The sequence below is a fragment of the Lycium ferocissimum genome, chromosome 7 (assembly GCF_029784015.1).
Source record: "Lycium ferocissimum isolate CSIRO_LF1 chromosome 7, AGI_CSIRO_Lferr_CH_V1, whole genome shotgun sequence".
In the NCBI taxonomy this organism is placed as follows: domain Eukaryota; kingdom Viridiplantae; phylum Streptophyta; class Magnoliopsida; order Solanales; family Solanaceae; genus Lycium; species Lycium ferocissimum.
In genome coordinates, this window is record NC_081348.1 from 35,432,056 (window position 1) to 35,504,144 (window position 72,089).

General features: G+C 35.2%; 5 protein-coding genes across 7 annotated transcripts in view; 2 read left to right on the top strand and 3 right to left on the bottom strand.

Annotated features, from left to right (window-relative positions):
- Positions 1–6,518: 6,518 nt before the first annotated feature.
- On the top strand, positions 6,519–9,420 carry LOC132064648 (putative clathrin assembly protein At1g03050). The gene is made up of 3 exons (XM_059457708.1): positions 6,519–6,811; positions 6,962–7,668; positions 7,953–9,420. The coding sequence occupies exons 2-3, from the start codon at positions 7,029–7,031 to the stop codon at positions 9,065–9,067; spliced, it is 1,755 nt and encodes a 584-aa protein (XP_059313691.1). The 5' UTR covers positions 6,519–6,811; positions 6,962–7,028; the 3' UTR covers positions 9,068–9,420.
- A 157-nt stretch (positions 9,421–9,577) lies between these two features.
- On the bottom strand, positions 9,578–28,486 carry LOC132064647 (phosphatidylserine decarboxylase proenzyme 2-like). Its single transcript, XM_059457707.1, has 21 exons — positions 28,114–28,486; positions 27,242–27,321; positions 26,183–26,207; positions 25,228–25,287; positions 24,476–24,544; positions 23,370–23,462; positions 23,228–23,278; positions 22,497–22,580; positions 22,134–22,225; positions 19,324–19,479; positions 19,100–19,184; positions 17,989–18,100; positions 16,612–16,712; positions 15,489–15,536; positions 14,540–14,686; positions 13,837–13,932; positions 13,609–13,683; positions 13,371–13,463; positions 11,069–11,155; positions 10,928–10,978; positions 9,578–9,899 (listed from the first exon to the last, which is right to left on the bottom strand). Exons 1-21 carry the CDS (start codon positions 28,312–28,314, stop codon positions 9,756–9,758), a joined length of 1,950 nt encoding a protein of 649 aa, XP_059313690.1. The 5' UTR covers positions 28,315–28,486; the 3' UTR covers positions 9,578–9,755.
- Positions 28,487–40,700: 12,214 nt separating this feature from the next.
- Positions 40,701–45,687, top strand: LOC132064649 (nuclear pore complex protein NUP88). Of its 3 annotated transcripts, none has more exons than XR_009416599.1 (3): positions 40,701–40,888; positions 41,835–44,468; positions 45,300–45,687. XR_009416599.1 is itself a non-coding variant. In XM_059457709.1 (2 exons), the coding sequence occupies exon 2, from the start codon at positions 41,861–41,863 to the stop codon at positions 44,309–44,311; it is 2,451 nt and encodes an 816-aa protein (XP_059313692.1). In that variant the 5' UTR covers positions 40,701–40,888; positions 41,835–41,860; the 3' UTR covers positions 44,312–44,518. The 3 variants fall into 3 exon arrangements, 1 of the variants encoding a protein (XP_059313692.1); XR_009416600.1 differs by having other exon boundaries at positions 45,305–45,687; XM_059457709.1 differs by lacking the exon at positions 45,300–45,687 and having other exon boundaries at positions 41,835–44,518.
- Positions 45,688–57,959: 12,272 nt separating this feature from the next.
- LOC132062776 (NAC domain-containing protein 104-like) lies at positions 57,960–59,413 on the bottom strand. Its single transcript, XM_059455274.1, has 3 exons — positions 58,920–59,413; positions 58,287–58,570; positions 57,960–58,157 (listed from the first exon to the last, which is right to left on the bottom strand). The coding sequence occupies exons 1-3, from the start codon at positions 59,080–59,082 to the stop codon at positions 58,020–58,022; spliced, it is 585 nt and encodes a 194-aa protein (XP_059311257.1). The 5' UTR covers positions 59,083–59,413; the 3' UTR covers positions 57,960–58,019.
- Positions 59,414–71,200: 11,787 nt separating this feature from the next.
- LOC132064650 (uncharacterized) overlaps positions 71,201–72,089 on the bottom strand; it is a 4,851-nt gene continuing 3,962 nt past the window's right edge. Inside the window, exon 3 of the mRNA XM_059457711.1 lies at positions 71,201–72,089. This exon is cut by the window's right edge and continues 1,203 nt beyond it. Coding sequence (XP_059313694.1) covers positions 71,425–72,089 — 665 coding nt within the window. The 3' untranslated portion in view covers positions 71,201–71,424.

The window sequence follows — 72,089 nt, forward strand, 5'->3', positions numbered from 1 at the left end:
ATCCTGCTACAAGTTCTACAGCAAAACTCTGGAATATTTAAGTAAAGTGAATTCACGAGAAGCCTTTAGTCTCTACACTCTGCCTGTAATATAATTATGTTACAAAGTCTGTTGAATGGTCAAGAGTTTTGTTCTAAACAACCTAGATTGAGCTGGCAATTCTTCCAAAATTAATAGGATGCGGCAGGAAGCAAACTATATTGGCTTTTAAAATTTGTAATTGTCCACATTAGTAAACACAACCAAATTGGCAGTTCTTTTTTTTTTTTTGTCATATCTCATCTGTTCTATTTGAGAGTGAAATCGTTCTCAATTTGCATACGGCTCTTTACAAGAAGTTAATAAGCACGACAGGAGGAAAAATACCAAGACAAAATTAAAAGCACTTCAACGGTACTGTTGTTAGTTGTTTTTTTACAGCAAAAAACCTTTGTAACAATACATATCTTTTAGACCACAATGACAGTACTTTCTTTGTATCTTTGTCATATCTCATGAGTTCTATCTGAGAGTGAAATCATTCTCAATTAGCACTTCAACACCGTTGTTTTCGTCAGCAAAAACCCTTTGTAGCGAGATTTTTTCCAACTTCAAATAATTTTTTTTTTCCAATCTCAACTTAAATTTTGTTGCAACTCATACTAAATGTTCTACGAGAATATATATTTGTGGGTCCCACAGCGCTTCGGATTACACATCTCTACACCGAAGCGCTTCAATACCAGAGATTGTTAAATGTACCAGCTACCTGCTTAAGTGGCGTATGCAGGATCTTTCCTAAGCGGTGTCACATTTTATAATGAAAAAAATAAAATAAAGCACTATAACATTATATTAAAAAGATCTAGATAAAACAATTCACGTTTATTACTACAACTCTTCTCAATGAGTTTTCATTTTTTTCTAATGTATTTGAAATAACCTCATCTTTTTCAAATGTATTTAAAATAACCTCATCAAAACTAGTACTAAATAATAATGGTACTTTTTATATACAGGGCATTAGCTGTACATGTAATTGGTACTTTTTATATACAGGGCATTAGCTGTACATGTAATTGTTTGTAGATATGAAGCAAATATTTAAAACACAAAATAAGACTGCAAAGTTTCGAACTCGCGTCCTCTAGCTGAAAATCTAAGCGCCCGACCTAGTGAGCTACGTAGCTCGCTGTGTCAAGTAGTGTCATTTACATTTTATGTATCAATTTCGTTCTGCGTTTTGGTTATGTGTATATATATAAATATATACACACATTATCGTAAAATTTTCTGACAAATCAATGTCACGTGACACCCCTTGGCCTAAGGTAAATCCGCCCCTGGTCCTGACGATTTGTCCTATATTGATCACATCTGTACCGTCAGATATTTCTGGTTAGGTTGTTGTAAGACATATACATATAAAAATCAATGATAAGAAAGAAGCTAGTGTCAAGTTCACACATTGTTTTAGGGAAGCTAATCAACTTGCAGATTGCCCTCCATTAAAGAAAGGAGCCAATCGAGGGAATCGAGAAATGGAATGATCCAAGGAAAGAAGAAGCCCGAAAAAGAGCAAAAAAGAACATAACCTCCGATACGATAAACAGCTCCGAAAGCCCTAATGATTACCGAAACCAATTTGGAATGTCTAATAAAAGCCAACATGAAGTTTTCTTGAGTTCTTTTACTGTCCGGCGGCAAAAATGGCAATGAAGTCACAGACTAGCAAAATATATCTCTCGGCTCAACAACTTCGCCCAATGGTGGAAAAGGACCTTTCCTCATGGATAAGAGACAAGTCCCTAGTATTGGATCAAAATTCAACACGGCAAATTTTTTTGTTAGTTAGGCTAACTACATGTATAGTAGTTGAATGAGCAATAAGCTGATTTTTGCTGAAAGCTCATTCTTTTTGATGGATAGTCTCTATCCTTTGTGTTGTAATATAAACCTAATGAAGTGAAATACAACACTCCCAGGTCGTTTAATAAAATTTAAATAAAAAAATAAGAAGAAAGAAGCTACTCAAGTAGAATCGTAGGAGTAGTATCTTTTGTAATCTCACTAGCAATATCTGATATTTGATTAACCTACAAAGTGCAATTTTCTAATACATTGAAACACACCTTTAAGTTTTTTAAGAGTATTTTCTACTTTTGTGACTTAAATGTCGATGAAACTGGTACAACAATTATTATCAGAGATCAAGAATTCAAGGAGAGACCAACAAAAAAAAAAAAAAAAAAAAAAAAAAACTTTTATCGTTTTGGTGAACAAGATTACACGATATACATGTAATACTAGGAGAATACATGCATCAATAGATGATAAGCTGATCTCGAACACTACCTTCATAAATAAAAAGCCTTAGTAGAACAAGAGCATACTTGGTCAAATTGGTAGATCGTGTAAAAATGAATAAAGTTTAAATATATATAATTATACCTTGTGCTATAGAAGTTCTGGAGGTGCAGAAAGTGGTACAAGTCCAATTATTCCTTTCTTCCTTTTTCTTGTCTGATTAATATATAGAACAAAATCATTCTACAGACAATTCCAATATTTTCTAAAAAGAATCATAGTCAATATACCTAATACATACATAGAAATCTTCGTGAAAATATCGTCAGTTCGCTTTAGATCTCGAGTGATAATTTATATGCCACTTCTAAATGCCATGAATTGCATTAATTCAGCGTTATTTAACGCTCTAAAATCTTTCAAATGATTTATAATAAAACAAATAAAATAAATTAAAAGGCTTGAAATAAAATCAACATAAGATGGTGAAAATTGAATAAAGTTCTTACTCTGTTTTTCCTTCATTTTCATGTCTTTGTCACTCCATTATTTCTCTTTAAGTTTTTGAAATGCATCTTATTTTCTATCGGTTCACCTGTAGAATAATACAAATATATTATATGTGGTAATTTTATTAAGTTAATGTGGCACATCGAACGTCATAGGTAAAATTGTTGTTGCCTGAAAATCTTCAATAATAATCGTTTCTCTTCATATAAATTCAGAAACGACCCAAAAAAAAAAAGTTTGAGACAGAATTACATTGATCGCAAGTCGGAGTCCGGAGCCAAAATGGCTTCTTTTTACAGCCATTACACCAAAATGGCATGCCTTTTTTTTTTTAAACCCAAATGGGTATTTCATGCAATGTTGCACGAAAAATGCAACAAATTTTGTTTTTTTTTTAATTTCGTTTTTTATATTAAAAACGAAATTAAAAAATAAATAAAAATTTGTTGCATTTTAAATGTAAGGAAAATGGTTATTTTAAGTTTTTAACCGTTAAAAACTTAAAATAACCATTTTCCTTTAATATTTTCCCTTCCTCAACGTCTCTCTCTCTATTCTCTTCCTATTTATACACCACAACCCCTTCTCCTCCACCATATATTAGAAATTTCAAGAATTCCTCCATTAAATTTCTTCTCTTTGCCATCAATTTTCTTCCTTTCCATTAATCTTTGAACCAATGATTTATAATACTAGACTTGTTTGAAATCTTTAAATTTTGCCCTTCGGCTAACACCCATAGGTTCCAGAAGTTCGAACCACGTGCGATCAAAATTTTAAAAAATCGCAAGGCGTAGTTTAAATTTCGCTATCTTCCGACTCGCATACTTTTTATTAAGGAATTACCAAAGTTATACGCGGACCAAGATACTTATGCCTTGTGCGGACTTGGCATAAGTATGCGGTCCGCATAACTTTGATAATTCCTTCACAAAGTTATGCCGGTCCAAGATAAAGTTTGCCCATTAAAAGTATGCCCCCGTCGGCATAAATTTGTTAACGAATTATCAAACTTATGCCGATGGGGGGGCATACTTATGCCTTATGCGTGACTTTGCCTTGAAGCATATATATGTATTTGTCATTCCAAACTAATTATGGGTTGCATTGTATAGCAGTATGTTAATTGTTAAACACCACAGAGGCACGACCAACTGCTCCACCAACTGCTCCACCAACTGCTCCACTAACTGCCAATAGGAAATACACAAAGCCACCAGTCCCTCCAAGGCCTAAAGCAACTACAAAGGTAACTGTAATATGCATTACTTTGGTTACCATTAATTAGTCAAATATTAACTTATTATCTCATTAGGTTAATGCTTCCCGCCATCATCAATCGGAAGTACAAGAAAAAGTAGTGTTCATGACACTCAAGATGCATCTACAAGTATGGGAGGGGCAGGACTAAGTACAAGAGGCCAAGGGTTGTTGGACGGGGTGTATTTGTGTCTAGAGTCCGATACAAATGTGTTAATGTAAGTGTTTCTCAATCATCTAAGTCATTGTTATTATTTTTAGCCACTTTATGACACTAACCAATTTAAATTGCGAGCAAGGAATGCCTAGCACGGTTGGTGTCCACATCTAAGGCAATGAATTCAACCTTGGTCACAGTGATATTGGATACAAACCCAAAGAAGGATTGAAGTGGAAAGGAACAAAAGCGATTACACAAAGACAACTCCAAGTGCAAAGTGCTAATCATAGAATCCAAACAAGATCAAAGGCTTCGAGTTCAAACAAGATCAAGAAAAGGAAAAGGAAAATCTCCAATGAAGTAGTCTGTTATTTCTATGTTTAAGCTAGCTATTTTGGTGAAACTTGGATATGTAAGCAAACAATGTAGCTTGGTAGTTTTTGTTGACAATTAGTGCTACATTTCCGATTATTTTGCATATGGTATCGTTACTTGTTTATTGTCCATATTTTGCATTGAAGTTGGTGTTTTGTTCGGGTTTGCATTGAATGTTAGTTGGTGTTTTGTTCGTGTTGCATTGAATAGTTGGTGTTTTGTTCGAGTTTGCATTGAATAGTTGGTGTTTTGTTCGGGTTTGCATTCAAATGGTCAATGCTTATTGTATAGATTTGCATTGAAATGGTAGTTGCTATTTTCTCATCTCGATTTTCCATTGAATGTTTGTTAGTGTTAACATGTTGAATAGGCTAACCATTACTAACCGGATGGTATAACGTATTGCTTCACAAAGTCATCATAATCATATTCAATATGCTAACCAAAATTAGATTACATTGTGAATCATCTAAATAGAACTTCACTTCAACCTAATTAGTACTACAACCATTGTTAATCATCTAAGTACAACTTCACTTCAACCTAATTAGTACTACTACCGAACCCAAGAAAAACATAAAATTACATAGGACACTAATACATAGACAAATCTTCAATGTTTTTGACCACTCCAACTCTTTGGGATATAACTTAATTACCACAAACTCACTGTCATGGACGCAAAGTTTTATGCCGGATCCGGCAGACTTTTAGTTGTGTTTAACTAAAAGTCTATTTTAGGAGAGCAGTTTTTAGTTATGTTTAGTTATCTTAGGGGTCCGCATAACTTTGATAATTCCTTCACAAAGTTATGCGAGGTCCAAAGATACAAGTTTGCCCATTAAAGTATGCCCCCGTCCTGCATAAATTTGTTAACTCTAATTATCAAACTTATGCCGATAGGGCATACTTATGCCTTATGGGCGACTTTGCCTTGAAGCATATATATGTATTTGTCATTCCAAACTAATTATGGGTTGCATTGTATAGCGATGTTAATTGTTAAACACCACGAGGTACGAACCCATTGTCATTAACGTGAGATACTAACTACTATTCGCTTAATTCGAACAATTTATTGTTAGGTTTTGAAGTATATATACGAGGATCCACACGAATACTAATATTGATTTGTTAATTTCTTTGGGATATAACTTAATTACCACAAACTCCACCGTCATGGACGCAAAGTTTTATGGTTACTTTAAATTTAATAGCTCGATTCGAAAAATCTAGTACTCTATATTCCGTTAAGTTGGACATATCGCTTGGGTTGCTTGTCTCAAGTCAATTCATACTTATGTTAATTGTTGTTAATTTGTAAACCGAGATTAAGCATGTGAGTTGGAACAATATCTGCATAAGAAGATTAAAATGCAAGCTCGATCCGAGGCATACTTTCTTAGAAATGCAAGAATATCTTTGGAGGGCGGACTTTTAGTTATATTTAGTTATGCTGATCCGTCGTACTTTTAGTTGTGTTTAACTAAAAAAGTCCGTGAGGAGCAGACTTTTAGTTATGTTTAGTTATGCCGGTCCCAAATAACTTTGAAATGAAACGTGCTTTCACCACAAGGATAGTTGTATTTCTGTTCTTTCAGCTGTTTATGGCATTGCTAAAGAAGACAGTTAATGTTGCACGAAATGCAACAAATTTTTTTTTTTTTTTAATTTCGTTTTTAATATAAAAAACGAAATTAAAAAAAAAAAAATTTGTTGCATTTAGTCAGATACAGTACCTAAATGCAACAAATTTCTTTCTTTTTTTTAATTTCGTTTTTTATATTAAAAACGAAATTAAAAAAAAAAAATTTGTTGCATTTTGCAACATTGCACGAAATACCCATTTGGGTTTAAAAAAAAAAAGGCATGCCATTTTGGTGTAATGGCTGCAAAAAGAAGCCATTTTGGCTCCGGACTCTCGCAAGTCGTATGTAAATATTTCCATTAGCCTCCCGAAAAATGCGGCTAAAGTACAGAACACTTCTACGGTTATTAGATTCAGTTAATTAAGCTGAGAGAAAAACAAGAGGGAGAAACAGAAAATTTAATCACAAGAGAAGAGAAGAAGAGCTGCATATACCTCATTTAGGTTTCTCCCTTTTCATCTTCTTTCTCCAACTCCAATATTTCTTCATTCTTTTGATTATTCTCTCATTGCAAACCTGAATCTTTCAAACATTCCCATCAGTCTTTCACAAAAATTCAATATAACATCAGGTATAACTAGCATAAAACTAGTCAATTTATGATGAATTCTTACAATACCTTTATTAGCTGGAAGCTGGTTTGGGATTTCGCGTAAAATTCCATGCATGTACGTTCAATCTTCATAACAATTTAAGGGTTGTTTTTGTTTCATTTCTTCAGGTTAACACTGCCATCCTTGTGAATTAATTGAAGAGAAAAATAATTTCTTTTTTGAGGCTTACAACTCATGGGTCCAAGCAAGCTTAGAAAAGCAATAGGGGCAGTGAAGGACCAAACGAGCATAAGTTTGGCCAAAGTTGGCAGCAGCGCCTCCTTGTCCGATCTTGAAGTAGCCATTGTGAAGGCAACACGACACGAAGAGTACCCACCGGAGGAGAGGCATATAAGGGAAATTCTAAGCTTGACTTCTTATTCTCGAGCCCATGTTGGTGCATGTGTCAGTTTCCTTTCCAGACGCCTTAGCAAGACCAAGAATTGGGTTGTGGCGCTCAAGGCACTCATGTTGATCCATAGGCTGCTGTGTGATGGTGATCCATCTTATGAGGAAGAGATTTTCTTTGCCACAAGGCGTGGAACCAGGCTTCTTAACATGTCTGATTTTCGTGACTCAAGATCTAATTCATGGGATTGTTCTGCATTTGTACGATCGTATGCTTTGTATCTTGATGAACACTTGGAGTTTAAGATGCAGAACCGCAGAGGAAAACGCAGTGCATTCGCGTACAACGATGATGAAGAAGAGGTCCGTCATAATGCCAGGGGAATGAAAGCCACTCCTTTGAGGGAAATGAAGAATGATCGAGTTTTCTCAAGGATTCATCATCTCATGCAGCTTCTTGAGCGATTCTTAGCTTGTCGACCTGCAGGTTTGTATTTTCAAACTCCATTTTTGCTTTAATATTCCTTGCCAATTTCCAAAATATTTATTCATTCAGCAATGCATTTGATAAAGATCGCATATCAAAATGCCAATATAGAATTAGCATAGAAGTGAAGAATCGGAAACAGAAAGAAAACAAATGAGAAGATAATAAATGAGGATACCAAAATTTGAGTTTTGATATCATCTTATAACAACCATAAGGGCTTGCACGTATTTTACCGGCTCCTTTCTCAGTCTTTAAATACAAAATTCCACAATATGTTTCAGGTTCGGCAAAGAACAACAGGGTCGTGATTGTGGCTCTTTATCCATTAGTAAAGGAAAGTTTCCAGCTATACTATGATTTAACAGAAGTCACGACTATCCTGTTTGATAAGTTCATAGAACTATCAATCCCCGATTCTGTAAAGGTTCTTGAGATTTTCTTCAGAATTAATAAGCAATATGAGGAGATCGAGCAGTTCTACGATTGGGGTAAAACAGTTGGAATTGCACGCACTTCTGAATATCCAGATATTGAGATCATTCCACCAAAAAAACTCGAGCGTATGGATGACCTTATACGAGAAAAGTCCTTTATGGAACAGACCAGGAAGGCAATGCGCAACGAACCAACTGCTGAGCACGTTGAAGAAACTAAAAGGCAAGAACCTAAAACTGAACCGGAAGAGGACATGAATGCAATTAAGGCATTACCAGCACCAGAGGTACCCGAAGAAACAGAAGAAAGTACAGAGGAAGAGGAAAAGAAAGAGGTGGCGAAAACCCAAGAAGTAGGAGACTTGTTAAACTTGAGTGAAGATGTTCCAACTTCAGAAGAACATGGAGATCAACTGGCATTAGCGCTGTTTGATGATGGTCAAGCAACGACCAATCCTGCAACAAGCATTTCACCATGGCAGGCATTCAACGATACAGGAGATTGGGAGACAGCACTGGTTCAGTCTGCGAGTCATTTGTCAAACCAGAAGGCCTCCCTCCCCGGAGGCTTTGACTCATTAATGCTTAATGGAATGTACCAACAAGGAGCAGTGGCTCAGGCAGTAGCCTGCTCAGGTGTTGTGGCTACTGGAAGTGCAAGCAGCGTCGCACTTGGCTCAGCAGGACGGCCAGCAATGCTAGCATTGCCTGCACCTCCGATCGCAAATGGTGGAGCTAGTACAGCGGTACCAGGCACAGATCCGTTTGCAGCATCACTGGCAATAGCTCCACCAGCATATGTTCAGATGTCAGAGATGGAGAAGAAACAGAGACTGCTAGTGGAAGAGCAGTTAATGTGGCAAGAGTATCAGAAAAATGGAATGCAAGGTCAGGTTGGATTTGCCACGGCACAACCAAACCCTTACCCTTACAACATTGGTGGTTACAGGCAAACTTTCTAAAGTTTTCAATAATAAGATACACAACAATGTAATGTCATTTTCCCTGTGGTCAGCGGTATCTCAGTAAAAACGCAAGACACGAAATTCAATAGAAAGAAAGTGGCATTCTGGAAGAAGAGCAATCCAAGCTCACATCTAACCAGTGTCTGCATTGCCAGCTGTCTCAGAAAGTCAGCTAAGCTACAACATTGAGATATGAGAACTGCAAAAACTACATGTAGACAATATCCATTATCAGTGTACAGAATGCAACATTTTCTTAAAACAAATTGCTAGCGTCGCCTTATTCTTTCTACTAGGAAACAGCCTCCCTACCCGTCACAAGGTAGGGGTAAGGTCTGCGTACACTCTACCCTCCCTAGATCCTACCTGGTGGGATTTTACAGGGTATGTTATTGCTGTTGTTGTTGCCTTAATTCTTTCTACAGTTTGAAGTGGTTACTCAAGCTAATATAAGACATACAGGGCATTTTACATCATAGGAAATGACAAATTAATCACAGCAATGAATGATAGCAAATGCTAATTCTTGTAATTAGTATCTTCATGAAAAATAAGGGAAATTACTAATTAACACATAATTTAGAAGACAAGCCCTAAAAGGTACAAAATAAACACAACAATCAGCTCGATTAATTCGTTCAATCATCCAGGACTAATTTCTACATAGTTGACGAAGATATCAAACTCATAATGAAAGGTTTCTGAAATTTGGCGGCGCCATGTTACACTGCTTCTTCACGGAGACACCCAACTGCATTCCTACTGATACCAAGGTCTCAAGTGATCTTGCACTATTTTCCAAGAGATCTTCGTCTATCTTTATGGAATCCTGCACATTCCCACAGATTAGATATCAAATCACTGGACAACGGCAGGATAGTTAAATTTCATAAAATAAATTATTTCCATATTTTTGCTTACTACTCCCTCTTGGGAATGGCGCTTCCAAATGTACACTTAGATTGGATGCAATAGACAAAAAAGAGAGAAGGGATGGGTGAAGAATTCTATGTATAGGTACACAACAACAAGCCCAGTATAATCCCACCATGTGGGGTCTGGGGAGGGTAGAGTGTACGCAGACCTAACCCCCACCTTGAAAGGTATAGGTACACAAAATGTTTAATTTCGAAATGAACATTGTAAGCTGGCCAATATTATGAGGCAAGTGATTCACCATCAATCCCAAAAATGTTCATGAATCTCTAACGCTTCTGTGAATGTAGTCATTTTAATCTGTCTAATCTAGTGAGTGCACATCCATCATAGTATTCGCATCTTTGCGGCACCGACTTTTTGGTCCAACATTCACTCTTATATAACACTGTTGGAATTAAAACCGTTCTATAAAACTTGTCCTTCACTTTGGCAAGTATCCTTCTATGACACAACACTCCGGGAACACTTCCCATTTTGGTTCTATAGATGTTACTCTATCAGGAGATAAGAACTTGGCATACTTTCTACACTGGCAGAATGGTTAACTCTTTTTGATATAAGCAGAAAAAAGATTATTGCTTAACACTTAATTTTTTATAAGAAGAGTATTCACTTAACAGTAAAAGCATGCCACTGTATGATTTACGTATATTCAAGTAATAATAATTTTGGAGATGTAAGGGTACTTGAGCAATGTTGCACATAACCAACAAAACCAATGTGCCGATCAAAGTGATTATCACTTCAAGATTTCAAAGGGGAAGGAGATCTCATTTGAAAACTTCAGATGATAAAAAGAGGCTTAAATGTCACTAAATAGGTGGACTAGAACAGTTCTACAGCTACATTTCACAATGTCACTCTCAAAATGAAATTTTCCAAGTCATTTATGTAGAAAGAAAAAACTTGGTGACCCACCTTTTCAAAGACACAAATTACGGTACTTCCACCAAAAGAAAAATATCCAAACTGCAATCACGAACAAGAAATACGAATTAGACATCAAACAGGATCATTTAATTCTAGGACAGCAAAAGCCTCAGCTAATAAGTACCGAACCTCATCCCCTTTTTTCACATAGTCGCCCTCCTTTCTGGAGAAATTAATGCTACCAACCATTGTTGCTCCAATTGCGACAAATGCAACCTGCAGTAAATAAAGCAAAGCTTCTTTCACCAAATTGAGCATAATGAAACACAGTAAGGGCATGGAGCTCAATGTGCAACAGATCAGAATTTCTGACTCAACTTAGAAGCGTATAAGCAATTAAGCATTAGTAACAAGTATAGTTAGAGCTCCTATAGACAGAAAAGGGAAGGATTGAAACTTTAGTGAGAACATAAGCTTAACACCTTAGAGACTAAACACATTAATGACTTAAAAATAGCCGCTAGGAGATGTGGAGATTTTCTTAAAAGATTAGCTAATTCATCTAAAAAGGAAATACAAAATAGTAGTCACACAATCAAAGTGACCTATGGATCTGATAACCATGCCAATGAGATCTGTCACTAGATCCATTGCTTTGAATCAAACACAGCCTAATGAGACAAACATTATAAGATAAAAATCAAAAACCTCTTACTGATAAAGAAGAGAATAGCACTCTGAATTTTCAAGGACATTGTGGTTACTTCCAGTGTTTTAAGGCGGCTTTCGTTTGGATGCGCATATATATATATATATATATATAGTTATGTGAGGCCCGGGCTAAACTCAAGATATAAAAATAAATGTCAAATTCTGGCTCCGCATTTGATTGAAGTAAATAATTTCATCAAAATGGAAGTTAAAATATTAAAGGAGTGCAATTAAAGTTTTGCTTTCATATATTGAAAATATATTTATATGAAATTTAATTATTACTAACGTAATTACCCACTTGTGGGACTACAATAGGTATATGATTTAACTTGTACAGCGAATGGAGCTGCTTCTCCCTTAATTAGGGATCAGGGGTTCGAACATGGATATGGAAAAAATCTTTGGAGGGAGCGCTTCCCTCGAATGGGCGCTATACAATGCGAATTATCTGGATTAATTGGGCTCAAATGCGGATATCGAGCACCAAATAGAAAACCAAAGAACATGGAAAATGAGGTAGGAGGTTCGATAGCTTTTGAAAAGTAGACCTTAAAAACAAAAACAAAAACAAAAAATTGACTTAAATAAATTTAGGACCTAAAAGTAATTAATTAAAAAGTTATAAAAAAATTTGGAAAATCTTGTGAGGACTACAAAAGTCCCTAAGTTTTCCCTTATATATAGTAGTAATACATTTTCAGACATCCGCTTTTCTCTCAACTTCTGCCTAATGGTATATCATAGTATATCATTCTGTTGTCCTTTCTCTCAACTCAATCACTACTCCAGCCACTTCCTCAGCCTGTTTAACTCACTCTCCGCTCCAGGCCTATTTTCAACCAATTGAACCATTTGGGCTCCTGAATTTAAGCCCTTTGAGTGAAAAAAAGGAGAATAACTAAAACTGGAAAAAATTTCATTCCACATGTAAATGAATGAACCACGTTACACTAATTGGAGGTATTAAATATAAAAGCATATTATTTCGAAAAGTTTACAATGACATACCTATCGTCGTCGGGTTTTGGGTTTGACGTAAGATTTCACATGGTATCCAAGTCAATTTAAGCTTGTTTTCTTAGCATAAGTCTGTTTTCACGCCCTTTTTGCTCATACTTCCAACCCAATTCTATATAAACTCCCTACTTTCTATCTCTGTCCACACCTCTCCCCAAAATTCCATCCGTCTAGTTCATTTCCTTGCTCCAAGTCCACAACTCACTCTTTTAGCCTGTTAGCTCATTCTCTCATACCCCCTCCGTTTCAATTTATATGAACCCATTTGACTGGGCACGACATTTAAGAAAGAGGGAAGACTTTTGAAACTTGTGGTTCAAAATAAGCCTTGAAAATTTGTGTGGCTGTAAATCATTCATAAAGTGAATTTGTTTCCAAATTAGGAAAGAGGTCATTCATTTTGACACGGACTAAAAAGGAAATAGGTTCAAACAAATTGAAACAGAGGGAGTATTTAGGATCACTCTTGAACCTGGTAAACCCTTCCTCACCTTTCAAAAAAAAAATAGCTTAAAGAGGAGAGCATAAAACTTCAATCCATGAGTGTAATAGTCCTAAACTCTACTCCACCCATCAACTTGAAGTTTTGGCTAAATGCTTAAATTCATTCATATTACTAATACTGTTTATCAGAATTAATTAGTCCTAAATTAGCATGGTCAATAAAGGATAGCAGGACAATATAACAAAGTAGTACATTGCTTTCTCATGAAAGAAAAATTATTTTTAAAACTGGAATCAAATGCATAAAATGACATACCTTCCCGAAGTGTTCTGTAGAAATTATAGACACAACCCTCTTATTCTCTGTGAAGACATTGCAATATTTGCTATTCACAGCAATAGGATTCACCTAGAAGAAGAGAAGAAAAGGGGAGTGGGGTGAGTGGAATAACATACATCATTAGGAGGATTTTAAAAATTACTCTGATAAAGAAGCAGAATTCGCTGCCAAGAACAAATAAGCCACATTTAAAGAAGCAATATACTTTACATACCGTATACAGGCAACCAGGTATTTCAATAAATTTCTCAATAGTTCCAGACACAGGAAAGTGGAAACGATGATAGTCCTGTATTTGAATATAGCATATCCAAAAGGGTAAATCAGAATATAACAGTGGAAATTTACTTAACCAAAAAAAAATCAATATTGAGAAATTTTAACGGAAATATTAATAGTGCGAAATAGTTCCAACAATGAAGAAGGTTCACAACAGTTCTACCTGTGGTGCCAAGCGAAATATCACTAGAGCTCCATTGGCAAATTCACTAGAACATGTTTCATTTCCCAGGAGTCCTTGGATGGAAAACTTTCGACCCTGAGGTAATCCATAAGATACCAAGGTAGTTTGCATCACAATGTAAATGAGTATAAGCTTTTGAAACTTCTAAGATATCACAATAGGTCAAAATGATTTATCATTTCCGTAACAGATGTTACACCAAATAACACACACATAAAGGCGAAATGAGAGAAGGAAAATGAAGCGATTTGGGCACCCAAGGGAGGGGCCTAGTGGTCAATGAAGTGGATTGAGAACCGTGATTCTCTTCCCATCTGTCCTAGCCTTGGTGGACAGAGTTACCTAGTACCTGTTGCTGGTGGGAGGTGGCAGGTACCCCGTGGAATTAGTCGAGGTGCGCACAAGCTAACCCGGACACCACGGTTATCAAAAAAAAAAAAAAAAAAAGAAATCAAGCATTGGACAAATGTCAACAAGGGTTATAAAGTAGTGCCTATGTAATAAAAAGTTGAAACATTTATTTTACGCCGAACACCCGGATAGGCTCTGCAAATAATTTGCACTAGGCGATCATTACTAGTATCATGAGAAACAGCAAAATACTTTTTGATAACGAGAAACAGCAAATTATTTACCAGCAATAATAAAAAACAGACATTTGTTAACAATAAATTAGATTTACCTTGATCCAACATCTTATACTATCAGCAGTACTGTTGAATGCCATCAGACGGCAATCAGCAGCACATACAGCAATATCATCACATTCTACAAAAGCAATAGGTCTTGCAGCAGGCTTCAACTCTCTTATGAAAAATTCGTTGAATGTCTGGAAAACAAATTTATGAGACCATCAAAGAAATGATGTGCAAAGATAGTTAAAACTTTATTAAAAATTTACAATATCAGTAAATTATGTGAACAATAATCAAATACAAATAAAGTGCATTGGATTGATCAAGATACAGTACATCCAAGTGACCGGTAATCTTCCTCACTGAATAAGCTTTCTCTTTAATTAGATTAGGTGATAAGAAACAGGCTAATTGATTTTTAAAAAAAATCCACTTTATACAGAATTGGAACATTCATGTTGCTTTGCGGATAATTGATAGGTTTCCCGGATACAAATTATTTTGCGGTATGCACTGATAAGTCGATTGTATGTCCATGCCTAAGTTTCACCAACAGTCAACTGAAACAAGTAACATACCACAAACATTTAGCACAGTTCATCTTTGACTTAAGGTATGCCAATACTTGTGCCTTATTACTGTTACCAACGCAAAGCTACAGCTACTCCCAAGCAGAAACAATCATATCATGACATGAGAAAAGATTGCTTCAGTTCGTCTACTCAATTTCTTCTGTATGTCATACCAAATTGAAGCATATGAGAGGAACAGAGTGAACTATATTCATTCTTTTCAAAATTCATAAATATCAGTTCATTCTCTTGCAATCAGTCCAAAGACCTACTTGGAACTTCTTCTTTTTTTGAGATCAAGTGTTATTCCATTGATAATGGGAAGCTTCCATAGACAAGCAGCATAACAAATTGAAGTGAAGAAAGAAAGAATAAACTATACTCTCTCAAATGAAAGCCCATGCTTCCTGAAGGCTTGGCGTACCTTAAATTGCTCCAATGGATACTTGATTTCATCCATATTTATTTGATCCTGAAACAGAATTATGAAGTCAATCACAGCAGTTTACAAGAACAACATATTTTCTGTGTACATCAAAAGAGACTATACATAGATATCGCCAACAAATATAGAAATTATAATAAATTCAAGCACAAAACATGTTCATCATAAAATAGCGATGCAGTCAAATTACCAAACAAATGATCCCATCTTCAGCATCTAAAGACTGGGGCTTTAAGAAGATAATGAGGGAAAAAGAATTACTTCTCCTTTCCCATTTCAGAACCAAAAAACTGTTCAGTCAAGGGCCTTGCTATCCAGTTTTGCCTCTTTCACGATTTCACTTATAGGATCAAGAGTATAATTCATATCTTATAGTACTTTATAGAGAAGTAGGCCCAAGAATAGAGTTTAAAGTTGTAATTTGGATACAACAACCACAACAACAATAACATACCCAATGTAATCCCACAAGTGGGCAAAGTTGTAATTTGGATAATTCTAGAATATTTACTAGGACAAATGCTGGTCCTATTTGACAATTGAATTCTTGCAATGATTACATGCTATAAATCCGCACTCCAGAATTTTTTTCTGATGCATATCCTACTTGATTGTATAGTGTAATATCAAAAGTAATAAAGTGTTGAAACAAACGTCTTCCGCTATGAGGAAGATGGACAACACTTCAGGATAGCTTTTTGTACATGACACATAGAAGGGAAGATGCATTTAATCCATAGATGCAACTTTTATCATTCAAATCTCTTCCAGGCCACCCACAGTTTATTGCAACAGTAGCCAGAGTGAAATAAATGGGGAAAGCAAAAGGATAATAATTTTAGTTCTACAAAAAGTAGAACTTCTTTTCTTTTTTTTTTTTTTGATCGGGAAATATAAGTAACACAAAAAATAGTTCTTTTCCTAAGTTGGCTATAAGACGTTACAGAAAATTTGGTCTATTGAAGAAAAAATACAGAATCTAACTGCAGTTAAGCTTAGGCTAGCTAGTGAATCTACTAGGATGAGATAAGAACCATGTATAATCAGACTTATGACATCATAAATCATAATGATGATTTTGATGTTTAACTGGGATGGATACCTTAAAAAATTCAATGAAGTTTGGTATTTCTTTAGCAGATTCAGCAGAATCCATTTTCTTGCCCTGTTTTTCAGAGAGGCTCCGCAAGATTTCTTTTGCACCTGTGCTAAAGTTAAAATGGTAATAATCAGCAAAAAGAATCCACAGCAGAAAAAGATGGGCCGCAATTTACAAACTCTTACTAGGTACTCTTGTACATTTCTCAAGCTGACTGTATCTGATAAAAGAAACATATCAGAGATGGATAGGATGATGGGAAGTTCAGTATTACCAAATCAGCGTCAGACATTTCCCTTTTTTTTAAATCAAAACTCAGTTAGATATTTCCTTCTTTTTTTTTCAGGGCAAAAAGAACTTTTGGCCATGCAACGTTGACAATTTCGACTAGCATGTAAGCCAATGTCTTACTCAAAATTTGCCAGAACTAGTTTGGTGGCCCCTGCGACACTCTTGATTGCAGTTCGAGCCCTCTCATTTAACTAAAAGTGGAACTTTTGGCTCATTCTTTAGTAGAACCGTTAAGAATGAACAGGAATAATTACAACTGATTTAAATTCAGGGCTATTTAGTAATTTGACATAAAACCGGGAAAAAAATTATGGATTTTCGAAATTTTGATAGTCTCTTAAGCAAACGAATAGAATAAATAAGCCGAAAAAAAAAAAAAAAAAAAAAAAGGAAATGCTAGTATGCATAAATAAAGATTAATGTGGAAAGAAGAAAGAGGAAAACACAGGAAAAAGGAAAAAATTGAAACCTCAACCCAACCTTTCTCTCCTCTGCTGCTCATCCCCATCCTTAACAACCCACTAAATTTTAACACATTTAAAATAGTCTCTTGGACAAACGAATAGAATATACAAGCAAAAAATAAAGAAAAAGCTTTTATGCAAAAATAAAGAATGAGGTGGAAAGAAAGAAAGAAAGAGAAAAACACAAGACAAAGGAAAAAGGAAATAATCAAAACCTCAACCCAACGTTTCTCTCCAGTGATCCTCATTCCCATCCTCCACATCCATTATAGCCAGGCTCCCAAAGACACTCCTCCTACCCTTTGCTGACAGAAAGATCAAGCTTATTATTATTATGTGTTTGCTTTCTGTTTGTTCTTCTTTCAATTTTCCACCATGAGAGTTACCAAATGTCCCTGACCTTAACAGATTGAGAAACATATACTAAAGATGGACTAGAACCATTATTTTTTTGAATTCCGGAGGCTAAAGAAGCTACTTCGAGTATTATGGGCCAAAAACTGAAACTAACATATATCATAGGGGCGAACTAGATTACATATAGTCTAATATATAGATGAACTGTATATACGAAAATTGCTTCTTTCAATTAAAGATCTTGATAAGTGATTAAGTCAAAGCATACCATTATCCATAAGGCCAAGGCCAAACTTAGACTGATAGATAGCCCTCATTGACAAGACTATCTTCCGATCAATTATTTCCTCCACTAGCCTTTTCTTTCGGCGGTCATAAACCTAACAAAGCGAGGATGCAACATTAGATGTCATCAGAGGACAAAAGAACCTTGTCTTCCAGCATGCTCTATTTCTAATCCTCTGCACGTAAGGCAAAAGAAAGGAGAATGAATGAAGAAAAAAAAAAAGAACACCCAGTTGATCTTTAAAAATCTCACATGAATGCAGTAAATGACCATGGAGAAATAGGTGAGCCCTCAGACAGTGTTAGTCACTATTTTCAAAAACACTAAATGTAAGGATTCAAAAAAGGTGACTCTCAAATGAAGAAATGACACAAGATCTTCGGCCAATTCAAAGTCATAACTTTTGCTAGCAATGGGATCATATATAAGGCACTTCAGAATTCACAAGAGAACCCTAAATTGATAAACACGATGAAAAATACAAATATAAAGGAATTGGACACCAACAGGCTTGCCCAAGAACTAGAATAAGCACTTCTAGCACAGCAACAGCGTGTAGGAGCAGCAACTTAATTTACCATCTGTATATTGCCAAGGAATCCACAGTGATATTTCAAAATAGGTTGAGCTACCAGAAGATATCCCACACTCTGTTACCTCTAGGTGATAATTCAAGAAGGCTCATTTCATCAGCTTCATGAAGTAAAACATGCCAAGATGGTTTAGAAACAGAATCTAAAATGAAAATGTGATACCAACGAGATCCAGAGAGAAAACACAGTAAGAGTCCCCATTTGTAAGACATATGGTCCTGGCTCCAACACCGCACCATGTTAATTTCGTATAGTATATTAAAACAGTGTTTAAAAGCAATATCTGATTGCAATGCATATGGCTGAAGTCAGCAAAAGAGGAAAATCCAATTGGTCTATCTGATAAAGCATGTAAGAAGACAAGGCAAGTAAAGCACACTTTAATGTCAGAGATCCTTGACCCAATTTCTACAGAAAAAAAAAAGGCTGCTCCTTCCATATATGCATACCAGAAAGATGAGAGACATTTCTTGTGAGGGATGGAGTGAGTGAGAGCATACCAAGATATGTGATGCACTTGAACCAGACCTTAAACCGATATCAAAAGTTGAAAAATGGGCCCATTCACTCAGTTTGAACATCCATCTGTACAGAATTATACAAGTATGTGAACTTCAATATTTCATAATAAAATCAAAAGAATTCAAAACATAAAATAATAATCAAGAGGTAAGTAATTTTATTAGGAATAATGAGAGACTCGGAACAGTTGAATAATTCTCACCCACTTGAAGCCTCCTTATCAGTCAAGAATCCTCCTGTCATAACCTGATTCCCAGTCCCCTCATCAAAACACAGGGTCATATGAATCATGTTGTTCAACCCATCCGAAACTTTAAGAACTTCGCCACAAACTGGACAGCAATTGATTATTGGTTCCCTGCACGAGAAGAACATTGAGTCAACAGGAGAACATAAGACCATGAAGCCAACAACAGAAGTATATATATCTTGCAGAAAAGAGAAAGTAAATCAATGCAAGGATAGATATCATGTATCTTTACTTGAGGCAAAGAACTTCGAATAGAAGTTTAGGAATGTCCAAAAAAGCTTTTGACAAGATGACATCTCAAGGAGGTTTCTAATCATCTCTAGGTAAATTGTTTATGAGTCTCCCACTTTTATCCACTCCTCATGTACATCGTTAAAGAATAATTATCCCGTTAACAACATTTCAGGCTACATACTACCATATAAAAGAGCTTAAAAGGCAATTATGTGAAAGAGTTGTCACCTAGAAGTTCTTACAGGTTCAAATATAACCTTCTAGGTATTAGGAAGTACACTAATTCCCCCAGCTGTTCGTTTCTTAAGGCGTGTAAACCACCTTTGACTATGAATTTGCAAATACAATTGTAGTGTGATCTTTAAGGACAATATTGAAGGAATAATGAGAGATCTTTCAAAATAGAGTTGCATAGTACTCCTACTGGAAAGTGTCTTTGGTTCAATGGGTCCATGTCGCTTTCCCTTGAGTAGCTAAGCATTCAATTTCCCCTTGGAGTTCCCATCCCCCTTCCCAACTTTTTTCTCAGTTCCCTGCCTCCTCATGGCTCGAACTAGAAAAGTCTCAACAACAACAACAACAGGCCCAGTATGGTCCCAAAATGTGGGGTCTGGGGAGGGTAGAGTGTACGCAGACCTAACCCCCACCTTGAAAGGTAGGGCAGCGTTCCGAAAGACCCTCGGCTCAAGAGAGAAAAAGAGAGGAAAACAAGGAAAACAAGACAAAAGGTCAGATAGGGCCAAGCATACCGAAAACAATATGAAAACAAGGAATAAACAAAAGCGAGAAAGTCATGGAAGAACGATCCGAAAGAAAGGAGCATTAACTACTACAGATAAATAAGATAAACAAAGTACACGGCGCAACAAAAATAAGTAGCAGTCAAATGCAGAAATCAAATGGCAATAAACAAATGAGCAAAACTGCAACTCCTATGGTGAAAGGATAAGCCACCTAGCCTTCTATCCTAATCTGAGTCCTCCACAGCCTCCTATCTAAGGTCATGTCCTCGGTGAGCTGAAACTGTGCCATATCCTGTCTAATCACCTCTCCCCAATACTTCTTCGGCCTCCCTTTACCTCTCCTGAAACCGTCCATAGCCAACCTCTCACACCTCCGCACTGGGGCATCTGTATCTCTCCTCTTCACATGCCCAAACCATCTCAGCCTCGCTTCCCGCATCTTGTCCTCCACCGATGCCACTCCCACCTTGTCTCGGATATCTTCATTCCTAATTCTATCCCTCCTAGTGTGCCCACACATCCACCGCAGCATTCGCATTTCCGCGACTTTCATCTTCTGAACGTGACATCTCTTGACTGGCCAACACTCGACTCCGTACAATAAAGTCGGTCTAACCACCACTTTGTAGAACTTGCCTTTAAGTTTTGGTGGCACTTTCTTATCACACAAAGACTCCGGAGGCGAGCCTCCATTTCATCCACCCTGCGCCAATACAATGTGAAACATCGTCATCGATATCCCCATCTCCCTATATAATAGACCCAAGATACTTGAAACTTCCTTTCTTTTGAATGGCCTAGGTACCCAGCCTCACTTCCTCGTCAGCCTCACGCGGTACGCCACTGAACCTGCACTCCAAGTATTCTGTCTTGGTCCTACTCAATTTCAATTCTTTAGACTCCAATGTTTGTCTCCAGCTCTCCAGCTTATCGTTAACTCCGTTGCGAGTCTCGTCAATCAGGACTATTGTCACCCGCGAACAACATACACCAAGGCACCTCACCTTGTATTTGTCGCGTCAATTCATCCATCACCAAGGCGAATAGAAACGGGCTAAGAGTTGGTCCCTGATGCAACCCCATCGAACGTGGAAGCATCCGAGTCTCCTCCTACCGTCCTTACCCTGGTCTTAGCTCCATCATACATGTCCTTTATCGCTCTAATGTACACCACACGTACACCTTTAGCCTCTAAGCATCTCCATAGGACCTCTCTTGGCACTTTGTCATAGGCCTTTTCTAGGTCAATGAATACCATGTGCAAGTCCCTCTTCCGCTCCCTAAATTGCTCCACCAATCTCCTTACAATATGAATGGCTTCTGTAGTCGAGCGCCTCGGCATGAATCCAAACTGGTTCTCTGAAATAGACACACCTCTCCTCACCCTCATTTCCACCACCCTTTCCCACACTTTCATAGTGTGACTTAGCCGCTTGATACCTCTATAGTTGTTGCAGCTTTGAATGTCTCCCTTGTTCTTGTACACGGGAATCATTGTACTCCACCTCCATTCTTCCGGCATCTTCGCTGTCTTGAAAATGACATTAAACAACCCAGTCAGCCACTCCAAGCCTACCCTGCCTGCATTCTTCCAAAATTCTCACTTAATTAAATAGTGGAGAAACGCAAATAAATAGTGGAGAAAGGCAAATAAATAGTGGAGAAATGCAAATAAATAAAAGAACTCATTTAGACGCTGAAGTTCATTAAACCTGAGCATTGAAGGGATTCCTTAAAAAAGATATCACATTTGATTCCAGGCATGCAAATTTTACGAGGCCTTACTTTTCATTTTGTATAGCCAGAAGTGTGGCTAACTCATCCAAGCTGACAACACCATCCCCATTTCTGTCAGCTTGCTTGAAAATCTCCTCTTTCTAAAACAGAATAAAGATTGCTAAGTTGGAATCTTCATAAAAAATACAAGGTATGCTTTGGCTTAATAAATTACAAAATATGTATCTAGAATTCTTTGCAGGTTTAGGTGCTTTTCAAAAATACAATTATATTATGCTGAGAAAAGGTCATTATTGAAATAACAGTACAAATAGGACGTGATCTGAATGAGAAATCAAGTCCAATAATGTGTTGCATGAGAGACTCTTAAAGAACTACAGTGAGAACTTAAGATACTCTCCAGATGCGAACCTTCTCAGCTGCCAGTTTATTTCCAAAAGCATCAATCAAATCAGAGAACTCAGTCAATGAAAGCTCTCCGTCTTCATTATAGTCCTGCAAAGAGCAAACTCTCAAAATCATAAATCATCTCATTACCAAACATTAATAAGAACAGAGAAGCTAAACTGAGAGTGTGCATATTATTACAAACTGAAAATTATTTACATATTGTAAACAAATCACCTTTTACAAACTGAAAATTATTTACATATTGTAAACAAATGACCTTTACTTTCTGTCTACCTTATCTCTTTTAACAGAAAGAAATGAGTGCATTTTTTGGTCAACCTGGTCAGAAAGAAAAGAATACAAATTCTGGAGGAGTGAAGGGTCCAGCGTGGAAAGTGAAAGAGACAGAACAGAGGGTGGTCCGCATTGCACTATGCAACGAAAAAAAACCACTTTTGTTCCGATAAATGGATGGATTTTTGGATACTTAATCGCAACTTTTGTAAAATTGAGCCCCTCTTGGTGTGATATGCAATAGGATGATCTTGATAACTTTAAAAGAAAAGAGAAAGACAGAGAGAGACAGCTCATTTTGAATTATCAAAAAACAAAAAAGAAATGGTTGAATGAGGGACACGCCTACATTGGAGAGACAGAGCTTCTAGCCAGCTTATACTGCATTATTCTTCAGAAGGAGCCACTAACAGATCACTGTAATCTATAATGACAACATAGGTAAAGTTTTCACATACCACTATAGATAAGATGCGCCTAACAAAGGTTTTCTCCGTCTCAACGGGGTCCTGGCAAGAATGTAATTACACATCAGAGATGAGAGCCCATAGAAACCACCATAAGCAATTAAAAGTAGATGGCTCCCCAGTGTATACCAACCTCAATGCAACATGAAATAGATATACAGCCAACAATTGTGGAGGCGGATGATGGGTCTAATAAGTCAAAAACCTCAGTATCAGAACTGGAATCCTGCAAGATAAGTTATTCTCTTAGCATTGGGATAAGCGTTGGTCTGAAAAAAGGAAGAAAACCCTAATCTCATGATTAGGGACTTGGCCATACTAAACAATCGAAAAAATTGGAGTTACTACTCAGCAGACATAGATTAGTCACAAAAAGTGTGGCATACGTCTGGAAGCATAGTATCATTTCAGTAGATCCTTTAACAACAGAATAACTTTCTCCAATTAGAGGAAAGGAGTAAATATTGCAAACTACGGAATGCAGCTCCAACCGCCATATCGACATTTTTGACAAGCCGACAGCTTCTGTTAATACTTACAAGTAAAAACTTCTAAAAGCATTACCGTATGAAACTACATCAATCTCGATATAACGACCTTGTTCTTGCACTGGTAAACATCCTACTTTGGACGTACGAGACTTGCGGGCTACTGACTTATCCAAATGATTGATGAAATTAACTGCTGTTTGAAGTGGTAACTTCTAAAATGCTACTAAATCCAAGCATAGCGAAGATCATGCCGCTTCGATATTTTATCTTTTGTTCAAGCGAAAATATAGTGTTGCTTTTAATAAGTTTTTCCAAATTCCTAAGACTTGTCATCAAAGGCCCTTTTGTCTACTTCTTAACACAGATAACATTATAATGTGCAAATACACAATTGATATAGGCACTATCACACAAAGGCTTAGTTCAGTAAACTTTATATGTAAGGATGATTCAAAATTTATTCACACTGTTAAGTGAGTACAATTTGAGAAACGTGTCCTTGACAAGTGGATTTGGCCTCTGTAACAGATGTTCTCTCTGACATAAACCTTTTTAAGCAAAAGAAAATGAATAACAGAAATAACATTTTGTCAAACTGTATATTAAAAAAAGATGATTCTTACAGACAAGTACACCCAAAACTTGCACGGTTTTATTACAAATGATTAATCCATGGTTAACAACATAAACATGACAGAAACAGTGCCGCTTGTTACAGATATTTTGCTGAATCTCAAAAGCAACTCACCTGACAAAGAAATTCAAGTAGATCTATCTCACAGTAACCGATCAGATTGTTCCTCGAAAGTCTATTGGTCTGTACCATAAATAAAATAAATCAGTAGTGAGTAACTTATGAGGATTTTCTCTTTCTTTTGACATTTTCTCTTTTGGTAATGACTCAGAGGATAAAACCAATATTGGCATTACCAAGCGCAACATCATGCAAAGATAAAAATGAAACAACAATTTCTTCCTCCTGAGATCTTAAAAAAAAGGATTGGGAACAAACAATCAACAATGAATTTTCTGGTTCCACACATATCAAGATAAAGGTGAGGCTTAGTATTGCCCCTGAGAACTGTATATAAATCCCAGGAAACTACAACAACAACAACAACATACCCAGAGAAATCCCACACAGTGGGTTCTGGGGAGGGTAGAGTGTACGCAAACCTTACCCCTACCTTGGGAGGTAGAGAGGTTGTTCCGGTAGACCCTCGGCACAAGAACAAGCAACACAAAACAGTATAAAAAAGCCATGGCAAAATACTATAGAAAGCATGATAAAGCAAATTCTAGGAAACTACATAATTCATGAATGAGTCGGCATGACAGAAAGCATATATCCTAATTTTCGTATTTACCAGTAACATTCTCAACATGAACCATGATGACCAGAAATTATCAAGCTCCTCCATTCACCTTTTCAGAACTAAAACGGTCAAATATGACCAGCAAGAGATACAATCTATTTTCACAACCACAAGTATGACGCACCTCAAAAACAGATATTCTTGCAAGATGTGCCCCATGTCTTTCCAAAAGAAGCTTCCTTCCCTATAGGAATTGAGGTTCAATAATATCAGCAAAAGCTCATAACACATATAGCTCATTAATTTTTTTAAGAAGAAACTAAAGAAGGTCAAAATAGCTTCTAGAACTTGCCATTATCCTCCCTAGAATTTGGATGTGTTTGAAATATACAGTGTCCCATTAGGTATGTACGAGCATCAAAGGGGTTTACAAAAACTTGGGCTAATGCACACATAGCTTGAACATTCCCTTAAAAAAAATAGGTTGGGTGCTTAAACTTTGGTAAGCTCGTACATTCACCAGTAAGTCAATTTTCATTTCACGCGTGAATCCTAGCACATACACAAAGTTGATAGAGATAACAATGTCCCACGTCAGATGTAGTTCTAGAGGAGGTATAAAGGTTTCCAAAAGAACTTATAAGGATCTAGGTTTATTTACTCATTTCTTATAATTTTACTTGAATGATCAGGCTCTCTCACAGATAGCATAACCGAGAACGCAACACTCTAATGCAATGAGATGGTAGAACCAACACTATTGTCTACTAAACAGAATAAAGATTCCCAGGATTGTAGGGTCAGTGCAAGCACAACTGTAACTTGCCTAACTAGACTCCAGTTATCATACCTTGCTTGGGCTTGATAAACGAAAGGTAAGTTAAACACTAGAAAGATCACTCAATGCCTACCCACAAGAAAAACTTTTCATGTACAAGGACTACAAATGCTTATCTCTATGATCACCAGAAGCATCTTAAATAAGTATGTCAATGTGGGGAAGCAACAATAATTGTGGCCAAAAAGGTTTTATCAGCTATGTGTGCATTGATCATATTAAATATATTGAACGAAAAAGCATATGTGATTTCACAAGAAACTTATAGCAAATGTAGTAAAAAAATAAAGTCTTTACTCACTGAGTTCCAGGTTGGCTTGTCAGTTCTGCAAAGAAATAAACAAAACAAAAACAAACATAATCACTAATTTGTGGTGTAAAAGGTAGGGAAGCCAAGCACAACTATGCCCTTTTTTTCTTTTTCTACATTACAAAATGGCTGGGGAAAATCCAAGTGAAAATGTGTCATCTATATCACCTAGGCAAGAATCTATACACCTTCTTCCAGCTCTTAACACATAAACATGCAGTAGCAGATTGATAAGAATGCCAAATAACAAGGAGATGGCGTGCTTCTGTGCATGTCATACTTGGCACATTATCATTTTCTGGAGAAACAATGATCCAAAGCAAGTAAAATTCCAAAGATAACAAGAATCTCAAAGAACGTATAAATTGTATTACAGAACTATACAGCACATCAAGATAATAATACTATGAACTGTTGTAAGATAAACAGAAGATTAGCAGCAATTTTCCAACTTTTTGCTCCAAAAACATTTAAAATGTGCACGAGTTTTCCAGTTACAATTCCAAATGAAATAGTATCACTTTCCATGTCTGTTACTATTAGTGCATTTTAAAGAGTCCAGGCAGGTGTAAAGAACCTAGTTAAAGTTGTAGCTCCTTTTTATTTACTCAATTATCCAGCTCCAACAAAATAGGACCTATGGCTAAACTCAAAATTTGTTCATCACTTGCATGCTCACATCTCAAAGGCAGTTTTGTTAAATAAAACTGGAAAACGTCATAACTTGAACTCATTCATCTTTGTTTTTCTACTCGAGATCTAGAATACTTTAGGTAAAAGCTAGTTTCAATTTCCGCAAATTATCCTCAAATTGTTAAAATAGTTCTAAACAACCTTTGATTACCGTACCCACACTCAACATACTGAACAACAAATAGCATACGCAACCCCCACCCCCAACTATTACTGTGGATTACAAGAAGTGGGAGAAGTGAATTCTCCAATTATGTATATGCAATATACATTTTTGATCTCTGTGTATGTACTGTGAACATTGTTGAAGACACAAATTCAATACCAAGCAACTATCTGCAGGCACATGTACTTAACTGATCAGACACGTGAGTTCGAAAAGTTTGTTCGCCAAGAGATATACAAGCTAGCCATTTGTCCTTGAATTTCATCTCTGCCTGAAACAAAGCAACCACAAGTTCATCCATGCGTGTAACTTAATACCAATAAAATAGGTATTACATTTACCAGATTTTGTACAATTTTTTGCAAAACTTTGTAGGATAAGTTGCAGAAAGCTACACTCTGCATCTTTTCAAAACTTACAAACATCCATATATCACACAAAAAGTTCACCTATAAATATTCCATCTATAAGACTGAGTGGAAAAAAAAAAAATTCAAAAATTTGTAAGTTAGTTAGAGAAAGTTACACTTTATGTCTTCTCGAAACTTAAAACATGTATAAATTTGTATTCACACGCACAACATGCATATACGTATTACATGTACCAGATTATGTATAGAATTTTGCAAAATTCATAGAGACTAGCTACATAAAGTTACGCACTGATTCTTTTCAGAACTTAAAAAAAAGGCGTAAATACGAATACGCAGTATATTTACCAAAGTATGTACTGTATAAAACACAGCAAAATTACCTACAGAAAGTTAAACTCTCTGTCTTTTCAAAACTAACGCGCAAATACGAATTCACACGCACAACGAGCACATATACGTATTACATTTACTAGAGCGAACGCAAATTTCGTAGGAAATAGTTTTTAAAAAAAAAAAAAAAAAGTTACCTATTACATTTACCAGATTATGTATAAAATCTTGCAAAACTCGTAGAGTTAGATACAGAAAGTTAGGCACTGATTCTTCTCAGAAGTTAAAGTCAAAAGGCGTAAATATGAATAGGCATTAGATTTAGTAGAGCGAGTGGAAAATAGTTAAGAGAAAGTTACACTGATGATCCGAATGAGAGCGATGCCAGCAAAGTCTTCTTCCTTAAGGATCTTAGAATGAGAACTTGAACTGTGACGACTGTGGCGACTGTTCGGTCGAGGTCGAAGTCGTCGACCGAGTCTTCTCATCCGCGACGATTTCGAGTTGCCGTCAGCGGAATCGCCGGAGGAGGAATCCGATTTCGAATTTCCATGACCCATTCTTCCCTGTGTATCTGCTTCAATTGTCTAATGAAGAAGATTGAAAGGTAGTTTAACTGTTAAAACTCTAACAAACGGAAATATGTACTTATATGAAAAGATTGTTGAATTGGTGGAATGGAATCGAAGATATTTGACTAGGACCACTGCCTTCTTGCGACTTTGGAGTGGTTGATAGGCTGATGTGGACTTTGCCTTTTTCCTGTTTGGCATTCATTGGCCATATAACGCGATTTTTCCTTTTTTTCACATTATTATTTTTATCCCCAGTGGGAATATCCTTCTTTTTCAAACTTATCACTCGGTCTTTTTTTCCACATAATTTAATGTCAATGCATGTGCAAAAGTGTATTCTGATTAGCAAAAAGTTGCAAAGAGACTTGCAAATAAATTACTCTTTCCGTTTCTGATTTACGTGGCACAGTTTAGATTTCAAAAGTTAAACTTTTCAATTTTTTCAAACCTCACTTTGTGAAAATTTCACTGGATATGTTGTTGTTGTAAACTTTTCAACTTTGACCGTAAATTTGACCATGAATATTTAAATTTTTTGAAATAAAATTTTCATATTTGGAAACTATGTAAAAAATAATATAAGTCACTGTAATTAACAATTCAAAATATTTATAAGGCACGTGAAAAAATTATAATCAAAGAAAAATTTGTTTGACTCTCGAAATCCGAAAAGTACAGCATATATTGAAAAGGTAGGAGGAGTACTTAACTCTATCTCATATGATAGGGCATATTAGATCCATTAATTGTCGAATATCTTTCTTTTTAAAATTTATTATTCGAGCTTTTTTCAGATAATTTAATTGGAGAGATGGAGAGATTAAATTTAATGTCAATGCATGTGCAAAAATATATTCCGATTAATGGAAGAGTTGCAAAAAGACATGCAAATAAATTATTACTTAATTCTATTTCATATGATAGAGCATATTTAGATCCACTAATTGTCAATCATCTCTTAATGAGTAAGCAAGGTCGTTAACAAATTGAATTAGTCTAATGGTATAAATATTAGAAAAACGAAAGTTGGGCTAAGGATGAACAAATGATCCACATATTATAGGGACACTCCTACATGTCTGCATAGTGACTGATATATCAATTTTCAGTTTAGATCTAGGACACTCCTAATTTTCTTGTTCAACATTTCATTTCTCCAAGGAATTATTGTTAAAGGAGAAACTTTGACTTGTGGGATGTTATCAAATCGTCAAATTAGCACAACAAAAGCATTTTTGGGAAAAGGGTCAAATATTTTGGGAAAAGGGTCAAATATATCCCTCTATTTTAATTTATTGGCTAACTTTACCCTCCATTAGCTAAAGTAGTCAAATAAACCCCTCCCGTTACAAGTTGGGGCCGAATATACCCCTACCATTAGCAAAGTTTCAAAATACTCTTCATTTTAACGTATTAAAAAATAAACAAGTGCTAGTCAATGGAATTGGGTGACATTATATACCACGTGGCATTTAACTTATTCTATGGTGCCTACGTGCCAATTTTTTTAAAAACAATCTGAAAAATTGATTTTTCTAAAAATAAATATGTTAAAAATGGATTTTATTAAAAATCTAAATCTTTTTTGTTTTAATAAAACCCCTTTATTAAAATATATTCTCGAAAATTGAATATTTTAGTTAAAAAATCTAAAAAATGATTTTTTTTATAAAGTATTTTTTTAAAAATAAAGTGTCCTAATTTTATTTTATTTTTAAAATCTGGATTAATTTTAAAAAAATCTGAAAAACCGATTTTAAAATGAATCTTCAACAATGGAGTAAGTTGCCGGAAATACTCGTCGGAAATTTTGATCGCAAAAGGCAACCGAATAGAACTCCACAACAACACGAAAACTCCAATGCAAAGCTCAACGATGTGAAAAAGCTTTGTGATGCTTTTGAAACTGTGGAATATCATAATCACTCTGTTTTCCATTTTCTCAATACCAAAATCAAAAGCATCCATTTGAAGAGCAATGAAAACAAGCTCCATTGAGGGATAGAAAAGTTTGGTTGTTCAATAGCTTATGCAGAATCCCCCGTTGCCTTGTTGATTTCATGTTTAGGGATTAAATTAAGCTACCTGAATAGCTTTTCCGCCATTGTTATCGGAAATTTCGAAGCAGAAAATTAAAAAAAAAATCATCATCTTTAGCCTCAGTAGACATTACAATGATGAGAAAGATAATGATAGAGAAGTTTGGTTGATTGCTCCGGATGATGGGTTATTTTTGGGTGTTGGCTGGGCAAAAATGATCTGGGTCCTCTAATGTAATTTTAATCCTCAATGTGTCTATTTTAAGGTGGGATCAGCATATTTAAAGGATCTAGCATATTTGTTCTGAGCATATGACGGTAGGCGTTTATGTTCGATAAGCATGTGAAGAGGTATATATGAACCTTATTTGAAAGTAGAGGGGTAAATATGACCCTTTTCCGTTTTATAATTATACTATACCAAAGAAATCTATTTGAGATTTTTTTTTTCCATCCGGTGTCTGGTATCCGCATTGGGCCCGACTAAATCCGGACTCTTATCGGGTAGTCCCACATTAAGGCCTCATTTGTTTGCACTTATTTTAGACCTTAAGCTATTAAGTGCATTTATTTGCATTAAGATTTAAACACTTATTGGGTCTGAATATGTCACGACCCAACCGGAGGGCCATGACGGGCACCCGACGCTAACCCACCCGGGTACCTCTTATCGTGCTCTCATATTCACATCTAGGTGAGCCACGTGGCTTACTCATAATTTATATGCATCAATAGTGCTAATCTCGTTGGGCAAAAACACATTTATATCATCATCAATAACAATGCCCATATCCATATACACAAGCCAACGAGGCTATCAAAATGATATACAAAATATGAGCCGACAAGGCTAAGGACATCTAATCATATACAACTGTCTACGAGCTCTAAGAAGAGTAGTATGTCACATCATATAGGCGGGACAGACCCCGCCATGCCCATAGTATGTACACAAAAGAATAATACCAAAAGCCGTAGCTTCGATGAAATGAGCTCCTCTATGCAGTCCCTGAATAAGATATCTATGGATCAAGCCTGTCTTCCTGTCCACATGCGGGCATGACGCAGCGTCCACAAACAAAAGGACGTCAGTACGAATAATGTACTGAGTATGTAAAGCATAATCAACATCATAATAGGAGCATAAGAAATAGCATAAGATGGGAGAATCAGGAGATAGTAGCCATCATCGTAATTACTTACTTGTCTTTCATAGGGACCTTCCATTTCTAATGCGTGCTCGTGTACATACATATATACATATACATATATCCATATCTGTATCCATATTCGTATCCGTATTCATATACATATTCGCATCCATAGCAGACCCGACCATGAAGGTCGGTGGTTTCACCTACCCGGCCATGACAAGGCTCGGTGTCACACATACCTGGCCCTACAAATGCTCAGTGTTATCTGTACCCAACTACAGTGGTGTGCGCGCGATAGGTATCATACCCGGCCATATAAGCTCGGTGTTACATAATAGTCATACATACTTATACACGTATACATAAAAGTCCATAAGTATCATCAACATCATTGCCATCATCGTTTTCGTTATATCTATCCTTATAGGATCAACTATCATATAAAGGAAGTACTAGTATCGTGAAAGTATCGAGAATCATGAGCTTTGGTACTCTTAGGGGTAGAGTCATTTATAAATCATTATGGAACTCATGAAAGGATATATATATATAGCAAAGGAACCATGCCTTAATGAAAGAAGGGTTAGCCTTACATACCTCTTTGTCTAGCCTTACATACCTCTTTGTCTCCTTAACTATTTAACGTTCCCCATTGAAGCTTGAATAATCTACATTTAGAAGGATTCATAACATGGTTAAGCCTTAATGATACTCCTAAATTCAAACTAGAATAATTCATGACCTAATGAAAATTGGGCCATTTCCCCTATTTCGTCAACTTCCACCATATCACAAAACAACTCCCAACAACCACAATAATATCCACAATATCATAATCAAGTATTCACATTCGATTTAGCCTTCAAAATTCATCCTTGTGTTCAACTTATACCAACAACTTCACACCCATTTAAGCACATTTCCGTACAATGCTTCCTCATCACTATTACTACCTTCTATAACAATATTATATCCATATTATACTAAGAATCATAACTCAAGTTAGTTTACTACTCAAAAACATCATAAAAACTACATTTAGAACTCATCTTCTACTTTCTCCTTCCACCCAAGTTATTCAACAACTAAACATTCTTGATAATATGTAATAAGCATGAAAACTAACCTTTTATCTCATAAGAATGAGCTTTTGAGCAAGCTATCAACTTATATAAAAACCCTAGCTTCAATACCCAAAGAATTCTTGGAGTCTACTAACCCTAGCAAGACTTGTAACACATGGGTCTCTTGATTCTTGCTTCTTGATATTTAATCTCCCTTGAATTTTGGCTTGGATTAGTTTATGGAGTAGAAGAGAGGGTTTTTGGAGAGCTTTTGGATCTGATTTGGTGAAATAAAATGTCAAAAAGAAGTGGAGTGAATTATATAAAGCGGAACTTAAAATCCCGTCGGGCAATTCTGCGCCCATTTTGACAGGCCGTCAAAATTCCTACGGACCGTCAAAATGGTCCGTAGAATTGCCCAGTCAAATATGGTTCACTGTAACCATTTGACGCTGGGCTGGTGCAATTTCACAGGCCTCAGAATTTTCTGCGGGGCGTCAAAATTTCTGCGAGCCGTCAAATGGTCTGCAGAAATTTTCTGCTCAGACAGTCTATCTTGAAACACCCATAACTTTTTACTCCGACGTCACATTGACAAACGGTTTGTTGCGTTGAAAACTAGACTCGATGAACTTCAATTTGGATAAAAGAAACACACCAAAACTCCTCATATTCTAGGAGATATGCCTACCCTAATCTGGACTAAAATCCTGTTCGAAAATTTTGCCAAGTTTTACCAAAGTTCCCACAAACTCCATTCCTTTATTTGCTTGTTCTTAAATCCTTCCATAGCTTATTTCATGGGCTTAAACCCCCATAATCATAATATGGGAACATGTAATCTCATATATCCTACGGTAACTCCCGTTTCCACGATTAGGACAACTAACGCCTAACGAATCTCAACGGACGAAACTACGAGGTGTAACAGAATAGGTCTTAATCATTATGATCTTGAACCAAGTCTTAATATCATTAAGAGGTATTTTTGGATGAAATTTTTTTATCACTAGCTCCAACCCCAAACCCTCCACCTCAACCATACCCTCACCCACTCCCCCACTACCCCCACCTCCCACCACCAACCCTATCCCCACTCCCCACCAACCCCACCCCCACTACCTCCCACCCTTCACCCCAACCACCCACCACCCGCTTACCCCTCCACCCCCACTCACCACCCACCATGATTACAAACATCTCCACCATTACTAGTAAACATAAATGTTTCATTTTTTTCAAATAATATTTTATTTTATTAAATTTATATTATTTTCTACTATTTAGTTACTTTTTAATTTAAATTGTATATTTATTATGTTTAAATAAATATATTATGCACATTCAGATATTGAAAAATAAACAGTCTTAATCATTTAGTGTTCAGACCTAGAGACAACATCTTAATCATTCAGATGTGCATTCAAATTCAGACGTCTTAATCTTAATGAAAATAAATGAGACCTAAGGGGCAAAGCACTCCCTAACAATGGTGACCACGTAGTACGTACCCAAAGGGGCTTGAACTTGAGACCTCTTGGTTAAGGATGGCGTAGTACCAGTCAGTGCACCACAACCCTTGTTGGTAAAGCTATTTGAGAGTTTAATTAACACAATTTTCTCCTAACTTAAATGGTAGATATAAATTATCTTCAAAATAATAACTAAGGGATAAACGTCAAAAAAATCAATGGAAGGAAAATATGTCTATTGCTTCAATTCGGTGACAGTTAAACTACAATCTAAATTGATATCCCCTCTTTTGTTTTGGTCGACATGTTAGTTCTCCCAACATAGCACTTGAGGAAAATTTAGACATCCACCATGTGTACTGCTTATTATTATCATTGTGGTGAGACTAGAAGTCGGGCCCCTCTAACCTAGTCAAATGCACATTAATCACCAGCGCTAAATTAGTTACCAGTCACCAATATATAATCCACATAATCTTACCAAAATGACCTCCTCAGCTTAAACAGATGACACTTAAGCCCCATTTCTTGTGACTTAACTTGTGGTACACTGTACAAGACACTCAAATGTTTATAATTAAAAATATGATTATGTGAAATATGTTATGAAAGAATTAGTGTGAATCTCAGTTTATTCCATAATCTCCAAAACTTTTCTCTATAATGTTTACAGGTTGAAGGGAGTAAAACATTAACACCAATTAACCAAATTTGTATTCTACAACTATAATAATTGCAAAAATAGGAGTTTTTTTGTCTCATTTGAGATGGACATAAAAGGACAGAAAAATATATAGAAGGGGTACGAGAGAGGAGAACACGACAGAAAATCCGAACACATAAACTGATTGGTCAAAGAGAATGAGACTGAGAAGTTCGCTGCACACGGAACAATGAGAAAAGTTGGCAGCAGAGGAAACTAAAGGCACAAAACATAAATTGGGGTCTAATTGTTTGTTTTACTAGGCCGAGGACTCAGCCAATGTCCTTGTGATCACACTAACTCCAAATAAACATATTTATTATAAAATAATATTAAAAGTACACGACAACAAGAAATATAGCCAAAGAGATTGGGGGAGAGAGAGATTTTATTACTCTTTCAATTGATGTGTACAAATGAACTGCATTGACTTATAGAAGAAAAGAAGCAGCTGTGAGTCTTTTCAGAAACTGCTGATAAGCTGCCTGCTTGAAATTTCTTCATGCAAATGCCTGCATGAGCTACTTCTTCAGCTGCCAGCGATTGCGGGCTTTCGAGGGAGCTGCTTGCAACCTGCCCGCATGAGCTACTTGCAAGCTGCTTACTTGATTGCAAGCTTATCCAGGAAATAGTGTATTTGAATGAACATCCACAATACGGTGTATTTACAACACTCCCCGCGATGTTCATTAATAGTTAATGTGGCTCGTCAAAACCTTACTAGAAAAAAAAATCAGTGGGCAAAAATCCTAGTAAAGGAAAAAGAATACGCGTATCTAGTAATATGCATTGCTAGCTGCTCATTAACAGCCTTACCAGGAAAACCCAAAGTGGACAAAACCTCGGTTAAGGAAAAAAGAATACAATGGTTATTTTACTCCCCCTGATTAAAGCGTCACATAATTCTGGAAGATGATGTACTCCGATCTTGTATACCAACTTATCATATCTTGAGGTTGGCAGAGCATTTGTGATCAGATATGTCAAATAATCATTGGACGAACGGTTGATCATCTGCATCTTCATTCCTTAGATAGAATTGCATCTCCGCCATATAATATTGTTGCAATCACGCCAAGTACATTCTTGACTTGCTTTATAAACTGCTGTTATTTTTCTATGATTTGATTGTCATGTAAAATAACATAGTTTGACAAGAATCCTTCTTGCAAATAGATAGCATATGTGGATCAAACTCTTATTGCCGATCAGATGAATGCCCTGTATATCCAAAAAACTTGACAATATTTGTTAGAATAAAAACATTCATATCAGAAGTTTCATTTGCAACATGCAATTGACCTTATCTCAACATCTCTATGTATGAGAGAAATTTTATCATGCCAAACTCACTCAAGTTTTGATGGATTGCGCATGAGATACATCATAGATGGACTGACTCACTTTAACCCATGACAAAGAGGTATTAGAGATATTATTTGCTTCTTTGGACCGACATTTTTAGGCTTTATACATGTATTAACTCTTCAACTTACATGGTAACTCTTGTGTACATACATACTCCTTTCATAATTTTGTACTCCCTCCGAATTAAAAAAAAGAGTCCACTTAGACATTGGAGCACTCCTTAAAAAACTACTTACTCCAAGAAATAAATATGTAAATTGATTAAACTACACCTAATTAAATAAACATTGGGGTTTGATTACATAACACTTAATAGGAGCAAATCTGGAAAGATAAGGTTAATTGTTTCTTAATTTAATAAGTAGACATTTTTTTTATTCAAATGAAAAAGGCTAAGTTGACACTTTTTTTTAATCCGGAAGGAGTATCAATTTATGCACCTTAATTTACTAGATTTGTGTCTAAAATCCCATTGAATGTTCTAAGGCCCCGTTTGTCCATAGATAAAAAAAAAAAAAAATCACTTTTTTTTGGAATTTTGTAGTTAGAGTTGGAGTTGTGTTTGACCATAATTTTTGAAATTATAGTTTTTATGAAATGTAGTTGTAAAAAAGTGAAATTTTTTTGAAAAATAATTTTTTTTGAGTTTTTGGTATTCCGAAATACAACTTCAAATTGTATTCGAAATTTTCATGGCTAAACACTGATTCCGGAAAAAAGTAAAAAAATTTCCTGAATAAAGTGAATAATTCTTATGGCCAAACGGGGGCTAAGATCACACCTCTCATGAAAAGTACATGACAACGTGTCACGTATCGTACAATAAGAAAATATTTAAATTCCCAACAATCGTAAGGTACTTACCATCTTCTTATCTAACAAGATAAGACTTTGGAGATTTAAATTTCAAAATTAAAAAATTATAAAAAAATCACCTCGTCACAGGCATACATCCAATCCACTCTTAAGGAGGTCCTCAATGTCAATCTCCAAATATTTTTGTGCTGTCTTCCTCTTCTTTTTTGTCATCTCAATTCGAGTCTTTGTCTGCCACATTGCTAACATGCGGTACCACAAGAACATGAACAGAATTGATAGTGAAAGAGCCCAAAAACCCCACCCTAGAAAAAAAAGAAAAAGAGAGCATTGCATAATTGTCATTATGTTATTACCAATTGAGGTAGAACTTGCTTTTCAACCATGACATCTTGATTTTCCAGGAGAAGCTAGAAAATAAAGCATCAAAATGAAAGTGATCACCAGTTTGAACAAGCTATAGGTTTAATTGTCGAAAATGTAACTCAAGTCAGGACTGGAATCAAATTCGATTAGTAAAGAAAAGAAGTTGCTCTTTGTTTTGATAAAGGAGAAAATAAACATTAATCGGAGGCCCGAGAAGCGAAGTTCTTGCTTGTCAAGCACACAAATTTTCATGATTGTGGATTACTTCAACTTCATTAATATAGATTTCCAATAACTACTTTGATCACATGGGGTAACACGAATTAGAATGCTTACAAGTAGGAGTGTACATGGATCGGGTTGGTTCGGATTTTTTAAATACCAAACCAAACCAATTGCGTCGGGTTTTTAAATTTATAAATCAAACCAAACCAATAAAATTTAGGTTTTTCAACCTCGGGTTTTCTCGTGTTATTTTGTTTTCTCGGGTTTTTTGGACTTTTTTCCCCGGAAAAGGCTTCATACAAAACATATACTAACTTTTACTTCAAATATTTCTAGTAAGATACAGCAATATAATTAAGGTGTTTCTTAAGAAAATAACATAAAATGTGAGATGAGTGAATCGTATTAGAGTATTCCAAAAAAAAAAAAAAGTCGGTTAAAATAAATATTGTTAATTAATAAGCCATAAAGAAAATGGCCATAATCTAAAAATACTAAGTCATCTTAAAATAAAATTAAATTTGATAAATATTAATTACATGACAAAGAAAAAAATTATGTTATGTATTTTCACTCTCTAAACAAATTACTCAAAACTAAAGAATAATATCCAACATTATTGTCATTCCTAGTGGTGTAATTGAATTTTTTTTGTTATCATTAGTGTTGAGTTGGTTTTGGTTTGGACTTTATTTGAGTTACTAACATCCATGGGATATAAAATTTATTGACATTCAAAATTTTATGTTCAAGTTTGAAATAATATGATAAAAGACAAAAAAACTATGAATAAATTTAAGAAATATTTATAAATTACATTACAAATAAATTTTTTTATGCATAAAATTATAAATTGAATACATGTAATGTCGGGTTGGTTTGATTCGGTTTGACTTTTTTTTAGCTAAAACCAAACCAAACCAATTATGATCGGATTTTTTTTTTCAACACCAAATCAAGCCAAACCAAACCACTAGTTGAATTTTTTTTCTTAGTTTATCGGTTTGGTGCGGTTTGTCGATTTTCTTTATACACCCCTACAGTTACAAGTATCGTAATCACTTGTGAAATAATTGTCTTTTTTTCTTAGATCAAACGACCATAGCTATTGTCTTTAAAACATATACCAGTATTTTTTTTCACATGGGATATTTCATGTAGGAAAAAATGGATTTGTTTTCTTGTATATGATTAGGGTATATATCGTTGCAAAACAGGGGTCGTGGTAAGAATAGTATCGCATGCGCATCTTCATTTTTGCTTGAAACCAGGAACGAACGTATCCAAAATGTAAAGTCTTTAATTGTTCATCTAATATAATTTTAAAGGGGTAGAACTAAATCCTATTTTCTACATCGTTTACTTCGAATATATACACATAACACATATATAAGGTATATATTCAAGGAAGACACAAATAATTGCTTTGGGGATTTCTTTTTTTCTTTTTTTGCGCAGGAATATGAACAAAGTACGTGTATCCAGACACCCACATATGCCTATTTTAGTATTGCCCTATTATGAACTATGAAGTCCATGAGGTGCCCCTATAGCTTGAATTATCGTAGAATAAGAAGAGTCATCTTAGGAAATAATTTAACTTAAAAAGACAAATAATTTAACTTAGAGGAATTTCACCAATGATCATTTAATTTACCCTTTATAATTTTAAAGTTATCAGATACTTTTCACAACAGTAAGTCATGTGAGAACAAAAGATCTATCTAATGTAGGTGACACAATTTAGTCAATTTTTCTATTTTTTTGCTACGTAAGATTATTTGGATTTCTGCTTTCCCTTGTTGGATTGTAACTGAGACCGCTTATCCATTAATGCAGTAAAATCGTTTATTATAAAAAATAAAATTTAGATAGGTGGAGAGGGATGTTTTTGATTAACTTTTGGAAATTTTAAAATATTTTTGGTTAAGTGAAATATTTATAAGTAATGTAGTGAAAGTTGGGTGGCCTGTTTGGAAAGCCACCCAGGTAATTGGAATTGGGTGTAATTTGGTGTAATTACACAGTTTGGCCTGTGTGTTTGATCAAGTAGTTACACAGTTAGGTGGGAATTAGGTGTAATTGAGAGGGGTAATTACACTCTCCAATTCTCAAGTGGGGTTGAGAATTGAGTGTAATTGCACCCTGTAATTACAGAGTTACTTTTTAGTTTTTTTTTTATTTCTTTTTTTGTTTATTATTTAAATTTCTTTTTTATTTTATTTTTTGATTATTTTTATTTTTTAAATTGTATTTTCTTTTAATATTATTTATTTTTCATTTTTCATTTACTTTCTCCTCATTTCCAACCTTTACTTCTTGTGGTTCCATGTAATTGCTCGTATTTTTTAATTTTATTCATTTAGCATAACCGTGTTATTATTCTAATTTTTGAAACTACACTTCTTAATATTGGAAAGAATGAGTCATTAACAAACTTGGTATATAACGAGCGACGTTATTAAAGTAGATTTTCGCTGTGAATGAGGTTATAGACTTATATTTTCCCTTTCTTTTGAATTATTTACTTTTGGAGCTTACTTATGTAATGTTAGATTGACATAAGAGTATTATGTTAAACTTTTTCATTTGGATTTTGAATTTAGGTTATATTTTCAATTTTAAGATTTTTGCTTTCACATTGCATATTGTTTATTTTTCACTTACATTTGATGTAACTTCTTGTGTCAAATATTTGAATAATTTTATGGCATTATATTTATAAATAATATTTTTTGTCAAACATCCAATCCATGACGTTCTCACAAAAAAGTCTTATTTTAAGTTTTATAATTGATTAAAATTAAATATTATTAATTTGAAAAATATATATGTCAATTATTTTTTAACAATATTAGTTACAAATATATGATTATTAATTAATATGTTTTCAAGAAACAAATGTGTTATTAAAAAGCTAATTCAATATCATTTATTTAGGTAAATATTTTTTAAATATTAATTTTAAATTTTTTATAATTAAATTTTATTTTTAAATTAAACTAACTTTATAATTACACTTGTATAACTAAACAATATGCTTATAATTACACTATAATTACATTATGATAAACAAACTAATCGTTGGGTAATTAGTAGGCTGTGTAATTGCACCAATTCCAATGACCAGGTGGCTTTCCAAACAGGCCCTAAAAAACTCTTTACTCTTCTCAAAAACCCTCCATCACTCCCTTACCGCCTCATTGGTTCATTCATGTTCACAGCCATTTCCGATTTCCATTTTTCCAAGTCAATTCATGCCGACATAATTATCCCCAGCGCTGCACTTCTCCCAGATCCATAATTTTCTTTTACCTCCAATAAGAGAGCTCGTACTTCAAGAAGGTTCCAGGTTAAACAATGTTCCACTGATTTTCATCATTATAATTTGTTGCCTTGTTTGTGTTCATTAGCTTCTTGTTGTGGGGATAGTGTATACACACTAGTATTGAATAGGGTTTTGAGATTTTTAAGCCAACGGGGTGTGGATAATCTTCATCATTATATATAATGTCTTGCTTAAAACTAGGGTTCAACTTTGGTTTGTAGGAAATGACAAGATATGAGTTTTTCAAAAACAGATTAAGTCCTCTAATTTTAAATCATATACCAATTATGCTAATGATTTTGACTGCATTCACATGACATCAGAGTGAATAGCTAAAATACATATTCAAAGAAGAGCAGCATAGTGCATAAATGGTGTATATATGCGACAGTGAAGCAGCATCTTAGACAAACCACAGGTTAGAAGAATCATTAAATTCTAATGGAGTTTATCATTTGTGTAGAGAAAAAAAAAATTGTTTGCGTTGATATTGGTCTCAAGGAGACTTAGAACATTGCTAATTCTTTGACAAAACAGGCTTGTCAAAGAGAAGTTAAGACCAACTTTGTGCTATTTCAGGTGTGATATTATGTTCTTTGTTTTTGGTACAACTGACATGATTTTGGTCTAGTATTAAAAAATTGTTGCATCTCGTCAACTAAATTACTGACTTGTTTCTTGTCACACTTTTTAAATTTTATAATTGAGAAATCCTTGGTAGATAATAGGCCTGCCACCATACCCTTCTCCACTGAAATACCAGGCTATTGTATGTAGCAAGGTTTGAAGCCATGCATCCAATACACATATCACATGTTGTGCTAGTTTTTTGTCATACTTAGTGCTGTATCCTGCATATTTTTTCGATTATTAGAGTTTTTAGAAGGTTTGTTGTCATGAGTGTGGCACTTGATTCATGAAGTAGTTTCACATTATTGATATTTGAAAATTCCGTTTCTTGCTTTGACAGCGGGAGAATCCAAACATTTGAAGAGCATGAGATACAATTTCGACTTGTCGGAGCCCTGTGACGGCGACGACCACGACAGTGGCTGTCAATCAGCAACGCCACCTTCAGCTTCAACACCCAAAGAAGAACTCGAATGGCTACCCTTACAACAACACCCTGTCTTTTCGGCTCCCGACAGGGATGCCGCCTCCCATTCCTCTACCTTCACAATGCCTAAAAATCTTTTGGCTTGGGACGGAGCTTCTCGTCTCTACTTTTGGGACTCTCACAAAAGCTGTGTGCATAGACTCTCTGTTCGATTGGGCGAACCGGACCCTACTTCCGTTCTTGCAGCTTCTCCCTCTAAGGTACTGCAAGCGGATGCGCAATTGAATTTTGAGGTCCAGCGAATTTCCATTAACAGAAATGGATCAACGCTTTTCCTAGTTGGCTTGGATGGTTTATACGTCATGTATCTCTATGGGAGGACTTCGACGAAAGAAAATACAATTATATGCCGGACAGTTTCAGTTGGTTCGGAGATCTACTTTGACAGAAACAACTCAATACGCACGTTGAAGGTTTCTTGGCACCCTTACAGTGACACTCATCTGGGAATCCTCTCTTCTGATTCAGTTTTCAGGGTTTTTGATCTGTCTTCGGCCCTTGGTCAGCCAGAGCAGGAGTATTATCTACAGCCTGTGGAGCCTGGCAGTTCGCACAATGCTACATCAATCTGCCCTGTCGATTTTTCTTTTGGGGGTGATCATATGTGGGATAGGTTCAGTGTTTTCCTCTTGTTTAGTGATGGCTCAATTTACATCCTATGTCCTGTTGTTCCATTTGGAAGTGTGTACACATGGGAATCTGTACTGGAGTTATATAGTGATGCTCATATGTTTGGTCTGAAATCATCGAATTCAAAAGCTGTGAAAAACTCAAATTTGGCAATCTCTTGGTTGGAAGCAACATTTTCTGAACTAACTCGGAAAGAAGTTCATTCAGAAAATGCTGCTGTTCTTAGAGCTCAGGCTTATGCTTTATTTGATGCATCAATCTCGTTACAGGGGCCTTTACGTAAAGTAAGTCACGGCGCTGAAGAAGACTTAGTTCATCCTCCAGTTTGTGAAGGGCGTGCTGTCAGTTTTCTTTATGATTTAGTTAGCAAAGATTCTATCCTAGTAACTGCTTGGAGTGGCGGGCAGTTGCGGATAGATGCTTTAGCTGATGAAGTACAGCCTGTCTGGAAGGTTGGTAGCCCACCTCGGTTTTGTCTGGATTCAACTGATAGTATAGTTGGCCTTGCAATGATTTGCGAGTCATTGTCAAGTGACACCTCCATTTTGAAGCTTGATCTGCCACCTGATCATACCTTATGGTTGGGGCATCCACCTCCTCTTTTGAGATTGGCTATTGTCGATTTAGCTCTGCCCAGAAGAAGCGGTTCTGTTATATCAATGTTTGTTGATCCCATTATTTCCGAAAGAATATATTGCCTTCATGATGGAGGAATTGATTCAGTAGTGTTGCACTTTTTGCCTTTCACCAATCAGACTCGTGGCAAAGAAGACACGATGAGAAGTCCCTCTGTGCATCCCGTTCTTAGCACTTTCCAAGGAGAAGCATCCTCGCCCTCCCCACTTTCTGGTTTCTTGGCTCTGTCAGATTCTTTTGGAGATTCATGGATTGTGGGTCTTACCCCTTCTAATGAGTGCATTGTGGTTGAGATGGAGACTTGGAATCCACTGCTTCCCCCAGTTATCGATAAGGTTGACAAACTCATAGGTGCAGAAGTGCCAAAAGATCCAGATATTTCTACTATCATAAGCAAAGAGCTCCTTACTGGGCCCAGGGTAGTTCTTTTGCCCCCTTCATCGCCTCATTTACGCTCAGTTGCTGCTGATTCAATTGAAGGCCGTTCAACGCTTCATCAGTATTTCAAGCTTTTTCATGAAAACTATGTGGAATATGCCCACAAGGTGTACTTTGAACTTCAGCATCATGCACCTCATGTAAAGAAGATCGTCGATGACCAGCATTCTCGACTGCGCAAAGCACAGCAGAAGATTTTGGAAGTTGAAAGTAAACAGGAAAAGATAGAGGATCGTGTTGAGCATGCAGTTCAGTTTCACAGTGAGCTAGAAGAGCGCTTGCAAAGCCTGCGACACCTTCCGGCGGCACATAAGAGATCTCTATCAAAAGCTGAACGAGAGTTCAAGTCTGAACTTGACAGATTTAGGGGAGTGGAGTTGGATGCTCTGCGCTCTTCTATTGAAGCAGTAAATGCCAGGTTGAAAAGATACACGCATTCTCCACAGGCCAATCGATCGAATGAACATCGACAACTATCAGTGAGGAGAAAAAGCCATGTTCAAGAAAATGAAATGTCACTGCTTAAAGCATCACTTGAAAAGCTCTCACTGGTGAACAGTGAAAATGCAAAGAAGGTTAAAGTAGTTGAATCGGCACTGAAATGCCGCGAAAAAGGCACTTCATGATATCACACCGGTTATTGCCCTTAACTACATATTTAGGATAGCATGTTGAGTTTTGCTTCTGGTGCACAAGTCAAAAGTTGTTGGTGATGTACCGCAAAATCAGTTTTTTTAAGCAGCTTGATTGCCTTTCCCATTTTCTAACTGGAAGAACTGACTGGTTAGTGTGTTGATACCAGAAATTATTCCTGAAATTAGGTTCTAAAGGCATCATTCTCTAACGGAAAAAAAAAAAAGAAAAAAAAAAGAAAAAGATAATTCTGTTTCTTTTGCCATATACTTCTATTATTTTACTCAAAGTTTCACAAGTTAGATTAGTAGCAGTATTGCTTAAAAGGATATCGGAGAATGTCAGGGACGCTTAGAAGGATGCTGGAGGCTGCCACGCAATGTGTAATAGTCTTCAAGTTGATCTAAAGGAAAGCACAATTGTCTTCGAAAAGTTAAGCATTCACATTTGTGCTCTGTCTACACCCTCTCCCAAAATAAACCCAACCAAGAAGAGAAGAATCATTAGGGTGAAGTGGGTTGAGAACCATGAGGTCTCAGGTTCAAATTCAAATAGAGACAAACAGTAGGCAATCTCTTCCCATCCATCCTAGCCTTGGTGAATAAAGCTACCTAGTACTTGTTGCTGGTGGGAGGTGTCATGTACCCAGTGAAATTAATCGAGGTGCGTGCAAGTTGGCCCGGACACTGTGGTTATCAAAAAATAAATAAATCATGGTGAACATCTAATTAATAAGTTGGAATCTCTCTGCAGATTGATTACCTGTGCTATATAAAAGTGTGAAATGATAGTGAGGGAAATTAGATGTCCTTATAATACAATGTTGGTTTCTGACAATAAACCTGGATCATTATATGGTAACACTCAAAGGAACTGCATATCTATGACTAAAGTTAGCATTTTGGTGTATTCATTTATCATCATCCTTTCTCCATTAAACTGGATTCTGAAATATCTGTTACTCCAAATTTTTTAGCTCAGAATAGGTGGTATGCTTCTTTCAATTCCCAATAGTTGAGTTTCCATGCTTCAGGCATTCAGGCGAAAGAATGTCGGGACTAATTTTCAAGGTGCACCTGTTCCAGGAGTGGCTAAAGAGTCCATTTGATGCAGTTGTAGGTTGTGCAAATGTTGGACTCACTAATCAACGTAACATTAATTTCTCCCAGGTGCCCATGCTTTGTTTTACATGCCTATTCTGTTTTCTTATCCTTCCCTTGATTCTTTTCTGAGGTGCGGGTGGTAGGGTGAGTTTGGAATTGAGGATGCCTTTCGATGTGTATTAAAAAAGAAGAAAACAAGAAACTACCTGTACAGCAATATGCATGTTTCAGCAAGGAAATAGGGATTCTCTGACTTACTTGACTTTCTCTCATGTTATTTAGCATAATTCAGGATGAGGAAAAGAGACAGACTGCTGCTTTCATATTCGATCTTTTTAACGTTGAAGTGCTACTTTCATAATTTAGCATAAGCACAGTTTGGGCTGAAAGCAATAGCAGTATTTTAAAGGCAACACGAGACATTCTTGGCCTACGTTTAGAGCATTTTCTTTGCTTGCTTTTGGTGCAACATAACTTTTGTACAGGATGTAAATGCCATTTTAGGTACTAACGAGGAATTGCACAATCTATAACTCTGTTTGGTAGCACTAGCTTAGTGCTATTCTCTCTATAACAAAATTCTTTGTTACTTATCAGGTGAAGTATATCTGTAGTAGCCTCTTTTTTTTCATTACTGAGAAATTCGTCTACGGCCAACTCTTAGGACCAACTGCAGCCTTTGAAACTTGGTATAATGGGCCCGTCCCTCTACCCTTCCCCACTTAAATACCTGGCTTGATGCTGGTTTTATCTTGAAGTGACAATATGTCAGCAACATTGTCCATCTAGTCAATAGTATTCTCCTTCTCCACATTGATCAATCCGCTTGCTTAAGCTACATGCCGTAGAGCCCGTTAATCTGACCTGGAAGCTGAAGTGGGTTCATGATTCATCATTGGGGCAGTATTTTCTCTTAACGGTACATGGAAATGTACCTTGCTAATGCGGGACGCTTTGTGCACCGGATTGTCTCTTAGTACATGGAAATGTAGATGGTGCTTGGCTGTCTAAATCTGCCAATTTGGCCCCTGATGTGTTTTCGTTTGTGTTTGTCCTTTCTGTCTGTGCCTTTATGTTTACAGTGGAGTTATAAAATATCTCACATAGAATTCATCAATCGATCAACTATGCCTCTATGCCTCACCTTTGCTGCAATATTATCTTGGTACTGTTTATTTTTACCTTAACAAAAAATATCAGCATGCCTCAACTAAGTAGTTGGTTTGACTGCACGATAAATTTTATCTCCCAGAAACAATGATAAAAAAGTAATAATGAATATTCACTGTTCTGTTTTTTTATTGTACTTAAGTTCATAACTTTAGGTAATAGAATAACTTCTTTACTTAAAAAAAGATTCGGTCTTCTCCCTCTTTTCATTAAGTTTTTTCGGTTTAATACAGTAGGAAGAGTTTGCTATTATTGTCAATCGGATGCTTTTTCTTTCTTGATTATATTGATGAATTAGGCATTAGGGTTGACGTTTGTGTAACTCTACTATTCAACAACCTACAGATCCCGGATGATAGCTTCAAGTAGGGGTGGGCGTTCGGTTTTTCGGTTCGGTTTTATCAAATTTCGGTTTGGCTATTTCGGGTTCGGTTTTTTGAAGGTGGACACCAAACACCGAACCAAACTAGTTCGGTTCGGTTCTTTCGGTTTCGATTTTTTAAAGTTCGGTTCGGTTTCGGTTTTTTCAATTCGGTTTTTTTAATATAATATTAGAAGCGATTCCATTGACACTAATTCATATTCTCAAAAGCAATAAAACATAAAACTGATAAATTGAAATCAAAATCAAACAAACAGGATACACAAGAATAGAAAACTATAATCATGACATAGGATTACTAGGTGTTATATACATACAGTAAGAATAATTAAGAAAACACATAAAGGACATACATTAATCCTAAAGAGACATCCTAGTTACCTTTCTTTGTTAAGGATATTTGATTTTTTCAATTGAAGTGGAAAATAAGGGATACAAATGCAAAAGGGGACTTATTACAATTGGGTTTTTTTTCTTTAAACTTAATGGGCCTGACTATTTTAATTTTTTTGGGTAATGTATTAAATTTCGGCGCGTTCGGTTTTTCGGTTCGGTTTTATCAAACTTCGGTTCGGCTATTTCGGTTTCGATTTTTTGACGATGGACACCAAACACCGAACCAAACTAGTTCGGTTCGGTTCGGTTTGTTGAAGTTTCGATTCGGTTCGGTTTGATTTTTCAATTTTCGATATTTATGCCCAGCCCTAGCTTCAAGAGATGGACCTAAGCTCCTCTCCTTTTGCGATTGTTATTCAGGTAACTTATCTCATGACTACTTTCCTAAATGATTCAACTTTATCATCATTCTCATGTCTAAGGCCATTTTTAAATTGAATTTGGAACATAGGAGTCAGAGCAGGGTAGATGGCATGTGCTGACTGTTAGAGGAGTCAGAGCAAGGCCATTTTAAGCATAGTCCTTCAAATTGCGAGTCCGGAGTCAAAATGCCCCCAAAAAAATCATTTTGAACCAAAATACTCTAACAAAAAAAAAATGTTATAAAAAGTACCTTTAGCGCAAGAATTTATCGCGCTAAAGCGATTCACGAGACGGAGCCGTTAAGCGCTTTAGCGCGTATTTTCTTGCGTTATAGAAGCAGTTATAAAAAAAAATAAAATCTATAACGCAGTAAGATACTGCGTTATAGAAACAGTACAAAAAAAAAAAAATTGGCCAAATTTATTTTTTGCAACACTTAGTGTTTTTTTTTCCATACTTTGACCAATGATTAGTCGTGTGTCAAGACTCCGAAACGTCAATATTTTATATAGATTCTGATTTTTCTTTTTGCATACAATAATGTAGGCTCAATACATCAAGGATACGTAAACGTTCGGATCGTCATTTTAGGAGTTGAAAAGGTGCCCGAAGTAAGTTTTATTTGTAAACTTTAGGTTTAAGTGTTCTATATACATAGACGTCCATTTTTATTTGAAGACTTGTTGTCATTAGCTTAGGGTTTTTTATTTTTAGGGTTTAGATTTATTGAAAATAAAGTCGTTGCCAAAAGGTTTTTAACTGCTTTAGCGCAGTAAAAGATTTCTTTTTGTTTGTATAGCGCAGTAAAATAGCGAGCACTAAAAAAAAAAAAAAATTGACCAACTTTTTTTTTTTTTGCAACACTTAGTGTGTTTTTTCATACTTTGACCAACGATTAGTCGTGTACCAAGACTCTGAAACGTCAATATTTTGTATAGAACCTTATATTTTTTTCTGCGTACAATAATGTAGGCTCAATACATCAAGGATACGTATACGTTCGGATCGTCATTTTAGGGGTTGAAAAGGTGCCCGAAGTAAGTTTTGTTTGAAAAAATTTAGTGTTTGAACTTTATATGTCGAGAAAATTAGTCAGCTTTATTTTCAAAAATTGAAACCGCAGAAGTGAAATTGACATTCACAGCTACATTACCCCGGGATTTTTACGTTGAAATCTATTGCGTATCATCATCTTATAAGTAAATAAAACTGAAAATTTCAGGCCAATTTGGGAGAAAATTGAAATTGAATCGGATAAAAGGTGTTTTTTTAAAAATTGGTTCGGCCAAACTGCCTTGTGGCGGCGGTTTGTCCGCATAGATCTCGAAAAAATACGCAAGTTCAAAAAAAAAAAAAGCGTAAAACGGACGTCCGAGCGCAAAGTTATGACCATCTAAAGTTTGACCACTTTACAACTAGTTTTTCTCCCTATATTTTTTAGAATTATATTTATATTCAAAATAAAGTTATGTCTTGATTAAAAAATAATACGCTTAAATCAAAACCTTAAAAAATAAAACACTTAAACCTTAAACAAAACTTACTTCGGGTACCTTTTCAACCCCTAAAACGACGATCCGAACGTTTACGTATTCTTGATGCATTGAGCCTACATTATAGTATGCAGAAAAAAATATTAGGTTCTATATAAAATATTGACGTTTCGGAGTCTTGACACACGACTAATCGTTGGTCAAAGTATGGAAAAAACACTAAGTGCTGCAAAGAAAAGATTTATTAAAATAAGATGTTGCGATCTTTTTATGGAAAAAAGCACTAAGTGTTCCTTAAGCGTGTTATTTTTTAATGCGTAACTTTATTTCGAATATGTTGCAAAAAAAAAATCGCTTAAATCGGACGTCCAAGCGCAAAAAACCGCGTATATTCGAAATAAAGTTACGCTTTAAAAAATAACACATTTAAATCTAAACCCTAAAAATAAAAAACTTTAAGCTAATGACAACAAGTCTTCAAATAAAAATGGACGTCTATGTATATAGAACACTTAAACCTAAAGTTTACAATTCGGGCACCTTTTCAACTCCTAAAATGACGATCCGAACGTTTATGTATCCTTGATGTATTGAGCCTACGTTATTGTACGCAAAAAAAAATATCAGGTTCTATATAAAATATTGACGTGTCGGAGTCTTGACACACGACTAATCATTGGTCAAAGTATAGAAAAAAACACTAAGTGTTGCAAGAAATAAAGTTGGCCAATTTTTTTTTTTTTTTTTGGTACTGTTTCTATAACGCAGTATTTTACTGCGTTATAGATTTTTTTTTTTAACTGCTTCTATAACGCAGTAAAATACTGCGCTAAAGCAGTTAACGGCTCCGTCTCCGTGAACTGCTTTAGCGCAGTAAATTACTGCGCTAAAGGTACTTTTGTAACATTTTTTTTTGTTGGGGTATTTTGGTTCAAAATGATTTTTTTGGGGGCATTTTGGTTCCGGACTCTTCAAATTGCTTTGGTCTCGGGTTTTTAAAGTAAAAGATGTATGTTAAATAATAGAACCAGGTTTATAGCACTGTTTGTTTTGCAGTTACATTGCAGACTTACACCAATTACCGCTCTCGCAGTTCATAATCAATATCACAATTGAACAAGACAAACGGACCATAGTTCTTGGTAAAAGTTCATTATAGTTGAGATTTACAAGGAGAGGAATAATCACTAACTAGAGGAAGCATATTTGAGAGTCACTGGGGCTAGCAGCATCACCAACTATTTCCTGAAGTCTCCCGCATGAAGAATTAACATGTGATGTTAGGGATTATTTTAATCGAGTTTAACATATATGCATTAATAGTGTATAAATTTCTCTATAAGTTTTTTACACCATTAGGTTTAATCGACTTCTAGTAATTACATGAAACTCTGCACAGCAGGCCTGATATGGTAACCTTGAAAATGGAACAATAACATGTTATATTGGTTAAATAGCACTGAGTGTTAAATTTCTTACAATGTATGTATAACTAATCCTTATTCAGTTATTCTAGCGGCACTATAGCTTAAAGATACATGTGTGCATTACCCTTTGACACAATCGATAAAAACCAAACTCCCGATCTCATAGCTAAAAATTGAGGCAAAAGAGGAAAATAGTCGAATTAATTTTTTTTTTATTTCGATTGTCGAAGTAGATTGCATATTTAAACTATCCAAAGTCAATGAACCGAAATAATACAAAATCCAGCCGATTAACTAAATGCAACCCCAAGAATTTGATTGAAAGGGAAGAAAGGAATGTTGATTAGCATCCAATAAGTGAAGTAGCCTATATCCGCATTTAAACTCCCTTAAAAACTTACATAACCTATGAAGGATAACTTTGCTTAAAAAAAAAAAAAAAAAACTCCCCCTCCCCCACGCCCATACGTGTAACCCGATTCTTTGTTACATGTGAGCAAATATTAGATTTAGTGCCTAATATTAGAATGAACAATAATTTCCAAGCTTTGCATGAACATTAATTTCCAAGCTTTGCTGAATTTTATTTTGTGGTTCTTTTTGAAGATTGAAGAGTAGAGCTTGATGTAGGAGCTAGATGTGAGGGTCAAAAGGCTGAAGAGTGGGCTTAGAGCTGAAAGGAGAATAGGATCAACAGGCTAAAGAGTAGGCTTGGATCAAATTACAATTTGTGTAGCTCGATGAGCTGGATTGAGACAAAAGAGGTCTAGCTCGATGGGCTTAGGTGAGCATTATCCTAGGTAGAGAGAAGAAGTTTGTGAGAACGGGCTTACTAAAAGTTTGACTATGATATCATGTAAAGTGAAGGAAATTACACTCAGTGACCTTAAAAATGAGTGGTTTAGAACCTTTGAATCCCGTCCGCTGGCCTCATGGTCTATGGACAAACCCAGTGGCGGAGCCAGGATTTTCACTAAGGGGGTTCAAAAATATAAAAGAATAAGAAACGAGGAAACCAAGGGGGTTCAACATCTACTATTTATATATATATAAATAATTTTAACCTTATATATACATGGTAATTTTTCTCCGAAGGGGTTCGGGTGAACACCCTGGCCACCACTTGGCTCCGCCCCTGGACAAACCTTCAAAGTCAAAAGTCAAAACTTGAAGTTGTCCACGGGGAAAGGGAGGTCAAAAGTTCAAGATCATCCACCTCCAAGACCATTTTTATAAATCACTTATGTAGAAGAATTTGAGCAACCAACCCCAAACCATAAATAATGGATGGAATAACCCATGACCATCTAAACCTTTCTGAAAACCCTTATAAACCGATGAGGGATAAGTGCGCTCTGACCATTTCAAGCAAATAAAGTTTATATCAGCCTTAAGAAATATTGGTTTAAACTTCTTACTGAAACAACTTTGACTATAATTTTTGCTTAAAATATATTCCCGAGAGTTTCCAAGAAATCAATAACTTGCATAAAGCAATTTAGTGTCATTATCCCATGAATTAAGCTAAGCGTGCGGATAATTCTACTTTCTACTTCATTGGAAATGCAATGTACCCAAGTTTTAACATAATCTAAGGTCAAAAGAAGTCACCCAAAACACAAAAGGAGTTATAATAATAATGAACAAAAGGCCCAAACTTTCACTTTGGAGGCGTTATTGCCAAAATTTTACCACAAGTGGTATCTCCACCACCTTGGGCACAATTATACCTTTCATGAATGTGCCCATTTTCATATGTTTACTATAAACTAGTTATATTTCGTACTTTCGATCTAACAAGCTAGTGGTGTTTGACTCAGAAGCTTCATGCTTTGACCTTGGAATTGATATCTATGGGATGCATATATTATAAGCATAATTAGCTATCTTTACTCAAAAGCTACATTTGGCCCCATCAATGATTTCTTGTGTTAGTTTCTCTCTGCCAAATTCATCTAAGTTCCATCATATCCTACCTATACATACATTAAAAAAGAACTTAAAAAGAAAGGGAGTTAAGAAGGGAAGTTTGTTTTCATATTCAGCAATATATATAAATACATGTACCTTCCAATCACTCTTTCTTTCTTCCATTGATGTCTTTATCAGATAAAACCAAAAAAAGAACTTAAAGAACTTAAAGAACAAGTTGAGATAGGGCCATGAAGAGCAGCATGTTTTTGTGCAATCATAATAGCTTTCAATTTGATTTGGTCATTCCCAAACCAAGCAAAGTTCTAAAGAAAGCAAATTATATTGGTGAAACTCATAACGTCAACATATTGAGATGATGGAGTTGCCTTTGCTCACAAGAAACTAACTTGTTTTAAAAAGTGTGTACCTACACATGCAAACTCCCACCTCCCACAAACAACAACCAACTTAGGCAAAAACATATATAATTTAGGACGGATTTCAACTAAATTAAATATATATTTTCAAATTATGCATTATGTGTATATATACACGCGCGTGAAAAATATTAAAGATCGATATAGTATATAGTAAAATTTTTGTACTCGCTGATTCTAGATTCAAGATTCGCCTTCTGAACTTGGGGTAAAAGATGGAGGGAGTTATTTTCTTTTTCTTTTTTTTGTTGTTGTGGGGAGGGGGCAGATTTGCTTGCTTCTTGATCTCTCTTTATGTCAAAACATGTGCAGTTGTTTGTAAATGCAGTCTTGTATAGTATGGGTGAGATGATTAGATATGCTCAGTGCTTACGAGCTAATTAAGCAATGAAATGATTTTATTATACTTCCAGAGGGGGTTTATGTCTTAATCTAATGAACTTCCTCTGTGATTTTGATAACCACCAATGAATTGCTACACGTGGTGACGAAGACCAAACTTTTGATTAGGTTGATATTAACAATTATTTTCTCAATAAGACAAAGTAACAAACGTGCAGTGTCTCAATCTTGGGATTTAATTTGCTTGGTTTTATCTACTTAAATGTAATGGAAATTAACTTCATCAGTGTTAACATCAGTACATAATATATTGGATATTGGTCCTTTTGTCCCTGTTTCCAACTTTCCGTCAATAATACAGTTAATTTGTTTGGTTTTCTCTTTGCACCTAGAGAGTCAAATGGATTTTCTCAGTAAAACTTTTGACTAGTATGGGAATAAATAAAATGGCCCCATGAATATTTTCTTTATAAACTTTTGCAGATTTAGGTCAAAAACAAAAAGCGAAAAAGAAACAAATAGAATGAAGCAGAGACATTTCTTCACATCATTAACCTTTAATGTTTGGTTAACATATAACAGGAGAGCGCTCATCACGTCTTAACAGTAATTAGGACCATGAAAGCACTTCGAATCCCAACGATAAAAAGAGTAATTACTCTTTAGAATCCTTAAAAGTAAACCTTTGAATTCTAAGGTTAGTTTCCCATTTCACATTTCGCAATCACAACAGCACTTTGATTTGATTTTGAGCCCCCTCGTCCTTTCAATTAATATACTAGAATAAAAAAGGTTAAAAAGAAGTCTTTTTTAATTACAAATTGGTAACAATAGAAACTTTGCTTTTACCAGAGCTATCTTCAAAAAATTACCAGAATTAATTAGAATGTTAAAAATTTATATGATTCTCTTTTTTCATTAGTATTTTAGAAGGTTATAAAATATTTGTTGCTATTAAACTAATATTTTTTCCACTATTAATTATACGATAAAGAAGTTATTACTACTAACTTTTTTACACAATTAAATGGGGTCAAATAAAATAGGACGAGAAGAGTATCATTTTCTATAGGCAATTGGTCGCCACTTCCTTTGATGTACTTTCTACTTTATTTTATGTCCATTCACCATTGAGATTTCCATGTTTGTTAACATTATTACTAATAACTTTTCTTACTATTGTATTGTCTTTGTCCACCTTTCAACTTCTATAATCTTCGTCCATACTCCACAGAAGTCTATTTTCACACAAAATCACTTTATTAGTGTGTTTTCTCTGGAGAAATACTTTCCTTGCTGAAGGATATAATCAATTTACACTTTTTTTTAAATAAAAAAAGAAATGTTTAAATTAATGACTTCTTTAATAAATTTAAATTGAAAGCTAATACAAAAATCAAAGTCATTTTCCCTGGTCAATTCAAGTTGAAATTTACGTTCAATAATAGTATTCATATTCAGGGATTTAACTAAACTCTTGACTTGTCAATTCTTTTTTTCTTTCAAGAAATGACACTTCAGTCACTATATGGGCAAAATTGGCGTAATTATAGCGTTGCAATTGGTACTTTCATTTTGACAAATTGACACAATTACCTGATGCAAACTTACCTAATTTCATATGTCATATGTCAAATATATGTTGTAACTGCAAAATCAATATTTCACGACTAGACACGATATGTCTTTTTGATCCTTTTTTTTTTTTTTTTTTTCTTCTTTTCTAAAATTACTATTGTCAAGTCTAGGGGTGTTCATGGTTCGGTTTGGGTCGGTTATTGGTTAAAACCATAACCAAACCAATTTAGTCGGTTTTTAAATATCTAAAACCATAACCAAACCAAGTAAAATAATAACCACCCGGTTTGGTTATTGTCGGTTTGGTTCGATTTTTCAATTTATGACTAAAATGACAATTCAAATATTCTCTCTCTACATTCTTCAAATTTCTTATGAAGCTCTTTTTCCTCACTACCCAGGCGAACTTTGCTGCGTATATGAGGGAAGACATCGATGGCAATGTAAAATGAAAAGAGATAGTAGGGTTTTTACTTTTTACCCTTATGCTTACGACTTATTAGAGTTGGGCTTGGATTCTTTGACTTGGACATATTCTTTTAAGACATGGGCCTTAAAAATACGTAGACCAAAATTAAATTAATAATTAAAAGGTATAAAATATCTTTAATTATTTATGAAAAGTTAATATTATACATATAAATAATTATAAATTTTATGTATATAATTATCGGTTTGGTTCGGTTATTTATTCGGTTATTTTTTACTATAACCATAATCAAACCAAATATTATCGGTTTTTCAAATTTAAAACCAAACCAAACCAAATGTCGGTTTTTTTATTCGGTTTGGTTAAATTTTCGGTTTGGTTTTGGTTTTAACCAAAACTGTGAACAGCCCTAGTCAAGTCTAGAGATTGTTGTAAAGTGTAATGTCTTCATGTATATGGATCCATCACGTGTGTGAAGGTGAGGATGGGAATGCTTACATAAACATGATATTATGCTTACATAAGCAACCACCATAAAATCAAAAAAAAAAAAAAAAAAAAAGAACAGAACAAGAAAAGAAATAGAAAATAAAAAAATGTTCCTTAACTTGGTGACACAAGACAACTACCAAATACCCATCATAGCACATAAAAGCTAAAAAGGCTACTCAAATACTTAGCAGTAGTAGTAGAACTAACATATCAAAAGTAAAGAAACAAGAAAAGAATGCTTATTCTTCTCCCCTTTTGGTTTTGGCCTTAATCCAATAGTTCCTTCACGTGAGAACTTCCATCATATCTCTATTCTCAAAGTTCAAATTTTAATATACGCACAAAGATCACCTAAAAACATAATTATATACTATTTGATTTAAATTAAAAATAAGTAGAATGAATTATCAGGAAAATAAGATAATCAATCTATCCCAACAAATTAATTAAGCTAAGTATAAATATTTTTCGTTCTCAGTGTATATAATTAATTAGTTAAATTCTTTGAAATTTAGCGCTGTTAATCTATACTATCTGTTACGTGAATCCAGTGTTTTAAAAGGCGTTTTTGGGGCGAGCCTCGGGGCGGGGCGTATCAAAAATGCCCCGGGGCGATGGTTCGAGGTGAAAGTCTCAAAAGGCGTATGCCCAGCAATTCAGGGCGTACGTCTGGGCGTTTGGGGCAAGTTTTTTTTGTTGGGGCATGATGGGGCGTAAGCCCAAAAAACTTCTTCAAATTAAAACAAAATTTGTTAAATAAGTCCTTAATATAATCCTCAAATTCTCAAAAGTCAACTAGTAATTACTCAAATATTTTAAAAAGGAACCGAAACATTAAATTTAAAAGTCACGACCTTTTTTTATTGCTACAATGCCTAATATATGTTCTTTTCCAATTATTTATTTTGTCTTGTACTATCTCAAAAAAGTAACGACTGTGCTTGTAAGTAGCGTATAATAGATTGTTCTGATTAGTTTTTTTGTGGGGATGGAGCATATATTTATAGTTTTCTTCAAAATTTTACGCTATTTTATCTATTTAAACATATTTGTTATAATTATATCCTTTTATGAAATACTAAAAACTAAAGTCCCATGAGGCTTACGCCCCGTGCCTCAGGGCTTACGCCTCGCTGAGGCAGACGTAAAACGCCTCGCCTTACGCCCCCGCCATTTAAAACACTGCGTGAATCTTTAAATTATCCTGATGTATCCATATCAAAATATATACTCCGTAACAATAACAGTAGCAAAAAACTGGTCATATATGTATCACATGCACACATGCATTCTTGATATGTACCCATAAACGAATCCGTGTAACAAAGCTATGAATAATTTACAATATTCTATCTGCTACACTGTCTATATATGTAAGTTTTGCATAATCGCGTATTCGGTCACAAACTCAAATGAGCCAATATAAGAGAAAGCATTTAGATAAGTTGAAAGCCAATATTTTAGATAATCATAACATGATGGATACTCTAAACAGTAAATACCGAATAGTGGAATGAGATATATATATCCGAATTGAAGCCAAATAAGACGTGATGGTTTGATTGGTCGAGTAATAAGATATATTCATTTGTTTTTCGATTTGCTATAAGTGCATAATTTGAGATTTATGCAATGGCCATTCTAGTATTCTATGATCCAATTAAAGCGAACGAACTCGAGATTAAGAACTAAGCAATATTATAGCTACAACCATCGAATGGACAAAGTTTAGAAGCAATAGTACGTAGGACCATACTCCATGGCATTATATGGAGTAGACAAATTGCAATGCATGTGGTTGGCTTTCGTCTAGCATTTCTGAATCTCCTACAAATGGCATCATATGGAGCTACCTAAGCACATATTCCATTTCATCGTTGTTTCTCTTTTCTTCATGTTATTGGTGTATACATGGTAATGATTCTCAAATTCCTTTCTGTCAAATACAAAACATAAAATAGCCATCCGATAAGGGAAAGCGACTTTCATATATCGACATTGCATATTGATCTTAATCTGTTACACTGTTTTTTCATTTACTATGATATTAAGTAGCAAATCTAATAAGTTGGCAAGTGCTACAAACTAAATAGAAATGTAATTAACCCATTGAGGTTAATTAGATCCTAGCTTAATGGATCTAATTATACAATAATAATGAAGTAGCTAGGTGGCTAGTGCGGCAAACTAATCTCATCAAGATCATCTAGTGATAGAAAAACTTCATCCAAGCATGAAAGCTCCGTGCCACCATCGTCATCATCATCACAGTTGCGCTCGTATACACGACAAATTACCCATTTACTATAGTCCTGAAAAAACATATAAAAAATATTAAAAAACAACATACTAAGAGAAAAAATTATGCTCTGATCAATATTGTAAAATTATGCTCTGATCAATATTGTATTTCATAGGTTTTAAAGTGAATATACACTTACAATTTTGGAATGGCTTCTTCTTCTAGAAGATGAACGACTACTTCCAGAAGCAGAAGAAGAGTCACAAAGACTAAATTCTTGCATTACCCAATTGGTTTTGTCACCTTCAGGTGGTTCCCCAATGTTAAAAGCATAGTATTTCTTCATGCCAACATTGTCATCACTCGAACTTGAGAATATTGGTTCATCAACTCCCAATGATTTCCAGTATCCATTTTCAGTGATTCTACTCTGTGTTCTCCTGCTATAGAAATACCATTTATTTCCTTCTGCCATTGCTTTTCCTGCCCATTATTATAAATCATGCACAAAAAAGAAAGAAGAACTAATAAGCAAAGATATAACTAAGTAAACATATGTCTCTCTTTGACAGTTTAAACTTTTAGATAAGGTGATCACATAATTCTGACATGACATGTATCATAGCAACAAGCCGTCATGTCTCACCGCCACTCATTATAAAAAGAGAATTTTCATGCATTTGGCCCACAGAAAAGGATCAAATCAGCACGTGAAGAGTCGTGTTGAAAAAATAAATTAAGTAAAGAAAAGTGCATCCTCTCTGTCTCTCTGATAGTTTAATCACAATTTAAAGGTACGATAAGTGATGGAGAAGTGAAAGTAGGGAAATACCATCCAAGTCCCAAGGATCATAAGGGTAAAGACCAAGATCAGGAATGACATCTGGATGGCAAGGTAAGAGAGCAGCCTTGCGGTGGAGAAAATGAACAACCAACTCTTCATCTGTTGGGTAGAACCGAAAGCCAGGTGGCAAGTTCACATTACTATCCCCCATCAATATGTTTGTTAACCAATATAAAACTAAAGAAGGAGGAGAATGAAAGGAAGTGAAAACTGATGATACAATTGAGTACTGGAGATTATATGTATTGGCAGAGAAGAAGGACAAAGTACTGGTATAAAAGATATGGACTTTATATTTATAGACAAAGAAATAGAGAGAGAATATAAAGGATTGACGTGAGAAAGAAGGTGCTTTAGGAGATCATCAACACCACCACCATACTTTCATTTCCCAATTCTGTGTGTGTTTTGCTTCAAAGAAGGTTTTTCTTTTTGAGATATTTAAAGGATAAATAAATAGTGTATTGGGCTGGCGGCTCTCTGCTCCAAGGCGGCGGGTGCGCCTCTACCTATTTATCTGAACGTTTGGATCCAAATCCAATATAATGGGACCTGCTTCTGTTGGATTATGACATCTCCCTAATTAAAAATATAAGTATTCTTTTATTAAAATTGAAATTAGTGACTTAAAAAATAAGACTACTTACATATTACTACAAGACAGTGGCAGAACTAGCATGGAAGTATGAATTCGACAGAACCTAATAATTTTAGATCATATTATATTTTATGGAAAAATCCACTAATATGAACATAAAGGAGTAATAAATTTCAGAACCATAAACTTCAAATTCTAGATTCGCCTATGTTATAACATGAAGTTAATAATGTAAAAAGTATATGTAAGTTAATTACATACTCCTATTTATCACTTTTCAAATGTTTGTTAATCCTTGGGCTAGGCCTATGGTAGGACATGGCTTCATAAAGAAGGTGATTCATTGAACTTACAAGATGATCTGTAAATATTATGTGAGGCTTACCATTGGAAGATCTAAAGTTTATCTGATTATATATCACTATGTAATGAATATTAATAGTTATTTTGATGTACGTAATTCATAAGATCTATCTTGTTGATCACTCTCTTAAATTTAAAGCAATATAATATGTTACAACTTGAGTTTTGACTTGCAGATGCAACTTGTTGAGTTCTTGATTTCTTAGGTACACACTTTGTTGCCAATGGAACAGGGATAGTGATTCATTAAGATTGGATCTGTTGCCTACACGTCCATCAATTTCTTCCTTTCTTATTCTGATCTTCAGTCGGTGTTCATTTGTGGAGAGAATGCGATTGCGTGTATTCATTCTCTGTATGTGTCAAAAGTCTTTATGTGGTGATCATGCAAATATTCGACTTTTCGAATGAGTTATAATTTCTGAAAAATTAATATATCTAACTCAATGGTTTTAGTGAAATAATTTTGTAATTTTACAAGTGGGTAAAGTTAAATGATCATATGAAAACTAACTTGGTTGGAATAATTGCGAGATCTTATGCCTCTTTAACTTTTTTCTCTGACACGGACGTTCCTTAGGTTTAACCCGATTTCTGCTAATCATAGATAACGATATGTCCGCTGTCTGAGAGTTTTCCAACATAAACGTTAATAATAGGAGGTGGGATTATGGCATAGAGTAATTAATTAAACATGAATATTTAGTGTTTATCGACATTGGCGATATACAAGTACCTGGACCAAAATGATGGGTTCTCGGATCAGAACAAAAGTTGGGGTCACATTTGATAGTTGAATCAAGCCTTACAAGGTGCAAGTACTTAATTTTACAAAGGGCAATATGCCTTTTTATTTCGTCCCGAAAATAGATGTACTACCTATACTTATTGGAAAATGTGGGTCATCATCATACTTCACGCTTATATCATCCTCCTCATTCCATCCACGTGTCATTAGAGATCCAAGGTACATATATATTGGACTGTAAAAAAAAAACCCAACAATTATCATAATTAATCTCTTGAAATAATTAGGTTCTTAGTTCTTTTTCCCTTTTTGATTAGGAGAAACAATCTAACTGTTACTGAAGATGTCTTTGGATAAAGTTACTATCATCTTGGTCCCGTAATCTCAATGTTTTTGTCATTTATATTTAGGCCATTCATTTTGGATAATCATGATTATGGGATAAGTAATTCCAATAGTAGCCAAGATTTATAAGTTCACCAACCAATGAGCAATGGTATACTAAAAACCATGATCTATATCTCAGTAAACCCAATTAGAATTAAGGAACCATTTGGACATGATTTGAAACCATGAGATGAAACCATGTTTGGATATGTAATTTGAATTTCTTGAGTTGTATTTTTTCTTATAGACATAAAACCCCACAAATTGTGAAAACTATCAAAACTTTCCAATTCTTATACAATCTTACCAAATGATCAAGTCATAGTTCATAACAAAATTAATACGCTTCTAGAAGGCCTTTTTAAAAAACACAACATCAATTGATCAAACTTTAGCTCAATAAAAAGGAAAATTTAACATGAATAGTAATGTAACTACTCTTTCATATAATCTTCTCACATGGTACGGACATAAATAACGGTCGGTAGAAGTTAATGAGGTTGGTAATGGTTGGTGGGAGTAATTGTTTAAAATACCTATCAATTTATGAGTCTTTTTTTTTACAAAATATGAACTTATGGATCAAATTTTACATTTAAAAATTTTGAAATCAAGATTTGAAATCCCAAATCATGACCTTTTGGATGATTTGGGATTTCATCTCATGAGATGAAATAAAGATGTTCAAACGCTGATTTTATCTCATGACTTGAAATCATGACATGAAATCGCATGCCTAAACGCCTACTAAGGCTTTTCATGACCTCCAAGTTGTATAATGGGAATTTAAATTTTCTTCTCTGATTATTGTGTATAATTAATGCTTAAGTGACTAAATATCAGGTTGATGGCCTTATCCAGCAAATTGATATTTTCTTGTAAGATTGCGCAGATTTTGTGCCAAAGAATCTTTTTGTGGTGCGCCCATGCCACAAATAAAAACTGATACTGTGTATGCCATTATTATTGGATTTGTATGCCATTATTATTGGATTCTTCTGATGGACAAGTTTGTGCATTCAAGAATGTGTCCATGGGCACATATATAGAGCTGCTGTGAGTATATACTGTAATAGTTATGATGACAATAATAATGAGAAAAAGACTAGGAAGCTCAAACAAGACAGTGACCTCGAAGCATTAGCAGACCCTCTTTTTTCACTTTGAAAATTACCGTCATATTGGTCATTGAAAAAACAAAAGTACACCTCACAAAATGGCCCTTCGTTTTGGTCATGGGCTTTGGTATTAATCCAATTAATTGGAAGCTCTATCTGCTGCCTTCATTTTCGTGAAAGTTATATAATAAGGTGTCACTTTCACCACATAGACCACTGTTGATATAATTGACGTCTGTTAATCCAAAATCAACCATAGCTTCAATTGCTACATACTAATTTTCTAGTATTAGTTAAAACCATAAACACTAACTAGGATTGTGGTGGAGTGATAGTGCTCCTTAATTCTTAATCAGATATCTCGAGTTAGCACCCTGCTATGAAGTCGTCTTTATTAGTGAACACATTACCAATTAATGTTAGATTTTCCGGTATGAATCCAATTTTAATTCAACCCCAATATGGATGCCGAATACTGGGTGGGGAAAAACACGTGAAGATTTTTTTACTCTAGTAAAGCGATTTTGTTTCTGAAATAAAACAGAGCTTTGTCTTTATATACTGATGCGGAAAAAAATATTTATGCAATTAAATTTACGAAGAGTCAATGTAAGGCAAGCGTCGATATTAGACATGATCCTAACTTTAACTTTTTTTTTTTTTAAATTTCTTATATAATGTTATAATGAAGTCTATATTTTTAACCAGTGCAATCAACTTTAGTAACAAATATAATAGTTTTTCTTCCTGTTTTAGTTAAAATAATTATACCTTTTTTCTTTTAAATACTATTTTCTCTGTCCTAATTTATGGGATACTTTTCGCTTTTCAAGAGTCACTTTGAGTAAACTTTGAATTTAAATTGGATTAGATTAACTCAATATTTTAAGATTAAAATTAATATATTTGAAAGCTACATGACAAGTACTAATATAAGTTACAACTTTTTTCATATAAATATGGTGTAAAAATATATTATAAAATATTGATTTAAGTTTATGCAGTTTGAATATCGAGAAGCGAAAAGTATCACATACATTAAGACGGAGGGAATATTTTTTTTAAAAAAAATTAATTCATAAACCTATTTTTAATAAAAATGGGTCCCCCAAAATTTGAGGGCATAAAACCATTGCTTTGGTTGCCTTGCCCTTCGGCCGGCACTGATTTAACGGTTAACACTTGAATTAGTTTCAAGAAGGAAAAAAACAATATCAGTATCGACCAAATATATATACTATCTGTTTCACACCATAAAACGGGGTAGCTTTTAACAACAAGAGATTTTTTTTAATTTTTTTTTTTACTGGAGATATCTGTAAGCACATGACAGGAGCCAGGACCAAATTCTTTAGGGATATTAGTTAAACTCATTCTTATATGAGCTATATTTGTTTTTTGTTCTTTTCTTTTTTTATTTTGGTGGAAAGAATGTTAGGAATCTCCCTGGATTACACATTAAAGGCTGAGTTGATACCTAACCAAGTAGATTTAGTACAAGTAACAATCAGCTTTAGTACAAGTAATCCAAAGAAACCCCCATAATATCAATGTTAGTACAAAACAAGTGTTTTCGTGTTATAATGATTAAAGTATTACCCTTATAATTTTTTCTCTCTTCTCGATTACCAGAACATGAGTTATAGCTTACACTAAAACTCCTTGTCCTAATCTTTATAGAATACAAAGGATAACACTTCATCCAGTTTCAAATATTAGTTGTTTTAATAAATTAAATTTCTCTTCTCTTAAAATATGTAACTTAAAAAAATAAAAAGTTATTTATTCCTACTTCTTTTTTTTTTTTTTTTTTTTTTTAAATATCTACCTTTTCAATTCAAACTAGCGGGAGTTAATTAAGTGAGATATTTGTTTAACCTCAAAAATATAGACAGTTAAATTCATATGCGGTGCCAAAGATATGCAGCTAAATTCAATTAAAGATTTGAACAGTATAACATACGATGGAATGGTCAAAAAATCAAATCTAACCAAATATCAGGTTCACAGGACCTCGGGTTAGGAAACCGAGGTCGGTGTCTCTTTATCACGAGCTTTCAAGGAATGTAAACAAAATAAGGCTTATCAACAAATGGGAACAAAAGCTGTCTTCCTTATGATTATTGATCTCAATTCTCTCTCTATTCTCAGTTGCCAACCCCCATTCTGAATGGAGGCCTCCCCTTTATATAGTAGAGGAGTTATAGGCCTAGTACAATTCTAAATAAAGCAAATAATCTGTTTACGGTGTGTCGCGGGATTGGCGTCGGAATATCCGGGTGAGGGCGGATATTTCGACCTTCCGTTATGGCGGCCAGATTGTCCTTCCATTATTGCCTCGCACTAATCCGTTCTCGAGCTCTCGATCCCGGTGAGATGCTCGGGTTTCGCCCGAAAGATAATCGTAATAACGGGAAACCGAGCATGATCGTGTCCTCGGTTTTACCCGTATACAATATTAACAGAGTCTGAGACTAAGAAATATTCTTTTCCAATAGTGACAAATAATATGGACGGGAAACAATAATTACTATCTCAAACAATTGACATCAATATGTGGGAATAATCCATCATTGCAAAGATTAATGAAAAGTGAACCTACGGTGCACTTTCCTATTTATTTGTGTGTTAAAAAGAAAGAGCCGTAATATAGTTGGAAGTGACTGATGAAACTCTAGTTGTGAAGTGTGAACGAGTGATGACTACATAGTTGTGTCATTTCTTATTTTATTTTTTTCTGTGTAATGTGGATATGTCATATATTTTGTGGAGGGCCACTTTTTTTCAGTGTTAGTGGCAAGATGCAAACTCATGTAGTCATCTTTATCCACGAAAGTTCATAATGTGGTGTCCTTACACTTTTTGCCTAACTATATGGTCATCACTTGCATTCTTAAGATAACGAATTACTAATGAAGCTTTGGATTGAAATAAAAGAAAGTAAAAAAAAAAAATCTGTTACATGTCCAGTAATAGAAACAATAATAGAAACAACAGGATTAGGTTAGCTAAGCGTGAGAATTGAACAGCTGAAGAGGAATTTGACATGACTAGTCATGAGACACGTGGAGGCCCAAGGTATCATACTTTTGGGGGCAATTTACAGGATTGTCCTTCGCTCGGGGTGGTGAAATTCTGCCTTAAAGCGGAATTTGAGCCTTAAAAGCAGAATTTGCATGGGCAGAATTCTGCCTTGCGTTTTTTTTTTTTTTTTTTGAGTTGGGGTTCGAACTCACAACCTCAGGGTATTAGGCGAAGGGCAAAACTCAAAGACCACCAATTTGAAGGACAAAAATTAAAGACCACCCCAAATGAAGGGAATCCGTGCAAAAAAAAAAAAAAAAAAAAACAAAAGGTACTTTTGGTGTGGGGAGGGGGAAGAGAGCACGAAGCCATGAACTATTTGTTGCTTAATAAAATTCTGTGCTATTTTTATGACAACAAGTTTTATTTTGGTTTTCGCTTAGTGGTTGGTACATGGTTTGGTCTCAATTAATTAAGAGACACATCAGAAGGTCGAAATCGCTTTTTATTAACGGTATTTCAATCTCATGATTCATATCTAATACGTTAATTAAGGATGAAAGATACTTATTAGTCGAAAAGTTTTTTTTTTTTTACATATTGTTTCAGTATTTCAATTTTTAAGGTGAACTAGAGATAAAGAAAAGGAACAAAAAAGAATAATTGTAGTAAGAGTTTGATCTCATAGTAGAGAGCCACGTGGATAAGGTAGCTCAAGTTGGAACTGCAGCTACCATTATCTTCATCTTATCTTCAGTAACATACACCAAACCATTCATAAATCATGGGCCATATCTGCACTGACTACTTGGGCTTTCACTTTCTTGGGCTTATTGGAATGTTGAGGCCCATCCAGGCAATTTTGAGATGGGCTTTGGGGGTAGGCCTGCTGACATAGGTGAACGTATATCCACGTGATACAAGTATACAACTAGTAATAAGCCACTCCCAATGGCAGAATAAAATCTAAACATTAATTATAGGGAAAATCACACAAATATAACTTTTTCAGATGGTAATTAAAAAGATTAAATTACTTTCAAAAAATTACATCAATACAACTTATTCAAAATTTTAATTTTTTAATTACAAAAATACAACTTTTTACATTCCTAAAATATCAATAATATTTAATTTAAATCCCATATTCCATCTACCGTTTTAAATAGATTTTTTTTTCTTTCGTTTCCTCCTCTTTATTCTTCTTTTTTAATTTTCACTTGATAACTAATGCAATTATTTTTTTGTGACTAATAGAAATTATTTGAATATATTAATATTAAAAAAGTACACCAAAAGATATGGTATATTGTATAATAAAAGTACATGAAATATACCTAAAGAAGTATATGGTATATTCAAATTGGTAAATTTAACCGAAAAGATGATAACAAAATATGTGTGGATATAATAGTAGAATTTAGTACATCTAAGTTTTTATATTATATATAGTATATCTATGTACCAACCAATTGTAGTCTACAATAACGTATATAGTAACAATATACGATATATAGATAGAATAATATATATAACAGATACAGTAATATATTTGTTCATGTATTAGCTTTTTTTGTGGGCTAAAATTCATGAATTAGCTTGCTAGTAAATTGTGCTGGAGCTTTTTTAGGTAAGCACTTATTGTGTTTTTATATGCATTTAATTATGTTATCACTAATATAGAGAATCTCCTTATTTTTAGATTTTTATTCATAGTAATAAATAATAATCTCCTTGTTTTTAGCTTTAAGTCGCACAATTTGTAATATCTAAATTAGTTGTAGATTATATAATTAACTCTTATATATCTTGCATTTATGAAAGTTCCCCATAATTATATTCCTTCATATATTAAACAAGCAAATTAGGGCCTGAGCTCACTTTCTAAGGTGGCCTCCTTAATTTTCCATCAAAAAAACACCAGCTCACTTGGTTCAAGGAGCTGCTTCTGGCAGTAGAAATAGCGTTCACTAGCCACTTTTTGACCGTGTTTTTGAAAAATAGCAATTATTTTTAAGTTTCAAATTTTGCGAGTGTCCTAGAGTTTCACTTATGGAAAATGAAATTCCAGTGTTGTGGATGTTTTCCAGTTACAATAGCTAAAAAGTGGTTATTTGTGAATTCTTTCCCGCACCTGCCATTGGTCATGACTATTATGAGCTATTTTGGCTTTGATGTCATATATCATGGTCATGAAGGCTGCTACATAAAATGTGATGACATAATTCCTCGGTTAAGACCGTGTGTAAATGCACAAGATAAAAACTACTAACATGAAAGTTCATAATATATATCAAGAACAAGTAGGGATGAAAAAAATGTTATGCAAGCATGTGATATCTGTTTAAACAACTGTACATATAACTTCCAAGTGAAAGGGTGAAACCTTTTGTTGCAGAAGCTGTATACATTTTCCTCGAAAAGCTAGAGAGTTAATGTAAATTCCTCACTGTTTATCGCGAAAAGATCGTTTAAAGCTAAATTTAAGAGATTTAAAATATGATATGATTTAAAATTCATGCCTTATCTTTGTAACAAGCTAAAATTTTCCGGTGGTTTTGGGACACAAATAATGAGTACTACAGGGAGTGTGCCATCCACTGAAAGGCCACAAGCTCTTCATTTTTTTAATTCCAGAGTTCAAATAAAGCAACTTTAGAACAAAAAACTTTAAAACTCCACAAATCGAACACTTTGCTCCTATAAGTTGTTACACCCCGTATTTTTTTAATCTTTTCGTGCCAGTATGCGCCGTGAGTAAAATAACGAAATTCTGGTGAGGCTAAGATTCCCTATTCGGATGATAATGAGTTTAAACAAGTGTTAAGTAAGAATCATAAGAGTTCGGGGTTAAACGTATTAAAGAAAATATTTTTCGAAGAAGTTTGCCAAAGGAAAGTGATTTGTAATAGCCCATATTTTCGGGGTAAGAATAAGAGTGCTTAATATGATAAGTAGGTCTTGTTATGAAGTATCTAAATCATACAATAGTCAGATGATAAGCCTTGAAGTCAAGCAAGTTGTAAAACAAAAGTTGGCAAAGGTCATTGCAAGTTACGTTCATAAGTTCGCTGAAATTTGGGTCTAATGTCACTGAGCTTTTCTCCCAATATACTTGGAGTTACAGGGTGATCTACCCTCCAAATTGAATGTCTACAAGTCTAGTTTCCAACTTATTAAACCGTTCATCAATACGACATTGGAGTAGAGAGACATTTGTGTTTTCGCGAGACTACGCAGGCAGCCCCTTCGGGACCCACTTGAGGCTGTGGGAATTTTCAGATTGCTATTAAAATGGTGGGACTCATTTCTTTCTTCATTTTTCACTCAATATAGATCCTATATGTCTCTAAACTCTCTCTAAAGGGTTCCGTAACACCCAAAAGAAAAATCAAAGAGAAACAACGCAAATCAAACCCTGGGAATCCTGTGATGCTCGTAAGCTTATTGCTGTTCTTGTGGTTGCTGATTTTGGAGTGGCTCTAGCTCGTCTTAGGGGTTTCTCTAAGTGAAATAAGGTAAGATTATACTTCTTCTTCATATATTTTAGCTGATAGAAGTCGTGGCTAACTTGTATAGCTGAAAACTCGTAAAATAAAGGTCGAAAATCGTAATTGTGATGTTGTTGGTTGCTGAACAGTTTTGAGGTTGTTCTTGTGGTATTTTGTGGACGGAAATTGATGGAATAACTTGCATATGTTGTTGTTGATGTTGTTCTTGTTGACTTTGGTGTTGATTTGAATTGGAAGGAAGTGAAAGATATAGGGTAAGTCTTGCACAATTTTCTATAAAAGAGCTATTAGCTTAGTAATGTATTTTAAGTCTTTCCATGGTTTAACCTTAGCCCCATTGTCAATATTGTAGATTGAAGGGCTACGAGCAGAGTACGTTGAGTCGTAAAGTAAAAGATAAAGGTATGTAATGGGTATCCCTTTTTCTTTCATTGGCATAAATCCGTAGTAAGTAAGAATTGGGTGAATCTTATACGAGAAACACATATTGTACAGCTCGTGTCTCAATAGATGTTACATTTTCTGTATACTTCCATAATATCATACTGAGAGGGGTTCTCATCCGCTTTATGTCATTCCACGATGTTGAATAGAGGTAGAGAGTTACATACACACCTTCATACATTCTACTATATACATGATATACAACATTATATACATATGTTTTTACGTTGCCTGACCACCTGGTCAGTAAGAGATATTATTGCCTGGCCACTTGGTCAGTGAGATATACTATTGCCTGGCCTTATGGTCAGTGATAATTTATATTTGCCTGGCCTTACGGTCAGTGAGAGTTTTCTGTTGCCTGGCCACTTGGTCAGTGAGATATACGATTGCCTGACCTTATGGTCAGTGAGAGTTTATATTTGCCTGGCCTTACGGTCAGTGAGAGTTTTCTGTTGCATGGCCTTATAGTCAGTGAGAGATACACCGAGCCCTATATGTGGCCGGCTAACTATGATATTACTATATTGCATTGTATTGAGTCAGAATAGGTGAGTATACCTCAAAGCATTTTTTGGCTTCTAGATTACTATGCATTTCAGTTCTGTTTCAGCTTTCAGTTATTCTATTGCCTTACATACTCGGTGCATTCTTTAGTACTAACGTCCCTTCTGCCGAGGGCGCTGCATTTCATGCCTGCAGGTTCTGATAGACAGCCGGATAGACCTTCCCAGTAGACAGAGCCAAACATCAGCTTGATTGGTAAGCTCCACTCATCCGGAGTTACCAGGTTTAGATTTTGGAGTCCTTTTTGTGTATACAGACTTTATGGATAGGTCGGGCCCTGTCTCGATCATGATACAGTTCTGTTATCTCTAGAGGCTTATGTCAGTGTAGCGGCCTTGCCATCCTTTGTATATGTCCATTATGGTATTACTGTTTGTAAACGTTCGTGGCGGCCTTGTCGGCCTGCACAGTCATGTAGATATAGTTTTGGGTGTGATGTCCTTCAGATGAGATAGATGTGATTCACCAGATGATTCAAAATGCGGTTTTGTTGGCCTAGATTGGTATTGTCTGTTTACAGGTAGGCCTTATCGGCCTAAGTTGAATTTTACCTTCAGAATTCATAGTTACAGAGTAGTATGCTCGGGGTCAAGTAAGGCACCGGGTGCTGGCCACGCCTCCCAGGTTTTGGCTTGACAGAAGTATCCCAATGTCCCTGTATCTATCATACAAGTATGTTAGCTTTTTATTTTGTATTCCCAGATGAAAGAGAAGTTTGTGAATATAAGGATTGTAGTATAGGAAAGCACTTGCATGAACACGGATATTTGATATATATACTTTCTTATTGTATTATCGTGTGGAGTTTGCTCCCCTAAAAAAGCAAAACAATAAAGTATTCCGGGAAGCGTGCCATCCACATAATGGCCACAAGCTCTTCACTGAAGAATTCAAGAAGGAACAAAAAAAGAATGAATACTTTAAGGCTAAAAAGCTTTATAATCCATTAAAAGATCACACAGTGTTTTAACACTATTTTTTCTATTTGACTAAGATTTGCCAAACCATTAGGCTGATTCAAGATTTGGCAACTGAGATTTGTGGAAGTCACTTATAAAATAGGATGGTTGAGAAATTTAAAAAAATTAACTTGGCGCTTGCCAATCTGCCTAGCTTGCACCATGTCGTTTAACATGTTATTTCCTTTGGTTTTAGGTCACAAATGATGTATCTTTCACTGTTGGTATATTTATTAAAAAATGCTCTTCATTTTTTTTTTCTAGCTTGATGCTTACTCATTATATCATAACAGCATATTAGTAGGATTAAGTCATAACGTAGCCCTGGCAAATAAATGGACCAGAAAAAACAAGTAGAACAGTGTACATCAAACAACAACCTAGCGTAGCTTTTGGCTGATTTTAACAACTTTCACAATAAATTTTAAATTTGATGGATTCACATTTCTTGTTTCAGAGTAGTAGAAGGCATAATTACGTTACACCAGCTGATCCGCCAAGAAAGCAACTAGCCAAAAAAGAAACTGTCCACCATTTAAAAATTAAATATTGACAAAATGGAGATTTTATGAAGAGAGATTTTGAAGGAAAAATATGGAATATGGCCAAATGACAATTACAACTTACAATAACATATCCTAAGTATTTAACAGCACTTGCAGAGGAGTCTGACAAAACTGATACAAACATTTATACACAGTTCCAAGGAAAAAACTGAATCCTAGTTCATGAGTACAAATCACAAATGTATTATCTGCGCAGAGTGAACATCTTCACATTATTGCATTTTTCAGGTTTCCCCCAAGCAAAGTCATCAGACCACCACCATGAACTCTGCCCTCTGGGACAACAAACTCAAAGTTGTTGTTTGTGTTGCTTCTTCCAATCCCAAGGTCGGTGCTTCTGTCGTCCGGCTTCTCTGAACAAGCTAATGAGGCCTTCATTGACAAGGGTACCAATACTTGTGGTGGTATAAGTTGCTGCCTTTCAGCTGGCTTATCGAGTGAATGAACCGAATCTGATACCATGCTGACCATAGACTGAGAACGATTGTTCTCAAAAGTGCTCTTTACATGGGAGGCAGCAGGGACCAGTCCATGGAAAAGTCCAGGTCCAATCATGCCTCCTTTATTTGTATTCCTACCATGTAACAAGCTGCTATGAGCAGCACATAGCCCGCCTCTTCCCCTAGCAAACTTCTCGCATTTCCCCTCTCCCCAGCTGCAACGCTTACCACCACCATGAGCCTTGCAAAAGTCGGTGCTACCTTGAGCACTCTTTTCACAGTTTTCAAACTTGCAGCGTTTCCCTCCTCCATGCCTAACACAACAATCAGTACGCCCTCGAGCACTCTTAGTGCATCCTGGAACAGCACACCTCTTCCCACCACCATGGGCAACACAAAAATTTGTGCCTCCGTGTACACTTTTGGGGCAAA

Coding starts and splice junctions, on each gene's coding strand:
- LOC132064648 (XM_059457708.1), top strand. CDS start 7,029: ATGGGTCCAAGCAAGCTTAGAAAAGCAATAGGGGCAGTGAAGGACCAA. Junction 7,669..7,952: donor CTTAGCTTGTCGACCTGCAG/GTTTGTATTTTC, acceptor AATATGTTTCAG/GTTCGGCAAAGAACAACAGG.
- LOC132064649 (XM_059457709.1), top strand. CDS start 41,861: ATGAGATACAATTTCGACTTGTCGGAGCCCTGTGACGGCGACGACCAC.
- LOC132064647 (XM_059457707.1), bottom strand. CDS start 28,314: ATGGGTCATGGAAATTCGAAATCGGATTCCTCCTCCGGCGATTCCGCT. Junction 23,463..24,475: donor TACTTGAATTTCTTTGTCAG/GTGAGTTGCTTT, acceptor CTTATCTTGCAG/GATTCCAGTTCTGATACTGA. Junction 16,713..17,988: donor CCTTGGCCTTATGGATAATG/GTATGCTTTGAC, acceptor ACTTTAGCACAG/GTGCAAAAGAAATCTTGCGG.
- LOC132062776 (XM_059455274.1), bottom strand. CDS start 59,082: ATGGGGGATAGTAATGTGAACTTGCCACCTGGCTTTCGGTTCTACCCA. Junction 58,571..58,919: donor TGATCCTTGGGACTTGGATG/GTATTTCCCTAC, acceptor AATAATGGGCAG/GAAAAGCAATGGCAGAAGGA. Junction 58,158..58,286: donor GAAGAAGCCATTCCAAAATT/GTAAGTGTATAT, acceptor ATGTTTTTTCAG/GACTATAGTAAATGGGTAAT.